The sequence below is a fragment of the Leptonychotes weddellii genome, chromosome 1 (assembly GCF_054177405.1).
Source record: "Leptonychotes weddellii isolate Sample4059 chromosome 1, ASM5417740v2, whole genome shotgun sequence".
Classification (NCBI taxonomy): Eukaryota; Metazoa; Chordata; class Mammalia; order Carnivora; family Phocidae; genus Leptonychotes; species Leptonychotes weddellii.
The window spans coordinates 43,750,821-43,802,444 of NC_138369.1; the positions used below are offsets into that span (position 1 = coordinate 43,750,821).

The 51,624-nt window shown below is 47.0% G+C and overlaps 1 protein-coding gene across 1 annotated transcript; it reads right to left on the bottom strand.

Annotated features, from left to right (window-relative positions):
• Window positions 1-7,969: 7,969 nt before the first annotated feature.
• LHFPL4 (LHFPL tetraspan subfamily member 4) lies at window positions 7,970-38,755 on the bottom strand. Its single transcript, XM_006739007.3, has 3 exons — window positions 38,293-38,755; window positions 12,716-12,952; window positions 7,970-9,991 (listed from the first exon to the last, which is right to left on the bottom strand). The coding sequence occupies exons 1-3, from the start codon at window positions 38,696-38,698 to the stop codon at window positions 9,891-9,893; spliced, it is 744 nt and encodes a 247-aa protein (XP_006739070.1). The 5' UTR covers window positions 38,699-38,755; the 3' UTR covers window positions 7,970-9,890.
• Between the last annotated feature and the right edge of the window lie 12,869 nt (window positions 38,756-51,624).

Genomic DNA, 51,624 nt, shown 5'->3' on the forward strand with positions numbered 1-51,624 from the left:
CTGGGTGGCTCAGTTGGTTAAGCGACTGCCTTCGGCTCAGGTCATGATCCTGGAGTCCCGGGATCGAGTCCCGCATCAGGCTCCCTGCTCGGCAGGGAGTCTGCTTCTCCCTCTGACCCTCCTCCCTCTCATGCTCTCTGTCTCTCATTCTCTCTGTCTCAAATAAATAAATAAAATCTTAAAAAAAAAAAAAAAAGAACTTGGGCAGTTTTATTTTTGTTAGCTCTTAGGTATCTATTAGAAACTGAGCTTCAGACAACAAAACTGTCTTGAGAAATATCAACAGAAAGTCTGGTAGTGAGTTAATTATATATAGTTAGCGATATGTAGAACTAAGAGTAAATGAGGGATATAAAGAGTGTAATGTAAAATGATCTATGTGGGGCACCTGGCTGGCTCAGTCAGTGGAGCATGTTACTCTTGATCTCAGGGCTGTGAGTTCAAGCCCCACATTAGGTATAGAGAGTACTTAAAAATAAAATCTTTAGGGGCGCCTGGGTGGCTCAGTTGGTTAAGCAACTGCCTTCGGCTCAGGTCATGATCCTGGAGTCCCGGGATCGAGTCCCGCATTGGGCTCCCTGCTCAGCAGGGAGTCTGCTTCTCCCTCTGACCCTCCGCCCTCTCATGCTCTCTCTATCTCATTCTCTCTCTCAAATAAATAAATAAAACCTTTAAAAAATAAATAAATAAAATAAAATAAAATCTTTAAAAAATAATAAAATGATTTATGTGACCTAGGCAAGATAGATATAGTACAACTAAGAAAGACAAGTTGGAAAGAATACATTTTTTTGTGATCATTTTGGTGACAGTGTAACTGAGGACTTTAATGTGGAACAAAGCAAATTATGTCTTTGACAGGATTCTTAGTATGGGAAAGGGGTTATAGATGTTAAGCCAAATCCTTCCATGTATCAGTGTCAACTCATGAGGTATTTTATCATGGATTGATGGATGGATGGACAGACACAGACAAGCAGATCCAATAGATAGATCATAGATACATATAAGTTTCATGTGTCCCTGTCTTAGCTCTGTCAACAGGAAAAGCTTGAAGATAGGGCTTCTTAGAGAAATGGCTGATTTTGGTCTGAGGAAGGAAATGTACAGGATCAGCCTAGAACATCCTGTCATACCAGAGAGCAGGGATACCATCAAAGATAACTAGGGTTAGGTTTAAAAGATTCACACCAACTTAAAGAGGCTTCTGCTGACCAACAATGGGACACTTTAACCATTAATTAGGACAATAAATGTAACAGAACAAAATACATAAAATATGTTTAAATCCATGAATTCATAATAAGTACCAAAACATAACTGTTCATCTCTGGAAGGTGTTAGGGAACAAATTCTATTTTTGAAAACTGTTAAATAAAGGGGAAAACGATCATTTTTCCTGCCTTTCCTATACAAGTCTTACGACTGGCTAACTAGACTGTAAATGTGGGTGTTTCTAGAAGTGTTCCCACAAAAACTGAAGACAGAATGATAGAACTGGAACATCACTGTTTTGCAACTCCTAATGACAAAAACAGACATCATGTATCTCATGATGAAAAAACCAAAAACTGTGAAGCATTCATTAAAATGTGCAACACACACACCTGAAAATACCTATTTGCTGGAAATACAGAGAACAGAGAAATGTGTTCAACTATACCACAGCATGAAGCCAACAAAATTCTGGCTGTAGAACACTACATAACAAATGGTCCAATTTCGTCAACAAATTACAAGAAGAGATAAAAAGAATGAAGTGGGAAAAGACACATCAAAAAAAAAAAAAGTCAAAGCTAAACCATTTTGTTTAAAGATGTTCACTTAGGGGTGCCTGGGTGGCTCAGTCGGTTGGGCAACTGCCTTCTGCTTGGGTCATGATCCTGGGGTCCTGGGATCAAGACCCACATCAGGCTCTCTGCTCAGCGGGGAGTGTGCTTCTCCCTCTCTCTCTGCCCCTCCCCCTGCTTGTGCTCTCTCTCGCTCTCTCTCTCTCTGTCAAATAAATAAAATCTTAAAAAAAAATAAAGATGATCACTTAGAAAAAAGTATATAAATAAAAGTTGGGAACTGATTACCATAAAAGTCAAGGTAGTGGTTACTTTTAGGAGAGAAGGAAGGGAATAGTGTTTGTAAGTGAAAGGCTTCTGGGGTGACTGGCAGGGGTCTGTCCCTATGGTAATGGCTAGTAGGGTATTTTATAATATTTCACCTACCTGTACATTTGTTTTATGCTGCAACATGTTTAACAAAACAAAACCCAGGATCTTACCTAGCCACTCTAAACAAAAGGCAAACAACCCTGCCGCTAACTAGCCTGGGGGCCTATGTCTGATTTATTTCTGTATTTCTAGAACCTAGCAGTACCAGACCAGAACAGGCATTCAATAAAATGTTTTGTTGAATGAGCAAATGAATTCGAAGAAGCCTCCAGCCCACTCAGGTTGGATTCCTGAACCTGCTTTGGCACCTAAATGAGCCTTCCAGGACCTCCAGATTTGTTCCGGAGCTGGTATCACTGGTCCTTTTGCTGTGCCTAAGTGGACTTGAAAGGGATTTCAAACTAGAACTCCATTTGAAGCTTTGAGTCATGAATTCTACCAATTTCATGCTCTTGTTACCCTTAGTCATTTCCCCAAATGAGAGTTCTCTGTGTCACCTGGCTCTTGGTGCCCTTAACCCTTATAGTGTAGTTCTTTCTCTGTTCTGTCCTTCTCTCCCAACCTCTCTGCTGTGCTCTCTGGACACCTCTTTGCTTTGATAGACAAGCCCTTACTGAAATATGGAAGTATGGTTCTCTCCTTAGGACACCACCTCCTTTGCAGCCCTTTTAAGTGGAGACTACTCTTTCTCACATCCTTTTGCTCTCCCCTCAATGCTCCCAGACAACTACATCTTGCCCCTCAGATAAAAACTCCTGTTCCACTGATGCACACAACATCTGGTTATTGTGTTTGTAGCTTCTTCCCACCACTCTCTTTGGTTCTTGGATGACTCTGGCTCATCTACACCCCAATTTCTGCCATTATTCTCACCATATGGGTAGACATCCTACTCAGTGCCTCATATCTCAAAGCCATCTTTAAGAATGAGTCAGAATATTCAGGTCAAACACCCAGCTTCCTGACCACAACCTCCTCTCCTTCCAGCTCTTTCCCATAAACTTTAGTCCTTTATGTTCTCTGTCTGTCGCACTGCAGGCTGTCCTTCTGTAAGCAACCTGGATGTCATGGTGGGAGTGAAACACTCTTGCAGGACACTCTGCTTACCTGGCACCTACCTTTCAATCCACAGTCTGGCTTCTCTGGGCCTTGCCTCCCGTCTATTGGTGCCTCCACAAATTCATGGTCATGCATCAGTCTTTTGATCCTTTGACAGCTCCTGTAGCAACTGTTCCAAACTTTTGCCACTTATCTCTCTTTTTTTTTTTTAAGATTTTATGTATTTTTTTGAGAGAGAGAGAGAGCACAAGTGGGGTGAGGGGCAGAGGCAGAAGCAAACTCCCCGCTGAGCAGGGATTCCCAACACAGGGCTCAACCCTGGGACTCCAGGATCATGACCTGAGCTGAAGGCAAACGCCCAAGTGGCTGAGCCACCCAGGCACTCCTTTTGCTACTTCTCAAACCCCCTGCTCATTCCCTTCTCTCAATCTTGCCCTCTTGCTTCACTGAGAAAATGGATACCATCAGGCAAGAGCTCCCTAAACCTCGCACCTTCCCTCTACCCCAGAAAGACCTTCTCACCTCCTCTTAGTAATTCTCTTTACCTTTATTTCTATTTTTTTTAAGATTTTATTTATTTATTTTAGAGAGAGTGGGAGGGGAGGGAGGGAGGAGCAGAGGGAGAGGGAGAATCCCAAACCAACCTCGCGCTGAGCACAGAGCACAATGTGGGTCTTGATCCCACAACCCCGAGATCATGACCTGAGCCAAAATAAGAGTCTGACACCTAACTTATTGAGCCACCAAGGTGCACCGTTCTCTCTCTTTACCTTTAAACTCTTACCAGCCATGACCTATGAACATTCAGAACTCTTTCATATAAAGAGATTCCACATCCTCAAATTCAACAATGGCCCATTTCTTCCAAATCCAGTGGGCACGTTTTTCAGTCCCTAATTCTGAACTAATTTCCTCCAGCTGACCTTTCCCTTGAACTCTAGATCCTTGGTTTCCCTAACACATGTTCATGGTTTTTCTCATAGCTCTGACTCTTCCATTGTCCTCTCCTTTTGGACATCCATTCCTCTGACCTTTATATGTTGGTGTTTTCCAGCATTTACTCCGTAGCTCTGTGTTCTTCACACAATACAGTCACCCTGAGCAGACTCCTCTGTGCTTCACATTTCAACCATTACTTATATCCTCATGTTTCTGGCCCCAGATCTTTCTCTTGAGCTCCCAAATCCATCTAAGTCAACTGACTACTGGACAACTTCACCATGATGTCCCACGTGCTTTTTTTTTTCTTTTTCTATTTATTTTTTTAAGTAATCTCTACTAGACCCAACATGGGGCTCGAACTCACAACTCCAAGATCAAAAGTCCCATGCTCAACCAACAGCCAGCCAGGCGCCCCCCACATGCTTCTTAAACTTAAGCAAGTCTCCAACTGAACGGATTATCTTGTTCCCCTGCTATCCTGACAAATCTTTTTTGTCCCCCAAGCAAAAAACGTATCCATTCTCCTTGGTGCCACTCTTACCGCACCACCAATCAGCTACCAAGTGTCAGTTCTACTGCCTAAATAGCGAATTTCTCACCTCTCTCAGACCCATTGCCACCACCTTGTTTCAGGCCAGACTAATGATTGATTTCTCTTTCATTAAAATCATCTTCCTCGGGCGCCTGGGTGGCTCAGTTGGTTAAGCGACTGCCTTCGGCTCAGGTCATGATTCTGGAGTCCCAGGATCGGGTCCCACATCGGGCTCCTTGCTCAGCGAGGAGTCTGCTTCTCCCTCTGACCCTCCCCCCCCCATGCTCTCTCTCTCTCTCATTCTCTCTCTCAAATAAATAAAAAATTTAAAAAAAAATCTTTAAAAAAAAAAATCATCTTCCTCTAACTCAGCTCCCTAACAGGGCAACCAGAGTGATCATCCTGAAATGCAAATCTAATCGTGCTGCTCTCCTGCTAAAATCACCCCACGGTTCCCCATTGCTGTGAACATCAAAATTCCTGTTCACGGCCCCTGAGCTCTTTCATCCGCTGGCTTTGCCTGTCTCCAGAGGAATCTCTGACCCTCCCTGCCTCACACCTTAGCTTTTAGTTCTCTGCACTCACCATTGTTTCTTCCCTACTCTTTCCTCAAGATACCCTCTCAACATGAATGGCTTTCCTGACCCTTGCCTGCCTAACTCCTACTCACCCTACAGTAAAACAGTCTCCTGCTCTACTCAACCCCACTAAAACCATGGAAGGTGTCCCTACCCAGGGCACCCACAATACCCCGCACCTGGCACATTTTACATTATTTTTACATGTTCATCTCCCCAGCCAAATTGACCCTTACTTAACGCAGGGTCTCTGTTTTTGTTCTCTAACTGCTTAGCCTATACCAAGTGCTCAAAATGTGTTGAATGAAGACTCAATTTCCAAGTGCAGACATTATAATCAATCTAACTGTCATATGGGACATGTTACAATGTGCCAGATGCTGTCAAGCAAGCCACCTTCCCTCCTTTGTTTCTTAACAATTCCCTGAGATCACTATCGTCAATTCCCTTTAATGGGGATTTAGAGAGAGGTGAAGGGACTTGTCCAGGCCACACAGCCAGAAAAGGGTAGAGCCTTGTTTGCTCTAGTCAGAGTCCTAAGTCCAAAGTCAAGCCTGTCAATCAGCAGCGTGTAGATTGCTAGCTGCCTGCTCCATCTGTTCTCTCCCTACCCCTTGGTAATAGCACCACAATTTTTTCTGGGGTGACAATGTGCCCCATTAAAAGATTACAGTTTAGCTAGATGTGCAATGTGACTCAGTCTTATACGATTTCCAGAGGTCTCCGTCAAATGAAATGTGGGCCAAGTGACTAGAGCTGTAGCAGCCATGTTGGGCCATGCGGTGTCCTTGAGACTGGAAGCCAGAACTGAAAATGGCAGCGCAGAAAGATAGGAGCCTGGGTTCCTGATAATGCTGTTGGCCCTATCAGTCATGGTCTGGCTACCTCCAGGCTTAATATGAAAGGAAAATAAACTCTTGTTAAGCCACAGTGGTAGCTCTGTTACTATGTAGCCAAACCTGATACATCTCAACCCTCTCCATCCCCAGGGGGCCAACTCAGAGAAGCAGCAGCCAGCATGGGTGATATAAAGTGTTTCTTTATTTGAACGTCATTCCACCTGCACTGAAGCTCAAATCCAGCAGCAGCAGAAGGGGTCAGGACCAAAATAAATGTTACCAAACTGGACGATGAACAGCGAGGACACATTCAGACAGAACTTACTAATGGGGTGTAGACAACACCAAGCTATCCTAACGACACACAGCACAGGCCCCTGAGGTCTGCTGGTCAGAGCTCTGGGAAGGACTGTCCCCCTCGTTCCCTTCTCGGGCAACTCCAGGCCCACCCAAAGGCTAGCCCTGAGCCAGGCAGGGACCTGCGTTAGGTTTCTTGTGCTGGGAAGGTCCCAGCTTCTCCAAAGAGAGGGTTCCCCTGTCTCAATTACACTGCAAGTTGGAGAAGGCTGATTCCCCTGTGCCCCAGCAGGAATCTCAAGGAGGCCAAAGAATTTCCCTACGGCCCCATCTAAAAGCTCTCAGCTAGTCCAGGCCTGGAAAGGACGAATCCTACCCATGGTCCTCACCCCTCAGAAAAACAATGTTTTCCTTAATGGGTACTGGTTCCCAAACAGGAAAGTTTTCACATCTTAGAGACCCAGAAGGACTTGACCAACCAGCGCTCTCAACCACCTCTACGTTGTAGCTGCTTCGGCCTCTCCTGCAAGTGCCCAGACCAGAGCAGAAACAACCTGCTAGCGCCAGACCCCTCTGATCCAGTCACCACTCGGGGAGGAGTGCCTCCGTGGGGCACTCAAAGATCAGCTTCTTTCAAGAACCAAGAGTCCCAGAGACCATGCTGAGGTGGCGACAGGTGACCGCTGCATCCGTCTCCTCCCAAGGGCAAAAGCCAAATCACCTGCTTTGGCTAGGGCAAACCGCAAACCTCCCCTTGTCCACGATGGCTTCCTTGCCCCCAGAAAGCCATCTGAGCCACAGGGTGGTGGCTCTCCAGCCTCACGTGGGGCCCCTACCTGAACTGAAGCATTGGTTTCTCGCTCTGCTCCTGCCTCTGCCGAAGCCTCGGGGACAGGGCTCTGGTTTGGTGCCCACTCCAGCCTCTTTTCCTTCTCTGTGTTGCCCTGGCACTCCTGCAGCCCGCCCAACCCTGCTTCTCCAGCCCCACGCTCCTGTGTGCTTCTCTGGGCTGCCCCTTCCTTGGCAAAGGCACCAACTGGCTGGGAGGCGCTCAGGACCCCCTCAAGGGGATTCACCTCTCTTTCCCTTCCCACTAACCCCCACTCCAGTGGCGCTGCGGCCCCAGAGGGGTGGGCAGTGGCCTGGGCATCTGAGGGGAGGCTCCCACCTCCCCCCAGCACAGGGATCTGGCACCCCCCCCCCCACAGCAGGGCACACACAGCAGCCGCTCCAGTCCCTTGGCGTCCTGCCTCCTTTATCCTCCTCTGCCCCAAGCTGCACCCCTGCACCCCAGTCTTCCGTCCACAGCTCACCCCTCCATTTGCCTCCTTCCCTGTCCCTATTCCTTCTTCGTCTTCCCAGCCACCTTCCCCTCTCCACCCCAGGATCTCTGCACCAGGGTTCCCTTCTCCACTACTCTCTGCATCTCGCTTTTCTCCATTTCTCTGCCTCTCTCCACACCTTCCCTCCCCTCTCTCATTCTCACTCTCTCCCACCTTGGTCTTCTCCCCCTTCCCAACCACTGGCTCCCTCCCACCCCCCCCCCCACCCCCCCCACAGCCTCCCAACACTGGGCTTTGGTTTGGATCTTTGAGAACTCACTTCCACCCCCCCACTGCCTCCCATGAGGCTCCCCTGACCCTCTCCTTCAGCACGGGCCCTTGGCGTACAGCCCCTTCCTGCAGGTAGAACCCTGGGGGAGGAGAGAGGGGCACTGGGCCGGGGCCAGAGCACCAGGGGAAAGGTGTTTGCTCAAGACAAGGGAGTCAAGAGGGTGGAGGGTCAGGGCTTGGTGAGTTCCAGGTTTCAGGAGTCCTACCAGGACCCAGCATCTGATTCCAGTTAGGGTCCAGATGGGGGTCTCGTGCAGAGGATTTCTAGGGTCTGTCTTGGAAACCCTCTCAGGTCCAAGTCCTATGGAAATGAACACAAGACTGGCAAATACATGGCACTCGCTGCTTTTCTCCCCTCCTTTGGCTGAGGCCCACATAGGAAATGATGACAACAAGCTTCCCCAGTGAACCCGCAGAGGCCTCCCACTCCGGCTACACAGTGGACCAGTACTCCCTCCAGTACTCGAGGACAGAAGTAGGCACACTAGAGGAAGCCAACCTACCGCCTGCACTGGGGGCTGAAAGGGGCTTTCCACGCCCAGGCCGTACGGCTCGGCCGCCAGGTCCACCGGGCAATGAGGGGAGTTCGGAAACACCTGGAGTCTCCCTCATTTGCCCCCAGACAAGGGGGAAGGAGATGCCCCCACAGTGGGAGGGGAGAGAGAGAGAAGACTCCTCTTCTGCTCCCCGCCCCACACATACACACACATACACGCTCACACGCGCACACACACATACACACACACACACACTCATGCCTCAGCTCCAAGCACTGCCCATTGGGCTGCAGACCCTGGGCATATCGCAAGGCGAGAGGTGGGCAAGGAGGAGGAAGTGGAGGTGGGGATAGGGTTACAAGGCCTGGGGATGGGGACAGGGGGTACCCTGTTCAGAGGTGACCTGCAAGTTCAAGTTATGCAGAAAAAGTATCAAAGAGGCAAGACAGTCTCTGCCCTTGGAAGATGCCTGGGTTGGGGGCATGAGAAGGGGCAGAGGGGGGACGCATCCCCTAATTCCCCACTCTCGGGCCCCCCTCCCGAACCCCCAGCCCTGACAACAGGGCCAAGAAGTCTGTGCTGTACAAAACAGGCCAGGGTCAAGGGTCCAGTCACTGGTGAGACATCCCAGCAGGGAGAAGGCCAGGCAAGCTCCAAGTTGAGCCCCTTCCAGCCCCAGCTGCCATGGTCAGACGCCACCAAGACAGGAGTCAGAGCGCCTCCTCCTACTGCCTCCTGAGCCCATCTGTCCTCAGGCTCTGGGCTGCCCAGGGCCTCTGTCAGCGACTGACAGGGAGGCCCTGTGCTTTCTCCCTCGGTGCAGCTCGGACTCCTTTGGGAGAGGTGAAAACAGGCTGGCGTGGGCGGCAGAGAGGCCCCAAGGAGGCTGGTGGCACCTGGAGCTCTGTGATGATGTGATGGAACCATCATCAGAGGGGGGGAAACAGGAAAGAGTCCGGTCCACCCTGGGCCAGTGTCTTGAATAAGTTTCTGCAGGAGGCAGGGACCAGAGGAGGCAAGACTGCAGCCAGGCAGGAGCCCTCCAGACTGACAGGGCCTGGAGAACCGGAGCCGCAGTGCCTCTTCCCCTGGAGACTCAGAAGGGGCCCCGGGCCAGGCTAGAGAGGAAGGGAGAAGCCCAAGGGCCCAGCGCTCCAGCTCCCTCAGGTCAGTTGAGGGAGGAGCAGAATCAGGCCCTCCCCCACGCTGCATCCCAGCCCCAACCTCTTCAAAGCCGGGAGCTACAGGCAGGTAGCAGGTGAGAAGTCAGTCCTGGATGGGGTCTTCCCTCGGAGCTTGAATGAAGGGATGAGAGGGCAGGCAACGGGACAAGCTGAGGACAGGTCAATTCCTGGGCTGTGATCCTGGCCCTCAGGGTCCCTGTGAGTGAGCGACAGGACAGGGGAGGACACCCCATCCGGAGACATCACCCCCTGGCCGCAACACGGAGCTTACCGTAGAGCCCACAAAATCTATGAGAGAGAGAGAGAATTGGAGAAAGTCAGTGACTACCAGGGCACTGGGGCTCCCCCCGGCCACTCCTCAGGGCAGAGCTGGGCAGGGAAGTGAGCTTCACAGAGTCTGAAATCCAGCCAGGCCTCTAAGTAGGCCATTCAACCCTTCTGAGCCTCAATTTCCTCATCTGTACAATGGGCATAAGAGCCTACTTCACAGGGTGATTCCAAGGAGTGAAAAAAACATAAAAATTCCAGCTAAGGACTTTTCACAATGTTTAGTGCATAGTAAATGCTGGAAATGATAGCAATTTATTTTTGTTTTTACTTTTGTCCCGGAGGTCTGGCTCAGAACTGAACTGTGAGGCTCACTCATCTTGAGCTCCCAATGAGGGATGGAGCACCACACCCCTCTCCCCACCCCCCGCCCGACGCTGAGGGAAGAAAAACTGGGGCTCCTTCACATCACTTTAAACACCGAGCTTAGGCACTTTGGGGAGGAAGGAGAGGACGCTGGGTGGGCCCACCTCACAACAGTCACATCCCCAAACCCCTTCTTCAGAAAGGCCACATGGCTCTTAGTCATGCACTTCTAGAAGCTGCCACCAGAGGGCAGGCCCTGACCTCACACCAAGACCACAGAAACCACCAGATGTCAGGGTTTCCAGGGACAGGAGCTTCAGAGAAAGGTTGGCAGCCCAACAGCCTAGGAGGGCCCTGAGAAAGGAAGCAGGCAGCAGGGAAGAGCCTGGCCTTTCAACTTGGACCAGGGTTCAAATCCTGGCTGCACCGCTTCAGTGACCTTGGACAAGTTACTGGACCTCCGCGGACCTCACCTTTCTCATTCGTAAAATGGTGGTGGTGATGCCTGCCTGGTGGGGAGACTTGAGGAGTGACAGCTTCTACTGAGTATTCACCAAATGCCCCTTAACAGACATAATCTTTCTTCCTCATCGGACAGCCCGGTGAGCTGGTACTATTTCCACCACCCTCATTTGAGGAAGTACAGGAAACTAAGGCTCAAGGAGGTGCGGTCCCCAGCCTGCTTCCGACACAGTCAGCCTCCAGTCCAAGGGTTCCACCACAAGACTAAACCACCTCCTGCCAGATGAGATAATAATCCTCACTGCCATTATCCCCATTTTATAGATGAGACTCAAGAGAGGAATATAATTAATGGAAAGTGCTAAATATAGACCCAGCAACATGATAATAGCTCAAGCCAGGGTGTGACTATGAAAACCACTACTCCTATTTCTCATGGCAGGGAACACACACCCAGACAGACAGCTGTCTGTCCACTGCTGCCATGCCGTGCCTCCCGGTGCTCCGGGGACAGGGTGGGTCCCCGGCTCAGAACACCAAGCCTCCTTTGGAGAGCGATCTGGAACTATCATTACAATTTTAAGTGCGCAATTCCATTTCTGGAAAAACACCAAGAAAACACTGTGTATAAGGAGGCACAGACAAAGATGTCCAGCGTAGCATTGTCAGCGATAGTAAAATCCTGGAAACCTCCCTAACAGTCCCTAAAAGGAAAATAGTTAAATAGTTACAGTTCCTCCATCTGACGTAATGCCAGGCACTGGATAAAAAGGGTTCTCCATAAAAGGATAAAGAAAGATTTTTAAGACATGCTCTAGGTTTGGGGACAAAAAGTGATCTTACAAGGGATGCGTTTAGGACAACACCTATCCTGTGTTATATGAGCATATAACACTACTGTATATTTTTTTAAAAGGTCCTATATTGGGCACCTGGGTGGCTCAGATGGTTAAGCATCTGCCTTCGGCTCAGGTCATGATCCCAGGGTCCTGGGATCGAGTCCTGTATCAGACTCCCTGCTCCCTGGGAGCCTGCTTCTCCCTCTGCCTCTCTCTCTCTGTCTCTCATGAATAAATAAATAAAATCTTTAAAAAAAAAAAAGGTCATATATTGTATGTAGATGCATAGATCAACATCTGATAACTGGTTAGCCTGGAGTCTCCGGCCTCGTGTGTAAATTTTTTCTTCATTGGATTTCAACTTTACCTGATATATACAAAAGTTGATATGTAATATACTAGGTATAAAGCATACTGTAACAAACACCTGTGTGGGCTCACCATGCAAGAACACCACCAATATTTTGTACATGCTTACACATCCCCCATCTCAAGCTCTTGGCCTCCCCTCTTCTATCCCAACCACAGATAAGCATCATCCTATCTTCTGTATTTATTGTTTCTTTACTTAAAAAAAAAATGCAGTTCCACTATAAATATATTTATGATTAAACCATACATTAGTTAGTGTCTCTTCGTTTTTTGGTTGAGCTCCATAAAAATATCACTCTGTTATCTTCTGGAACTTGATTTTTTCTCCCTCTGTCTCAATATTATGTTTCTAGAATGTACCCATTCTGTCACTTATAACTGCATGCATGCAGTTTCAGTTATGCACTAGTCCATGATGTGAATGTCCATTTATTTACCCATCCTCCTGTTAATGGCCATTTAGGTTGTTTTTAGTGGTTTGCTATTTGAAACTACTGCCACATTTCTCATGGGTTTCTACTCAGAGTTGGGTTTGCTGGGGCCCAGGCATGCAAATGTTCGGATTTGAGGAATAACGTCAAATTGCTTTCAAGGTGGTGGGACTGTCTGCACCTTTTCCAGTTTTTGCTTCATCTCTAGGACTCGGTGACACCTGGAGGCCCCGCCCCAGCCCCACCCGCGGCGGGCCGCCCGGAAGCCCACTCGCCTTTGTTCTCCTGCTTGAGCTCCTCCTGCAGCAGGTCTGTTTGCCGGTTGCCCAGCACGAAGGCGAGGAAGGAGAGGATGAGGGCGTTGAGGATGCCGATGATGGCCAGGATGTACGCCCAGCGCACCGAACAGTCCCCCAGGGAGTACTTCCCGGTCTTGGCCCCGCACATGTCCCGGATCGTCTCGGCGTCCCAGCCGTCGGGAAAGATCATGCAGCCCAGCACGAGGCACAGAGCTGAGGGGGCGCAAGGCCGGGCGCACCGCCATGGTCAGGGAGGAAGAGAGAAGGGGTTGAGTACTCCCCAGAACCCAGAGGACCACCGCAGCCCCCCCTCGGCTGGGCCCCGCGGGCCGCGCCCTCCCGCTCGGCCAATCAAGCCAAGAGCCTGTTAACCACTTCCGTGGGTTCCAGAAACTCTAGGGTCTGGGACGGCCTCGTGCCTCGGGGAGCAGAACCTTTCCAGGACCCCATAATACCCCCATCAAATCAACTCCTCCAGGAAGGGTTCCTGGAAATACAAGGAAATAGCCACCCACGGTCACCTCCCTCGGCTCCCGTTAGCATCCTGACCATGCTTACTCCCTCCCATCCTCATGGTTCTTTATTTCTTTTTGTCCTCCATTCAACAAATATTTATTCAGCGCCATTTCCTTTTCTCCAAGACGCCGGGCATAGTCCTCATTCACGCAGTCGAGCCAGCCTCCCCGCCTCCCCTCCCCTGCTCAAAGGACAGACTGGGGAAGTTCTTTCCCCTACTCAGTGGGAGATGCCCCTTTTTATGTTGGAAATCACAGTACTACCTCACGGGGTGGTAGTGAGGATTGAGGGAAGTAATGCGCGTAAACACTCAGCCCAGTGCCTGGCATCTCCTCACTGAAGGCCCCTTGGGCGCCAGGCACTAGACTAAGCAGGAGGCAGGCACATTACTTGGACTTCAGCCTCACAGAGCTTGTAGTTAGTGGGGGAAAGGTCATTAGAGCAAAGAGGCTCAAATCCTGACCCGGCTTTTTCCTAGATGTAGGACCTCAAGCCACTTCTTTCCCCGTTGAGCCTCAGTTCTCTCATCTGTAAAATGGGAATAATGACGGTATTCAAGTGTAAAGATTACAGGAGACAGCAAATGTAAATGCTTGACATTGTAAATCCCAGGTAAATGTTAAATGTTATTATTATCAAAACTAGTCACAATGATACTAATAATAGTCACACAAATAAGGAAGTAATTGGGGAGGGGGGAGCTTCGTTTAAGATGGTGGGGAGGGGAGAAAGGGCGAGGCCAAGAATTCTATTGAAATAGGCCGCTGCTGGTTCCCTCCTAGGTGTTCACTCTATGTTTAGTGACCCACCTCTGCCAATCCCGACCCACGTTGTATGGGTAGGCTCTTCCCAATGCCCAGCCTCGTAGGTGGGACCGAAGTCTGAACCAATCAGCACATGCCCCACACAGCCAATCAGAGCTGACCGAGTTCAGTCAGCCACAGGGACAGTGACCTTCCACTTCTGCCTTGCGGTGAGCAGCCAGCCCGGTGACTTGCGACTTGCGAGTTGCCCTTGATGTTTTCCTCTTAGTGCCTGACAGTCCCACCAGCAACGAGGTCACTGTGTCTGAGACCCGAAGGTTCCACACCAGGGCCATGGGATGCTTAACCTGGGTTTCAGATGACAGTGATGACAAAGGGGGTGGTGGCCAGTTCTGCCCACTGTCCATGAGGCCCATCTAGTTCCCAGGGTGGGGAGGATGCCCTTGGCTTTGTCAGGTCTCTCCCTCACCTACCATTCAAAGTGCTCCCTAGTCCCCAGGCTCCCATCTGCCAGCAGTACACTGGGGCCCCTCGCTCTAAGATTTGGCCTCCTGTGGCCTCCCCTGCCCTCCTGTGACACGACAGTGTCCCCACACCCCTAGGTTGTGCCCCTCAACCTGATGCAGCGCTCCCCCACAGCGCTGTGTTCTCTCTCTCTGTCTCTCACACACACACACACACACACATACACACTTAGGGCTTCCTCGCTTCCCCAGTGCTTGCCTCCTCCAAGATGATGCCCAACTAGAGTACAGCGAGTCGCTTATGGGCTGGGAAAAGAGTTCCTGGCAAAGGCGCTGGCAAATTCAGGAAGCCCTGGGGTGAGAATGAGCTTGAGGAGCTCAAGAATCCGACAAGTTTGAAGATGCTCTTTAGACACCCATATGGAGAGGGAAACTCAGGGGGAAATCAGTGCTGGAGATGTAAATTTGAGAGCTGTGGGCAGGTAACTCCCTTGGGCTGGAGTTAGGGAAACCGAAGAGAACAGGACTGAGCCCTGCGGCGCTTCGTAGGAGGAGCCTCGGGAGAAGGTCGACCGGTCCATCTCCCCATAGATCCCGGACATTTTGCAATGTCCTCCAGGCCCCGGAGACGGGAGGAGGGTCAAACGCCCGGAAAGGGGAAAGAGGAGAGAAGGAGCGCCCTGGGTGTCCGAAGGCTCTGTTCCAGGTAGCGCGCTCCCGCCTCCCCAGCGAGAGGCTGGGGGGAGGAAAAGAGCCTGAGAAAGGGCCAAAGCCAGCCAGCCTCCCCGCCTCCCCGCCTCCCCTCCCCGCGTGCCGCGTTTCCTCTCGCTCGCGGAGCATCCCCGTTTCCATGGAGACTGCGCCCGCATCCAGAGCTCCCAGCAGCGCGGCCAGGCTCGGGAGGGCGGGCCTCTCCGCTCCTCAGCCCCCGCTCAGCCCTCACGGAGTTTCCTTCCCGTGGCCCTGCGCCCGCGCGTTCTCGCTCTCACCGCTCACGTGCCTCTCCCCAGTCGCGTGCCTCCCCATTCCTTTCTCCTGTCTTTTTATCTTTCGTGTTCTTCATCTGTCTCTTCACAGCCCTACTCTCTCTCGGGCTTGTCTCGATCGCGCTCAGGGGTCGGCCTCGCCCCTCCTCCCCTTGTCTAGTTAGATCTCTCCGCATTTAACATTCGTTCAACATCCCTCCTCTTCTCTCTTCCTCTTCTCGCTTCTCTTCCTTCTCTGGATCTAGCCTCTTGCCCTTTCCTCTCCCCGGCTCTCTCTTCCTACATTGCACATGTAAATCCTGAGTGCCAGTTATGTGCGGGGCACTGTGCAGGGTGCTGGGGACACTGGAGGCGTGGTCCCCAGGAGAAGAGGCGTGTGGGGAGGAATAAAATCAAGTCAGCACACAAGTAGAATCGTTATGCATGTCAAGGAGCGCTTGCAAGGAAGCGAAGACCCAGAAGCGCCGGGTGTTGGGAGAGGGTGGAGGTGGGGCCTTTCCCTCCTCTGCTCTGCAGCCATGTAGCTGGTGGCTTCCGGGCCCCAGAGGCTGCTAGGCGAATGGGAAACACCCAGAAGTCAAGCAAATGGGGAAAAAAAGCCTATCAGATGGTCTCCCTGGACCTGGGGGAAGAGAGGAAAAGATCACTACTAGAGACAGCCTAGGACAAGGAAGTGACCAAAAGGTTCAACCATCAGGAGATGGAATGACTGCAGGCAAGGCAGGTTTCAGCATCCCCATGTCCTGGATGAGGAAACTGAGGCTGAGGTCTTTGGAGTCTGAGTTCGAGTCTCTCTTGGAAGATACAGACACGGGTGCAGGGTGCCATGTGGAGTGGGGCTTCTCAACGGAAGCATTTTTGACACTTGGCCGTAGAATTCTTTATGATGGGGGGCTGTCCTGTGCCCTTGTGGGAGGTTGAGTCATCATCCTTCGCCTCTACCCGCCAGATGCCAGTGGCACCACCCGCCCAGTCATAATAAAGAATATCTCCAGACATTGCCCAGTGGCCTCTGGGGGGTAAATTTTCCCTGGTTGAGAACCACTGGTCTAGGGGAAGGGGCCCGTGGGTGGGGCATCTCTAGCCATCACCCTACAGTACACTGACTGAAAGGGTTGTGACAAAATTAATAATATGGATATTCATAATGTGATAATAATGTTCACAAACAGTATTGTGTGCTTAACTACATGCCAGGGCGCAGAGCTCCTGACATCATGATCTTGTTTAACGCTATAACGAATCTATACAGTGGGAGAAGTCATCATCCTCATTTTACAGATGAGAAAACAGGCTCAGAGGAACCAAGTATCATATCCCATGTCACAGAGCTAGTCAGTGGTGGGATCTGTATTTAAACGCAGACAGGTCTTTACTTAACATTTTTCTTTTAATAGACTCACTTTTTAACTTAGAGGCATTTACTTAAAAAGTAAGCTTTATATCACTATCATAGAAAAGGAAACCAGGATCATTTGCCACAAATAGAAGGAAACTATAAATATAATGAAACCAAAACAATGTTCTTAGATTCTAGCTGGATACTTTTGCCTGCCAAATGCTCTGAGCTCTCTCTCTGTTTAAGAGACTTAATAGTGTGAGAGGATGTACTAGCCCCAAAATGAGCCTTTCTCCCTGGAGCCATGAGACACTGGCCACTGTGCACGGTCTCAACAGGAAGCAGGACTCCCATTCTTCCCTGGACAGCTTTAGGCAAAGTCAGTTTACCTCTCTGCACCTCGGTTTCTTCATCTGTAAAATGGGGGTCATGACATCCTACTCATTTCATAATGCTTTTGTGAGAATCAATTGGGGTGAGAAGAGGTACACAAATTATTACTGGTGAAGCGGGGACGGGTCATGGCAACTCTTGGCAAAGTGGAAAAAAAATCTTGGACAAAAGAGATAAGCCTTTTCCCAGATAGTCAAGAACGGTTAACAGCAACTGCCTGGGGAAGGTAATAAGCTTAATTTTTACACATAATCATGATGGAGACCAGTAGTTTGCTACTATATCTGTTCATCCCTCTTTCTTACTATTAGAAGTGCCAGTTTTTAGCTGAGAACTTGACCATTGAAAATAAGGACTGCATTTTCCAGCTTCCTTTGCAGCTATATGACTAGGCCACATGAGTAGGTAAAAATGCATGCAGATGTGTTATGTGTCTTCAAGGAAAATAACTTTACATAAACAGATTTACAAGGATGCTAGAATGTGATCTCTGCCCCTTTTTCTTCATCCATTCCTCCGCAGCCTGGAATGCAGAGGTGATGGCTAAGCTCTAGCATCCACCTTCAACAATGAGAACAAGGGCCTTACTTGAGAGTGGTGAAGCAGAGCTCTAGAAGGAGCTTGTGGGTGCCTGTGTGGCTCTGTCGGTTAAGCCTCCAATTCTTGGTTTTGGCTCAGGTCACAATCTCGGGGTTGTGGGATACAGCCCCACATTGGCATCCATGCTCAAAGTGGAGTCTACTTAAGATTCTCTCCCTCTCTCTCTGTCCCTCCCCCCCCACCATGTGCTCTCCCTCTCTCTCAAAAAAAAGGGGGGGCGGCGCATGGGTGGCTGAGTCAGTTAAGCATTCGACTCTTAATTTTAGCTCAGGTCATGATCTGAGGATCATGAGATCAAACCCCAAGTAAGGCTCCGTGCTCCGTGGAGAGTCTGCTGGAGATTCTCTCCCTCTGCCACTCCCTTCCCCCCCCCAGTCATGCTCTCTCTCTCTCTCTCAAATAAATAAATAAATAAAATCTTAAAAAAAGAGAGAGAAAAAAGGAGCTCTTCACTTCAGGGGCCACCATACCAGCGCTGAAGTGCCTAACTCTTGGGCATTTGTTTCACATAAGAGTCTAGAACCTGGGGTCATTAGACAGTTATTTTGGGTTTTCCTATCACAGGCAGCCAAACCTAGTCCTAACTGTTACAAAGTGTTACTCCTTTTGAAGTCTGTATCATATGTATGTATTGGGAAAACAGCTTTTAACTCTGTGTCCTTGGGCAAGTCACTTCACCCTTCTGAACCCCAGTTCTGTCATCATAGAAATGGTGATATTTACTTCTCGAGGCCACAACAGAGATTGGGTGGTCCATGTCATCACTGTAGTGGGGGTACACCTCACTGTTTGTGGCATGCGAGGGTAGCACACACCCGCTGCTTGGGGAGCAACATGGCGGTGTTCGTAAAAATCCTAAAGGCACTCATCCCTTGACTCAGAAATGTATCCTGGGCTGCACCGTGCACGTGCACGAAGGGTGTACACGGGGTATTCACTGCGCCACCATCTTTATAACAGAGGACTGCAATGTCTATTGAGAGGGAACTGATTAAATAAAGTATGGTATATCCATGCCATGGTATACTACAAAGCCATTAAAACAAGTGAACAATTGTATATGTTGTCGTGGAAAACCTTCTAAGATATATTTAGAAATTTAGAAAGCCGAGGCACACAATACAATGTAGAGTATGATCCCATCTATGGCTTTTAAGAAGGATGTACCTGCTCTGGAACAACCAGAAGGAATGAGCAGCTCTGTGAGGACTGACACAGCAAGTTTTCTGACACATGACTTCTGCTACAAAAAGCAATTATACTGTTGGGGCGCCTGGGTGGCTCAGTCGGTTAAGCGTTCGACTCCTGATTTCAGCTCAGGTCAGGATCTCAGGGTCATTAGATCGAGCCCTGCATCCGACTCCACACTGGGCATGGAGCCTGCTTATAATTCTCTCTCTCTTCCTCTTTCTTTGCTCCACCCCCCCACCACCACTCACTCTCTCTCTCTCTCTCAAATAAATAAATAAAGCAAGCAAGCAAGCAATTGTAATTTTTTTTTTCTTTTAAATTTTAAGTAGGCTCCATGCCCAGGAACCTGGGTGGCTCCAGTCGGTTAAGTGTCTGCCTTCGGCTCGGGTCACGATCCCAGAGTCCTGGGATCAAGTCCCTCATTGGGCTCCCTGCTCGGCGGGGAGCCTGCTTCTCCTTCTGCCCCTCCCCGCTGTTTGTGCTCTCTCTCTCAAATAAATAAATAAATAAAATCTTTAAAAAAATAAATAAATAAAATCTTTTTTAAAAAAAGGTGGGGGGAATCCCTGGGTGGCTCAGTGGGTTAAGTGTCTGCCTTGGGCTCAGGTCATGATCCCAGGGTCCTGGGATCGAGCCCCGCATCGGGCTCCCTGCTCAGCGGGAAGCCTGTTTCTCCCTCTCCCACCCCCCCTGCTTATGTTCCCTCTCTTGCTGTCTCTCTGTCAAATAAATAAAATCTTAAAAAAAAAAAAAAAGTAGGCTCCATGCCCAACATGGGGCTTGAACTCATGACCCTGAGATCAAGAGTCACATCCTCTACCCCCTGAGCCAGCCAGGTATCCCAACAATTGTAATTTTTAAAAGTCAAATCAAACACATAGTCAGTGTTTTGCATGCTTCAGGCATTGTTCTAACTGCTCCATGTTTATTAATGAATTATTATCCCCATTTTACAGATGAAGAAACAGGCCCAGAAAGGTTAAGTGATGTGTCCAAGGTCACACAGCCAGAGATAACAGAGCTGGGATCAGACCCAGCCGGCCTAGGGCCAGGGCCCATGCTCTGAACCACCTCTCCTCTCCGATATATGAGCAGGTAGTCAGATCATACATTGGCATACTCCCTCATGTTTCAAAAAAGCAGGGGGTGATCTGTACATACAATGGGATGTTATTCAGCCTTAAAAAGGAAAGGAATTCTGACATGCTACAACATGGAAGAACCTTGAGGACATTATGTTCAATGAAATGTACTAGTCAAAGAAAGACAAATACTGTAGGATCCCACTTACGTGAGGTCCCTAGAGCAATCGAATTCACTGAGACAGAAAGTAGGATGGTGGCTGCGAGAGGCTGGGGGAGGAGTATGGGGGGTTAATGTTTAAAGGGGACAGAGATTCAGTTTTGCAAGATGAAAAAGAGTTCTGGAAGATAGAGAGATGGATGTGGTGCACAACAATGTGCACTTAAGAAATGGTTAAAATGGGGGGCGCCTGGGTGGCTCAGTTGGTTAAGCAACTGCCTTCGGCTCAGGTCATGATCCTGGAGTCCCGGGATCGAGTCCCGCATCGGGCTCCCTGCTCGGCAGGGAGTCTGCTTCTCCCTCTGATCCTCCCCCTCTCGTGCTCTCTGTCTCCCATTCTCTCTCTCAGATAAATAAATTAAAAAAAAAAAAAAGAAAGAAATGGTTAAAATGGTAAATTTTATGTTATGTGTACTTTACCATGAGAGAGGGAGAGAGAGAGGAAGAAAGTCAGCAGGGGGAACACAGAAAATGACATGATATATTTGCCTTGTGGACGTGTATGTAAACGCACAGAAAAAGATTAGGAGGAAAATGGAAATTAAATTTATTAAGAGTGGTGGCCTCTGGACAGGGAGGGAGTAGGGACTTTAGCCTTTAAATGTTTCAGCTTTTCTCAGAGTGAACGTCTTCATATACCACTCATGAAATTTAAAAACATTATTTAAGATACTGATTTTTCAAAGAACACACACGTAAGCTTGCATATCTGTAAACATTTCTAGAAGTATAGGGAGACAATTTAATGACGGATGTCTCTGAGATGTGGACGAGGAGGTGGGCGGGAAGGGAGGGAGGGAGGGGACACTTCACCTGTGCTGTCCTTTACTGTTGAATGTGTCTAACATCTGCATGTATTACTTTTTTTTTTTTTTTTAAGATTTTATTTATCTATTTGAGAGAGAGAATGAGAGACAGAGAGCATGAGAGGGAGGAGGGTCAGAGGGAGAAGCAGACTCCCTGCCGAGCAGGGAGCCCGATGCGGGACCCGATCCCGGGACTCCAGGATCATGACCTGAGCTGAAGGCAGTCGCTCAACCAACTGAGCCACCCAGGCGCCCCTGCATGTATTACTTTTATAACAAAAAATCTATTATTATGTCCAATCCTTTTCCATCTATGCCAGGCCATGAAATCCCCTTAAGCTTTTAAAAAATAATTAAGAAACTAAAAGACAGTTAAAAGGAAGAGCGATACTTGAATCTGGGAATGAAACTTGAGTGAGACCAGAAGTAGTGAAGAATTAATAAGAGCAAATGTATAATACACTCAGGTGTTTATTTTCTTTAAAGCTTGTGCTGTAAATGTGCCCTTATATAAAGCTTTTTTTTTTTTTTTTTTTAAGTAGGCTCCATGCTGGGCATGGAGCCCAACTTGGGGCTTGAACTTGTGACCCCGAGATCAAGACCTGCGCTGAAATCAAGAGTTGGATGATTAACCCAGAGTTGGATGATTAACCCACTGAGCCACCCAGCGGCCCCTATATAAAGCTTTTTAATGATGCATTTTATGCTCAGCTCTTTTAATAGCATTTCATTGTAACACTGTTACACCATCCTCGAGGGACGTCTGCTAAGCTGGGTACTCCAAGAGGGAGGCCTCTGTTTTTGCTCAGTTGCCCCTTCCATGCATGACACACTACAGCGGCTACCCTTTCCTGGGGGTCAGACTGGTTGTCCCCAGGGCTTTCTGTCCCTAGGCAGACGCCACAGAAGCTTGCCATAGACTGAATTGTGTCCCCACAAAATTCACATGTGGAAGCCCTAACCCCCTGTGTGATAGTATTTGGGGGGTGGGGCCTTTGGGAGGTAATTAGGGTTTGGTGAGGTCTTGAGGGTGGGGCCTCATGATGGGATTAGTGCCCTTATAAGAGGAGACACCGGAGAGCCTGCTCCCCACACCCCCACTATGTCAGGACACAGACAGAGGGCACCTCCTTGAGGCTGGATGAGTACGCTCCCGGTGCAGGACCTTGCCCTGAGGAGGAACAAACTTGCTGCATCTTAGAGCCATGCAGTTGAGAAAAAGTGTGATCCCATTTATGTACAGTTCAAAGACAGGCAAAACTAACCTACAAGATGAAAAGTCAAGCGAGTGATTACCTCTGGGGGTACTGATTGCAAGGGGACATGAGGTTCTTGATCTGAATGCTATCTCCACAGGCAGATTCACTTTGTGCAAATTCTCTGAGCCACAGAGGGACATTTTCTGTACTTTTCTCTAAGTGTGTTATACTTCAATAAAAGCTGACTTTAAAAAAGGCGGCATACCATAGTGGGTAAGAAGTGAACCTCAGAAATAACCAAGTGATCACTGGTTAGAGCACATCCATGCGATGGCACACCAAGCAGTCATGAAAGGGACGAAGGCAGCCCTTTATGTGCTGCTGTGGGACGGCGTGCGGATGTGCTAAGTGAAAGGCAAGGTCCCGAGCAACAGATGTGGTCCATGCTAGCACTCTGTAAGGAGTGGGGTGGGGAGAAAGAGGGAGGGAGGGACAATGTGAGTGTGTGTGTGAATGTGTGTGTGTGTGTGTTTTCTTGCATGGACACAAAATATTTCTGGAAGGGTCTACAAGACCCTGATAACCCTGGTTACTTCTCAGGAGGGGAACAGAGTGGTGGGAGGACAGGAGGGGAGGAAGACACTGCACTGATAACCTGCTGCACATTTTGGATTCAGAACCATGTGAAACAGTTGAGGTGGGTGGGAGTTGTCTGCCAGTAGGTGACTATTGCTAGAGATTCTCACTCACTTGGAATGAAAATAATTAAAGCAACAAAGAATGGCAACGCACAGGCCAAATGTAACTCTCGGAAACAATGGATTAATCACAAAAACATAAAAATGAAAATCTCTAAACCCCTTTTGACTGAGTTTGCCAATTTCCGAGAATTTATCCTAAGAAAATGCTCATGGATATGCTCTCAGATTGAGCTACAAAGATGTCTGTCACATTGTTATTTATAAGAGAAAGAAGAGGGGTGCCTGGGTGGCGCAGTCGGTTAAGCATCTGACTCTTGGTTTCGGCTCAGGTCCTGATCTCAGGGTTGTAGGGTTGTGAGATCACCCTGCAGCCACCCCCCACCCCAGCGCTCAGCATGGAGTCTACTTGGGACTCTCTCTCTCCCTCTCCTTCTGTCCCTCCATGCTGCGCGGCCTCTCTCTAAAATAAATAAAAATAAATCTTTAAAAAAAAAGAGAGAGAGGGGCACCTGGGTGGTTCAGTTGGTTAAGTGTCTGCCTTCGGCTCAGGTCATGATCCTAGAGTTCTGGGATCGAGTCCCACATCGGGCTCCCTGCTCAGCGGGGAGCCTGCTTTTCCCTCTCCCTCTACTCCTCCCCCACTCGTGCTCTCTCTCTCTCGCTCACTCTCTCAAATAAATAAACAAAATCTTTTTAAAAAATAAAAATTTTAAAAAGAGAGAGAAAAAAGAGGAGGAGAGGGGGAAATAATAAAGGAAGAATGGAAAGAAAGAAGCAACTTAATATCCAGCAATATGGGAATACAGTTCTTTCCTATCACGGAATACCACTCCGTTATGAAATTTTAATATAAATTTCCTCAGGTAGCCATTGAGGAAGCTTTAATGATACAGAAAATACTTATGATACGTTAGGTTTCCAGAGGCTGTAAAAATTAAGATACAATATAATTTCACGTTGGGAAGAAACACTTACATAGTTATAGCAAATAGTTATACAGCATTTACCATGCCGGGCCCTATAGTACTTTACATACCTTAGTTCATGTAATCCACACAATAATCTGCATTATTATTTTCTTTTTACAGATGAGGACACGGAGGCACAGAGAGGTTATCCAAGTTATCCAAAGTCACACAGCTGGTAAGCGGCAAAACCAGCTGGGAAGTTTGAAGCCAGAGAGGCTGGCTCCAGACCCTGCTCATAACCAGTACTCTCTACTATTAGGAGTGTAGGCCAGGCAGATAAGAATGATTCTGGGAGCGTGAGATTATGGATGTAATTTTGCTCATCTATAGTCCCCAGCTTTTCTACAAAGAACAATGATAACTTTACAAAGGTCTCAGAAAGGGGAGGTACGAGAGCATTGACGCAGCACAGAACGCATGGCCGGCCACTTGAGACCCCTGTGAGGCCCTCCCCGGGGTTAAGGAAAGGACCAGGCTGCATGTGGGGCTGAGGGGAGCCCAGGGAAGAGTCTGCGTCCACACTGGGACCACAGCTTTCCAAGGGGCTGCTTCCCCAGCACCCCCGGCACTAGGGGGCTATAGGGGAAACCTCCGACAGGCTGAGCCCCCCTAAGGGAAGGACAGTGTCTACAGGCCCCTCGCTACCAAGTCTGAGCACTGGCTCTGCTCCCCCAGGGCAGGTGCTGCTCTTACAAGGGAGACTGGGCCTCTCCTAACAGTCACCCCCAACTCACTGTAGATCCAGGCCCAACCTTAGTGCCTCTACCAGCCCGGGATGCTGGGGGTCAGGACTCCTGTGCCTAGGCTCACCATCCCCCCATCCAGCACCCAGATGCTAGGAGGCACCCTGACTCCCCCTTCCCCTCACCCCCACATCCAATCCATTCCCAAAGTCGACTGACTTGACCTCCAAAACTATCCAGGATCTGACCTCTCCTCTCCAGTTCCACTGCACCCATCTGTCCAAGGCGCCATGATCTCCCTCCTGGAGGACCACAGTGGCCTCCTAACGACTTCTCAGCTTCCACACTTACCCCATCATCAGCTGTTCTCTGCTCAGCATCCACAGTGAACTTTCAGAAACGGACGGAGCCATTCCCCTGCTTAGCGCCCTCCAAAAGCTCCCCCATGCACTCAGAATAAAGTGCTGATACAGGCTGCCCACCTTTCCCTCCAGTCATTAGGCTTCTACTTCCTACACTCTGGCCACACTGGCTTCTTTTCTGTCCCTTAGAACATGTCAAGCTCAGCCCCACCTGGAGGCCTTTGTATGGACTGTTCCCTCTTCCTGGGATACTCTTCCTCTGTAATTCAGTCCCCAGTTCCTGGTTCCTGATCGTGAGGACACTATAGTTTAGGAGGGGGACTATTAAGAAGACAAATAATTGTGGGTGGGGGGATGGGTGAAATCGGTAAAGGGGATTAAGGGGACACTTATTGTGATGAGCACTGAGTCGTGTACGGAACTGTCACATCGCTATATCGTACACCTGAAACCAATAGAACACTGTACATTAACTACACTGGAATTAAAATAAAATTTACCAAAAAGAAGACAAATAATTCTATCTGGTGTCACAGATACTGTTACAGACGATGGGACACCCATCACTTTGTGTGGTAATCATTTGGGAACCATATTTAGTATTTACTTCGCCACCCCCAGGCCCAGGCTGCACGGAGCCCATGCCTCTTAATTACCTTTACGCACCCATCCATGAATCCCGCGTTGTCCTGGCTTGGCCCAGCCACATCTCCTATCCGGTTTGGTCAGAAGTCTCCTGCGGCTCTCCCCACAGCCTGTCCAGTCCCTCCAGCTCAGACCAGGCCCTCCCACAGGGCTCCATCGTTCTGGGTCCCGCTCTGACTCCTCCAGGCCGGTGTCCTTTCTCAAGGCCATCCTTCTCAGTTTCTCAGTTGCTAATCTGAGCAGCTGCTCTGGCTCCTTTTCTGGCTCCTCCCCCACCTGCCTCTTAAAGGTCAGTGTTTCTAGACTCTCCCCTTCTCCCAGCACCTACTCTCCATGGGGCAATTTCACCTACCCTTAGACTCATTTCGATGATGCCTCACATCTCTATCTCCAGCTAAGACCTCTCCCCTACACTCCCAGCCCAAATATCCAATTGTTTGTCAGATCTTTCCTCTTGCACATCCCAGAGGGTCTGCCAACTCATTTCCCAAACTGACCTGATCTTCCTCCTGCATGCTTGGGAATGTCAGTCCAGAGACCCAATCATCCAAGGAGGAAACCTGGAGTCATGTATAACACCTACCTTGTCCTCACCCCCAGACAGCTGCTGCTCCTACACAGGTCTCCCGTCTTCCTCCTCCTCTCTCTCTGCCGCCTCAGCACCTCTCACAAGGACTACAGGCTCCTTGCCTCCCATCAAGCCTCCATCTGGTTCACCCCTGCAGGAGCCACCCCAGTCATCTTTCTAAACCCAGCATCTGGGCCTGGTGACTCCCATGCCTAAAAGCGAATGCCCATGGAGCACCTGGGTGGCTCAGTCGGTTAAGCGTCCGACTCTTGGTTTCGGCTCAGGTCGTGATCTCAGGGTCATGAGATCGAGCTCCACGTTGGGCTCCGTTCTGGGCGTGGAGTCTGCTTGAGATTCTCTCTCCTTCTCCCTTTGCCCCTCCCTCTTGTGTGCTCTCTTTCTAAAAATAAATAAATAAATCCTTTAAAAAAAAATAATAAAAGCAAATGCCCATCACTTAAGGATAAGACCCAAACTCCAACGCCCAACTTTGAAAGCTCTCCACAGCCAGCCCTACCTGCTTCTTCAGATTTATCTTCTCATTCTTCCCACTTTTCAATCTTTCCTCCCTTATTGTAGCATAGACAATGGAATGTTGGAGCCAAAGTGTTTTGACCCAAGTCACACACCAGCTAATAATAATCGCTAACAGTTCTTAAGGGTCTCCTTTGTGCTCAGGTCTGTACAGTATTCACAATCAACCTTTCAACAGCCCCTGGGGGTAGTCACTATTATTATCCCTATTTTATAGATGAGAAAACGGAGACTCAGAAATTGTGTAACCTTCTTAAAGACACTTAGCTGGTAATGCCATACTTAGCATTCAAATTCAGGTTGTCTGACCACTGAATATGCTGCCTCCAAAGAAGTGGATGGTAGAGCTAGGACTTAAATCAGATACCATCATTCGCTCATTCGACACTTTTTAAGCACCTACTATGTGCCAGGCACAGACTCCTGGTCCAGGGCTCTTTTTATACCATTAAACTTCTCTGGGATTAAAGTAAGGTTGGTAATGATGAATAACATAACATGGGGATGAAAAGAAAAAGATATAAATGAGAGGCTTTCAGAATAAGAATAGTTCAGCCTGGGTGCCTGGGTGGCTCAGTTGGTTAAGCGACTGCCTTCGGCTCAGGTCATGATCCTGGAGTCCCGGGCTCGAGTTCCACATCGGGCTCCCTGCTCGGCGGGGAGTCTGCTTCTCCCTCTGACCCTCCTCCCTCTCATGCTCTCTGTCTCTCATTCTCTCTCTCGCAAATAAATAAAAAAAATCTTAAAAAAAAAGAATAGTTCAGCCCTTGTCCTCTTGACCCTTCCAACTCCTCCAAATCGTCCTCTCCACTGACAACCAGATGGGATATGTTTCCCCACTGCTCAAAATACTTCAAGGCTGTTTGAGGTATCACACTAAACCCAGGACAGAACTGACAATAAGATTATGTTGAGAAAAAACAAATTTCACCATGGGGAAAACATCCATAGACAAAGTCAAAAGATCAACTGGGAACAATATTTGTAACTCATATCACAGACAAAGAGCTAACTTTCTTAATATACAAAAAGTTCTTTTTTTTAAGATTTCATTTTTAAATAATCTCTATACCCAATGTGGGGCTCGAACTTACAACCCCGAGATCAAGAATCGCACACTCTACCGATTGAGCCAGCCAGGTGCCCCACAAAAATTTCTTACATATTAAAGAGGGAAAATACCATTAACTTGGTAAAAGGCGAAAGATTTATGCGATCTGAAGAGAAACCAGAGTATAACTTGGTAGAAATATATATATATATATGAGCTGACAGTTTATAGAAAAGATATATATAGGGACGCTTGGGTGGCTCAGTTGGTTAAGCGTCTGCCTTTGGTTCAGGTCATGACCCCAAGGTCCTCAGATCGAATCCCGTATCTGGGCTCCTTGCTCAGCTGGGAGCCTGCTTCTCCTTCTAACCCTCCCCCCCGCCACCCGCTTGTGCTCTCTCTCTTTCTCTCTCTCTCTGACAAATAAATAAATAAAATCTAAAAAAAAAAGATATATATAAAAGGTGCTCGACTTTACTCATAATTAGAGAAAGGCAAATTATTACTATGAGAGTACCTTTTTACCCATCAGGTTGGCAAAAATAAAATATTTGATAACACACTCAGTTGACCAGGAAGTGGGTTAACAGGTACTTTTTATACATTGCTGCTGGGAGTGTAACTCTGTACAATTTTTAGAGAGGGGACTATGGCTGGATCTGTCAAAATAGTAAATATACAGACCGTTCAATCCAGCAATTCTGCTCTAGGTCTTTATTTTATCCTCATACTCACATATGTGTCAAATTATTTATATACAACATTATCCACTGAAATTCTGTTATAGCAAAATATTGTAAACAACTTGAGTATTTTTTTAAAGATTTTATTTATTTATTTGAGAGAGAGAATGAGAGAGAGAGAGCATGAGGGGGGAGGGTCAGTGGGAGAAGCAGACTCCCCGCGGGACTTGATCCTCGGACTCCAGGATCATGACCTGAGCCGAAGGCAGTTGCTTAACTAACTGAGCCACCCAGGCGCCCAACAACTTAAGTATTGATAAAATAAATGATGACACATCTATAGAAAAGTATATTATGCAGCTCTGGAGAAAAAGTAGCTCTTTATACACTAAAGTGGAACAATCCTAACAACAGAGTGTGGTAGAAGTGATGGTATGTGGTATCTAGATTAGGACATAAAAGGCAGGGGGATGGCCAAAACAATCTTCAAAAAAGAACACAGTGGGAGGACTCATACTTCCTGATTTGAAAACTCACTACACTACAGCAGTCATCAGGACCTTCTGTACTTGCTTAAGGACAGACATATAGATCAGTGAAATAGAATAGAGAGTCCAGAAGCAAACCCATGTATCTATGGTTAACTGATTTTTGACAAGGGTGCCGAGACTATTCAATTGAAAAAGAATCATCTTTTCAATAAATGGTGCTGGGACAATTGGGTAGCTATATGCAAAAGAATGAAGCTGGACCTTTACCTTACCCCCGTACAAAAATTAACTCAAATGGATCAGACACCTAAATGTAAGAGCTAAAACTATAAACTCCTCGGTAAAAACAAAGAGGTAAATTTTTTGTGCCCTTGGGGGCGCCTGGGTGTCTCAGTGAGTTAAGCATCACCCCCACCTCAACCTCAGCTCCCTGCTCAGCCCTGTTCAGCGGGGAGTCTGCTTCTCCCTCTCCCTTTGCCCCTCCCCCTGCTTGAGCTCTTGCGCTTTCTCTCTCTCTCAAATAAATAAATAAATAAAATCTTTAAAAAAAATTTCTTTGTGCCCTTGGATTAGCAAAGGATTCTTAGATATGACAACAAAAGCACAAGCAACACAAGAAAAAAGAGATAAACTGGATTTTGTACAAATTAAAAACTTTTGTGTTTCAAACAAAACTATCAAGAGAGACAAAAGACAGCCACAGAATGGAAGAAAATATTTGCAAATCATATATCTGATAAGGGACTTGTATCTAAAGTATACAAAGAACTCTTACAACTCAATAATAAAAAGAAAAATAACCCAATTAAAAAAATGAGCAAAGGATCTAAATAGATATCTCTCCATGGGAGATATACAAACGGCCAATAAGCACAGGAAAAGACTCTCAACACCATGAATCATTAGGGAAACACAAATCAAAACCACAATGAGAGGGGCGCCTGGGTGGCTCAGTTGGTTAAGCGACTGCCTTCGGCTCAGGTCATGATCCTGGAGTCCCTGGATCGAGTCCCGCATTGGGCTCCCTGCTCAGCAGGGAGCCTGCTTCTGCCTCTGACCCTCCCCCCTCTCATGTGCTCTCTCTCTCTCATTCTCTCTGTCTCAAATAAATAAATAAATAAAATCTTTAAAAAAAAAAACAACAACACAATGAGACACCAGCTCACAGCCAGTAGGATGGCTATAATTTAAAAAGTCAGATAACAACAAGTGTTGATGAGATAAGAAGAAATAAGAACCCTCATACACTGCTCTTGGGAATGTACAATAGTGCTGGCAGTTTCTCAAAACGTTAAATACAGAGTTGCCATTTGAGCCACCAATTCCACTCCTAAGTATCTACCCAAGAGAAATGACCATGTACATCCACAAAAAAAATTGCACACAAATGTGCATAGCAGCATTATTTGTAATGGCCAAAAAGTTGAAACAACCCAAATGTCCATCAACCGATGAATGAATCGACAAAATGTGGTCTATCTACATATTGCAACATTATGGCCATAAACGGCCACAAAAAGGAATGAAGCACTGACAGGTGCTGTGACACGAATGAACCTGGGAAACATTATGTCAAGTGAAAGAAGCTGCAAAGATTGCATATTGGATGATTTCACTTGTTTATTTTTTTTTAAGATTTTATTTTTAGGGCGCCTGGGTGGCTCAGTCGTTAAGCGTCTGCCTTTGGCTCAGGTCATGATCCCAGGGTCCTGGGATCAAGTCCCACATTGGGCTCCCTGCTGGGCAGGAAGCCTGCTTCTTCCTCTCCCACTCTCCCTGCTTGTGTTCCTGCTCTCGTTATCTCTCTCTCTGTCAAATAAATAAAATAAAATCTTAAAAAAAAAAAAAAAAGATTTTATTTTTAAGGGGCGCCTGGGTGGCTCAGTTGGTTAAGCGTCTGCCTTCGGCTCAGGTCACAATCCCAGGGTCCTGGGATCGAGCCCTGCATCGGGCTCCCTGCTCAGCTGGAATCTGCTTCTCCCTCTCCCTCTGTGATCTCTCTCGCTCTCTCTCTCAAATAAATAAATAAAAATCTTTAAAAAAATAAAAATTAAAAAAAATTATTTTTAAGTAATCTCTACACCCAATGTGGAGCTCGAACTCACAACCCTGAGATCAAGAGTTGCATGCTCCACAGACTGAGGCAGCCAGGTGCCCCTGTATGATTTCATTTCTATGAAATGGCCAGAACGGGCTAAGATAGAGAAACAGAAAGTAAATTAGTGGTTCTTAGAAGCTGGGGAGGTTGGGTGGGGGAGCTTTGGGGGGTGAGACCTAAAGGGTATAAGGCTTCTTGAGGTAATGAAAATTTCCTACAATGGTTGTGGTCATGGTTGTACAATTCTATGAATATGCTAAAACCCACTGAATTATATACTTCATTGGATGAACTATATGGCATATGAGTTATATCACAATAAAACCATTACCAAAAAAAAGAAAGAAAGAAAGAAAGAAAAAGGAGAGTGGGTAGTGTAGCTTCTTCCTTTCTCTCTCCTTCTCAGATAACTCATTCTGAGGTCTCCTGCCAACGCGTGAGAGCACTTAGAAGTGGGTCCTTCAGTCCCAGTCACCCTCAGATGACCACAGCCCCCGCTGCGGTCTTGGTTGTAACTTCAGGAACAATCTTGAACCAGAAATGTCATCTGCGCTGCTCCCAAATTTCTGTGACTCACAGAAACTGAAAAAATAATGGCCTGTTGCTTTAAGCCACTAAGTTTTGGAGTAATTTGTTATATGCCTATAGATAACTAATATTCCATTTAAGCAAAAAAAAAAAATTGTTTGCATTTGCTTGTATACTTTTGAGACTTCTTGGAACAGGTATTCAAGACACTGGTGACAGTGGTCGTCCTGGAGAACTCTGGGAGGACCACTGGGGAATGGGGACAGGAAGGAAGACTGATGTCGACTGTATACCTTTTTTCCCTTTTGAATTTTGTATCATGTGCTTGTATTAATTATTCCCCCCCAAAACCTTCAACAAATATATGCTGACAGATGAAGTCTGTAAACTCCCAACCGTGGCTCAGAAGCCTCCACGGTCTAGCTTCCCATCCTGAACACTCACCACTGCCTGCCCTAATTGCTGGTAGTCCCCAAAACATAAAACACACCAAGCTATTTCCTATCTTCATGCCTGGGATCATACTGTCTCTTCTGCCTGGGTGCCCTTCTCTTTCCGGCCCGTCCTCCAAGACTCAGCTCAAACGTTGGAACTTTTTGGAAGACTTCCCTGGCCGTCCTTAACCTCGTCCCCTTTGTGCCCCCAGAATACCCTGTGTTTGATTCAGTCATTTCACATGTCGTGCACAGAGGAGTGATGATCTGTCTTCTTTCCCGCTTCTCCCGTGACCCTATGAGCTGCGTGGCAGTGAGGACTCTTACTCCGGATTCCCAGAGCCCAGCACAGGGCCTGACACAGAGGAGGCCGTCAGTAAAGGGCTGATGTGAGAAAGGAAGGATGTAGGGAGGAGGGTGGAAAAAAAGGAAAGAAGGGACAGTTGGGGGAGGAAGAAAGACAACGGAGCGGGGGAAGAAAGAAATCCCCCCAATGTGCTCAGCGGGTCACGCACATACAATAAAGATGTACTGAATGAATAAACTCCCAAACCAAATCTGAAACAAACCCCCGGAGAAATGGGAAGGAATGTGGATAGATATTCTAAGCTGCAGTGATCTTGCTGCTCCCAGCCCAGAGACCCCTGCTGATGAAGGCACACATCTGGAAGGCTGGAAGGTACTCACCTCCAGATCACCAGCCCACCCCCCCCCCACCGCTGCTGCCATCCCTACCTTCGGTCTCCCCCAGCACCTACACCACCTCCCACGTCCTGTTCCCTGCTGGGTCTCCAGCACCTGAGCAGGGCCGGACACATAGTAGGCGCTCAGTAGTGAATGAACTATGGTCAGAATCATCTCCCTTCTGTGGGTAGAAGAGCCTCACTTTGTGATATGAACTTGCCTCTTCTCTCTGGGACTAGGTTTTTTTTCCTCTGTAAAATGAGGCAGTTAGGCCAGCTAATTGGCAAGACCCTTTTCAGCTGACAGTTTATGACTTCTCAAGGACTTTGATCAGCCCAGCAAGTCCAAACTCTACCACCTGAGCAGCAAGAGCTCCCCACAAGCCTCTCTTCACTTAGACTGTGTCACAGGAATGACGTGACCACTGAATGCCCCCTGTCCACTAGGAACCACATTCAGTGCTTTCCATCCATCATTTTCTTTCTTTCCACCACCTGAGGTAAGTACAGTAATAATCTCCCTGGGGTGCCTGGCTGGCTCAGTCAGTGGAGCATGGGATTCTTGATCTCAGGGTTGTGAGTTCGAGCCCCACGTTGGGTGTAAAGACTCCTTAAAAATAAAATCTTTAGGGGCGCCTGGGTGGCTCAGTCATTAAGCGTCTGCCTTCAGCTCAGGTCATGATCCCAGGGTTCTGGGATAGAGCCCCACATCGGGCTCCCTGCATTGGGCTCCCTGCTCCGCGGGAAGCCTGCTTCTCCCTCTCCCACTCCCCCTGCTTGTGTTCCCTCTCCTGCTGTGTCTCTCTCTGTCAAATAAATAAAATCTTAAAAAAATTAAAAAATAAAATCTTTAAAAATAATAACAACGATCTCCCTTTCAGGATAAGGAAACTGAGACGTAGAGAGGAAAACCCACTTATCCAAGGCCACACAGCTGGGAAGGAGCAGAGAGAGAATTCTAAGTCCTCTGCTCTTAAACCACCACCCCACACTATGCCCCCGGACTCTCCACCAGGCTTCCACCCTGAATCTCTACTCCAGCCAGCAACCTCCCCTTGGCTAACTTCATCCAGCCCACAGGTAAACACTGAGTACAGAGAGCTGACGGCCGTATCTTGTGATTTGTGTATTCCTCTCCCAGGTTCCAATTTGGTTGTAAGAGCAGGTACTAGATCCATTCAGACTTGCGTTAAGTTTCAGCTTCACCTTTCGCTAGATGTGTGACATTTGGGCAAGTCACTTTAACAGATGAACATGAACTGCTCTAACAAATATAAAAATGTCTAGCCTCGAAGCTGGTACCTTGTGTATTCTCACTAAGTGGGAAAGACCAGGTCCGGAGTAGCAGAGATACCTAGAGAAGCTGGCCCCTAACTCCAAGAGCCCCCTGGGTTCTCAGCCTCTCCTCTTAACATTTGAGTCTTATGCCAAAAACCTCCTGCCACGGCCCCCCATCACTAATGCTCCTCCATAAATCCTTCATAAATCCTTGGGCTTTCGAGTCAGACAGACCATGTTACAATACTAGTTCCCCCACTTACCGTCTGTATGACCTTGGACAAATGACTCATCTCTGAGGCTCAGTGTTCTCTTCTACAAAAGAGTAATAATGGTACCTACTCCATAGGATCGTTGTGAGGATTAAATAATAGTACTTGTGTCAATGTTTAGCACATGGTCGGGCATACAGCGAAGGCTCAGAAAATGTTAACTCTTTTTCCTGAATAATAACAACAGTTGTAGTAGCTTTGAACTGCCTGCTGATGAAAGTCCAAATTCCTGACCCGGTATTCAGAGACTTGTACACGTAGCCCCATCAATCCTTCCTCCCCTCTCCTCCAACTGCTCCCCTGTGTGGAGGTCACACTCAAGCCACATGTGGCTTTCTCACCTCCATGTCTCTGCCCATGATCTTCCTCTCCATTCAGAATGCTCTCCCATACCTCACACCTGTCTACTTCCTCACCTCCCACTCAAGCCTCACCTCCCAATGAAAGGGCCACCTCCTCAATTGCCCTGGGTTTCCCCAGCACTTACAGCCAGCATATATTAGTGCTCAGACCCTCCAGAGCGAGGCTTCTGTCTGCGCCTGTCTTAACAGCGGTCACATTTGATTTCCCTTTTCAGGAACTGACCTTTCTCGACTGTCGGTCCATGTGTTCCAGGGTTGGGAATGTGGCTGAGGTCTTAGACAAAGTCACATTGATTAACTAAGAGGTGAATCTTTGGCCAAAGCCTGGGCCAATGAGAATCAGCCCTAGAACTTTTGCTGGAACCACTGACTAATAGATGTTCTTTTCCCACAGGCATTGCTAAGCTAAAATGATGTAAATTCAGAGCCGCTAGTGGCCTTATTTATCACCTTTATGAAAGAAGTGGACTTTAAAATGAGCTGACACAGAGGAACCAAGAAACGGAGATAGACATATTCTTAATAGCATTATTTGAGTATCTGGATCCATTCATGCCTAAAGCAAGATACTCTTTTTTTTTTTTAAGATTTTATTTTTAAGTAATCTCTATATCCAACGTGGGGTTCAAATGCACAACCCTGAGATCAGAAGTCCCATGCTCCACTGACTGAGCCAGCCAGGCACTCCTGAAGCAAGATACTCTTCCACTTTTAAGTTATGTGAGCCAAAAACCCCACCATCCCTATTTTATTTGATTTTTATTTAAGCCATTTAAGTTGGGTTTCTGTCACTTGCCACTGAAAGAATGCTGACCACTATAGTGATCCAACTAGATGGTAAGCTTCCTCAGAGTGGGGATCACGCTGTATAGACCTAAATCCTCGGGGGCCAGGATGATCTCGGTATATTATAGCACCTAGCAGGGATGACCATAGAGCAGGTAAAGAATAAATAGAGCAATAAGCACCTCTGAATTTTCCCAACAGTCCAGGGCTCTACACTTAGAAGAGTCTAAAATACTTGAGGGGTGCCTGGGTGGCTCAGTTGGTTAAGCGTCTGCCTTCGGATCAGGTCATGATCCCAGGGTCCTGGGATCGAGCCCCCACATCGGGCTCCCTGCTCAGCGGTAAGTCTGCTTCTCCCTCTCCCACTCCCCCTGCTTGTGTTCCCTCTCTCGCTGTCTCTCTCTCTCTCTCTGTCAATTAAATAAATAAAATCTTTAAAAAAAAAAAGAAGAGTCTAAAATACTTGAATAAAAGTTTACATGAACGAGGATTCTAATTCTTACCTGAGATAAACAAGGCCCTTTGCTGCCCTGCAGTTCCTCTGAGAATGATTTCTTACTTTCTGAACAGAACTGTCTTGGTAAAAGAGCTGCTTTAGGAGACACACCTGGCTAAAAGAGATACTTTGAATCCACTAATGTAACTGATTAGTCTCCCACTATAAGGATGACAAAACTGAGATTTAAGCTAAAAACAATTGCTTAATACTGCAGGGTGAATCACCCAGGCAGAGTCAGCCAAGCAAGACCCTACCCCATGACTCGCAGTCCAGTGCTCTAGCTCCTGTCCTGATGTCACTTCATTAAACAAAGTGAATTGGTCACTTACCCAGAGAACTCAGAAATCTCTAAGCAAAACAGAATAAACTGCTCAACTCTGCTAACTGGCCTCCTCAGCCCTCAGGTGTGGGACAGCAACACAAGGGAAAGAGCAGGGGGCGAGGAGTAGAGACCTAGTTTACTCCCCTCCTGGTGATGAGACTTTGGGTAAGACCTTTTCTCTAGTCTCAGTCTTCTCTCTCTAAAATGAGGGGAGGGGAAAGGTGGGATTTGAAGGAGCTGATCTCTATGATCCCTGAAATTCTGTAATTACATGGGGTTATTGGACACTCCATCAAATCCCTAAGATTAAACCCACATAAATCACAGGGAATTGGAAGGCCAAGAGGTCAGCAACCCTTCTGCAGACTCCAAATTAAGGGTAAGGAATTGAGGATTCCAGATGAGTATATATTCCTTCCAGCTTGCCTTTGGAGGAAGAATAGAATGGAAATACATAAAATTACCTTCTGTGTACCACGGAGAAATATGGAGACATACCCTGCACACTCTACAATTCTCCTTTCTCACCTTCAAAGATCCTAGAAGACCTACATCTAAGTAGATGGAGCGAGATCTATTTGAAACAAGCTCATTAGAATGTCCCCATCTGAATTAACACTGCTTTCTTCAAAGTAGTCCTTCTGAGAGTTTGGGAAATTCTTCCAAGGGGACAGTAATTCCTCCCTGTATTTGTAAAAGTCCTCTTGGGGAAGCAAACCAGCCTCATGATTTTGCTCTCATACCTTGGCTTTCATCCCAAGTGACAATTCTCAATTTGATCACTACTGTATTTTCTACAGTTGGCCCTAAGCAACTTCCAGCCATTTCCAAAAATCATATTCTTCCTTTAAAAGATGGAGGTTTCCCTCAATGATGATGTTCAAGAAAACACACCCCACACTCCAAAGACAATTTCCTACAATGTTTTGAGCAGTGGAATCATCAGCAAGTGATATAACACCTCCTGCAGATAGTCTCTTTTGAAGAGGCCCATACTTGTTGAATGCCCTGAGGTGCTTATTTTGAAAGACCATCTCTACTGTATGATCATCACATTTTCCCTACTCTTTCTCATTCCTGGAGGGCTCCAAACTTTTCCTAACCTCACCAGCCCTCCTCCCCCATTCTTGCTGTATCTTGACCTCACTTTCCCCAGCCCAACTCTTTCCTGCCTGCAATTAGGCAAATGCCCAAGTTGCTGAATCTTCAAAATCTGCCTTCGATCAAAAGGTGGGTGGGGGTGGGGACTCTAATGGATCCTGGAATATAGTCTCAGCAGTTCTCATTCCCAAAAGTCCTTTCTCTGGTTCTTAGGGCAAGACGTCTGTCCTAGCTAAACATTTCAAAGAGTCCCAGGGATTTATTCCCATTGAGCATAGCACCAGAACCCGTCCTGCATTGGGTGGGGGAGGCGGGTGGAGACTTGCCCTCCCAAGACCCTCATGCTGTCAACCACCCACATTTCAAACACTGGATAGACACTATACACATGCATATCTTCCTACGCTCCTTTATCTTAATACAGAACTTCAAAGTTTACAAGATACTCTTTCATTTGTTCTTAGGATCCTCTCCATTGTTTTACAGATGTGGAAGCCTAGCCTCAGAGAAGCAAAGTGAAACACCCAAGTTGATAATGTCAGCAAGATAAAGGTCAAAGTCAGATCTTCTGACTCCCCCAACTCATGCTCTTTTTTGATACAACAGAAATTGCTCACTCCTAGAGTAACTCCTCATTCAGATAATTATTTCCCCTAAGACAGCCAAAAGAGACTCTCAGAGACCCTCAGACACTCTAACATAACGCTAACCCATCAATAAATGCAGTCTGCCCATATCCAAGCACACAAACTCAAAGACCCAGTCCTAAGGCTCTGCCTCCTGCCCCAAGGTGTCTCTCTCTCATAAATCCCTTCCCCAGTGGCTGCTGAGGGACACCAAGGAGGTGTGTCTTTAGACAGAGGAGCAGAATCTCTCTGACCCCTCAAGAAGGGGCCCCGTCTTCGGCGCTTGTTCTGGGGGTCCCGTCCCCACCCCTCCCCTACCTGCCAAAAGCTGCATCCAGGCGCAGATCTTGTAGACGGTGGCCGTGTTGCAGAAGAAGAAAAGCGCAAAGCAGGTGATACAGCCGAGGATCAGCACCATGGAGAGCAGCACGAAGAAGGCGGCTGCCTTGAAGGCGCCGGACGGGATGGTGCTGAAGTCGGTGAACGAGCCTCGGCAGGTGAGCTCGCGGCCCGCCAGCCCGCTGCCCACACAGTAGTGGAAGAGGCCGAAGTAGCCAGGCTTGGGGGTGCTCACGCTGTCGCCCACCCAGTAGGGCTGGATGAAGACCACCACGTTGATGATGGCGAAGCAGATGGTGAAGATGGCCCATAGCACACCGATGGCCCGCGAGTTCCGCATGTAGTGCTCGTGGTAGAGCTTGGAGGCCTCCTGCGAGGGCAGCATGGTGCCCGGGGGCGGGGCCGGCGGCGGCGACGGCGGCTGACGGGGGCCGCCGGCCCGGGACCGACCGCCGGGCTGCGGGGCTGACAGGCGGGAGCTGGGGACGCACGCGAGAAGCGGCCCTGAGCCAAGGAACTCTCGAGGGCGGGGCCTGGGGCGGAGCTGGGGGGACCTAGAGGGTAGTATGAAGGAGGCAGGAGGGGGTCCTGAGTGTTGGGGCGGTGTCTGGGGGGAGTAAAGATCTCCAACTGGGGGCCTAAGAAAAGGACATGTAAAAGTTGGGGGGGCTGGGATGAGGGGGATGGGATGTGGATATGGGAGGTGGAAGTGGGGGCTGGCTAGAAAGTGGTCATGGGGGTGTTGGGGAGGAGGTTTGGGGGCTAGAATTGGGGGAGTAGGAAGGAACCATGGGGAGATGGAATGGAGGCTGAGGACCGGTGTTGGGGGATTAGCAGAGGGGCTGTATATAGGGAGCTTGGGAAGGAAATTGGGGACTGGTATTAGGGGTAAAAGGAGATTTGGTATTGGGCGTCTAGAAAGGCGCTGTGGAGAGGGGGGCTGGTGCTTCTATATGAGGGGATAAGAAGGGGATATGAGGGGCTGGTACTGGGGGACTGGGAAGGTGATATGGGGGCTGGGACAGGGAGGGCGAAGTGGAGGAAATCAGGATGAGGCTAGTGGGGAGTCGAGAGCTGGGACTGCAGGGTCTGAACACAGGGCGGGGGTCGGGGGGCGTCCCACAGAAGACAGGACTGGATGTAGGCTGAGGGATGCCTAGGATTGGCGGGCCAGGGCTGAGGAGAGAGGTTTTCCAGGCCAAGGGTACGAGGGACTGGGGCCGGCAGGCAGCCAGGGCCTCGAGGGCCGGACTGTAGGCAGGGTTTATCCCCCGAGCGCTGGGGAGCGGCCCGGCGGGGGTAAGGCCGGGGGTAGGGCCGGGGGTGGGGGTGGGGGGCGGCTGCCCCGCGCCCAGGCCGGACGCGCGCGCAGACTGCGGCCGCGGGGACGGGGTGCGGGGAGACCAACCTGGGCCCGGTCCAGAGCAGTGGGTCCGGGGCTGGCACGGCCTAGGCGCCCCGGCTCGGCGCTCCCAGCAGCTGCTGCCTCGGCCCAGGAGGCGGCCTCGGCGCGGCCTCCATCTTGCTCGGGTTCTCCCCGGGGCGCGCTCCCGCGCCGAGGCGCGCGCTCTCGTGCACCGGCGCGGATCGTCGGAGGCGCGCTCCCGCCGCGGGCGTGCGGGGCGGGGCGGGGCGGAACGGGGGAGGGGCGCTCCAGGTTCTGGCAGTCAGGGGAAGGGGTGGGCACGGTCCCAGGGGTCCCCCAGCCGGAGCAATAAGCCCCTTACACAGTAGGGCCCTCTGACTTGGGGGACCCCCTTCTTCCAGCCTGAGCTGCGGGGTTTGTGGGTCCCCGCAGAGCCCATGGGAATGGGGGAGGGACCAAACGGAGTATTATTTGATAGGGTTTGAACTGATCTCTTGCTCCCAAATTATCTTCCCTACAGCCTAACACAATGCCTCAGGTTGCACCATTACGCTTCCAGCCCTTTGGGTCTTTGGGTCCAGAGTCTCCTTGGAAACTGCCAACACCCCTGGGAGAGGGAACCCTCTAAACTGTTAGCATCCCACGCCCGCGATAGGGATTCGTTGGCCACCAGCGGAAGGAGCTGGGCCTGGAGAACAAGACCCAGGGTGAGTATGCGGGACAAGAGGGAAGGAGGCTGGGAACATGCTGGTTTCCCTCCCTACACTCTCCGGAGTGCCTGGCACGAAGTGAGCACATGATTAAGATGTGTTAAAGAACAAAGCGTCCAAGTCCAGGCTCAAGGTCAGGCCCAAGAACACCCTGGGGGCACTCCAAGGGAGCCAATGTGGGTCATTTCTTTCCCTGAAGGGGAGTAACTTTTGACTTAGGATCAGCCAACATGGTCAGGGTTGGCATCCAGACAAACTCTGACTACTATTTACTACCTCTGTGACCTTGCACTGGGGCTCTCTGAACCTTTGTTTCCCCATCTGCAAAGTGAGCAGATTAAGCCCCATTTCACAGGCACGTGGAGGCAACGAGTGGGGTTGAAAAATAATCTGTTAGTAGGTTCCAAATACTGAACCCTACACAGGGGCCAGTCTGATGAAATTTGCATCTACCTTCAGAAAAAAATAATCATATAAAGTTGCCAAATGTCTTTTCCGGGGGGAGAGGCACTGTTCTTTTTTTTCCTGAGATTGTATACTTCCTGCTTTCTTAGTGTAAAAATTCATTTTTAAAGAAGTGTTGATGATAGTTAATTTTTTTTTTTAGTAAAGTTTGTTTGATGATAGGGTTTTTTTGTTTTGTTTTGTTTTTAATGTCCTCGTTTGGGCACAATAAAACATAGGCAGTGTTATTTCCATCCCAAATTTTATTTTATTTTATTTTATTTTATTTTTTAGTAAAAAGACTATTAAGAAGGCTTTGAGGTCAAAAAATAAAACTCTTGATACAATTTTATGAACCCTTAAGTCACCTCATTAAGTGTATAATCAGTAATTTCGTTGTGTAAGATTAAATGTCCATTTTTATTTAAAATAAAATGTATTTTAGTTCTTTGGATTTATTCCATAAAGCACATATTTCCCTATAAATTCCCTTCCTTAATGTGGCCTCTTCTTTTCCTCTAGCTGTGGAGTTTGTTCTGTCAGTCCTCAGGTTGATTTCTTGGGTACTCAGAATGATTTGATAGTTACCTAGTTTTGTTTGAAGGACAAGCCAAGGTTCTTCCTACTATGCAGCCATCTCTCCATCTCAAATTTTAAAACAAAATTATAAGGCTCATGAAATGAGCTCCACAATTTGGGCAACTCAGACCCATGTGAAGTCGTCTCATCCGAGTACAGAGCGCTCAATAAGTTTGGTTTCCCCTTCCATTGGCTCCTTGCAGGGGGCAACCTGGCTGTTTCCTGAGAATGCTAAGATCCTGGAATCAAGGGGCTACACCTCCCCCCCCCCTTAGCAGTTGGAGAACAGAGGCCAAAGAGGGGACTGACTTGAACAAAGAGATGGATTAATCCTGCCAATTAGACTTGATACACCTAATTTATTTGTGCATCCGTGCACTAAATAAAGTCTCCTGTAATGTGCCAGCACAACACTGTGCTAGAGCTGGGATGAGATGGTGGGTAAAACAGATGTGGTCCCTCTCCTCCTGAGCTCACAACTTCATGTGGTCCTGGGAGGAGGGATCAGGGAAGGGGTCATCCTCAAAGTCTCCTGTGGATGCTCCTGGTTTGGGTACTATTCTGAACATAAGTTACTGGAGCCAGAAGCTCCATCTTTTCTCCTTACTCTGCCATGAATTATCACCTTTTTTTTTTCTATCCTGCTCTGCCAAACCAGGCAGTCCAGGGGGGGGGGAAACAACACAGAAGTCCACTTACCACTCTCTTAAGGGAAGAACTGGGATTCTTGCAAAGTTAGGCCCTTAGTTCCTCATTTGGTTGCTCTATTCTAGCTCTGCAGGTGTGCTCGCTTCGGCAGCACATATATTCTAGCTCTGCAGAGCAAGGCCACCCTGTAGAGATCTGCCAACCACCCATACCACCTCTGACATTGGTACTTCTTTCCCCCTCACTCAGTCCCTGTGTTTGGTGAGATTCACCCCACCATCACCATTATACTCTTCCCCAGAGTGGGGCAAATGATCAGGCCTGGACAATGAGAATACTCCATTGTTCTAAACACAATGATTGGTTCAGGGGTGGGCCCATAAACCAACCCAAATAGGTGAGATTGATATCTAGGTCATTTGTTAAGTTTTCAAGAAAGAGGTGTTGTCTCTCTGTTGAGTTTGTTGAGCTGAAGGAAGGGTAAGCTTCAGCTACTGGGGGCCATCTTTGACACCCTAAGCAGAGAATTTGTCTAATAATAATGTGAACACATAGGAAAGTACGAAAAGGAGAGATAGTTCTGATGACATAGTTTGAACACCTGGATCCATCCATGCCTGAAGATCTGCTTCTGGATTGTTCTGTTTGGTGAGCCAATACCTTCAGGTTTTGCTTAAGCCAGTTTGAGTTGGGGTTTTGTTGCTTCCAATCAAAACAGTCCTAAATAACTTTACATCTCCCAAAAGAGAGCAGGGCTAGTTTAATGGATTGTTTATATTGTAGAAGAATGCCTGAATAGGTGAGCTACACCTGCCATAATGGATTAAAAAGCCAGAATTTGAGGCCCATCTCTGCCACTGGATGATAATGCTACTCCTCAGAGCCTTATTTTCTTCCTTTGTAAAACGGAGAAAAACATACTTCCTACCTACAGATGTTGTGAGAATTAAAAGAGATAATGGATGGAAAGGAGCTTTGTAAATTGAACATGGCTTTATAAATGTAAGTGATTGTCATTAAATTTTAATAAGTGGCTTGCCCAAGGATTAGAAATAGCAGCAGTATTGGAAAAGCACTTGCTGAGCTGTGAGTAGGTGGCACAGAATGTCTCCTTGTTTTAAAAACTAACCTTGGAGCAGTTAGAGAAAGAAAGATTGAAAACGCTCTACAGAAAGAACTTCTCTTTGACCCCAGGGAGGGGCCAGACTAGAATGGAACAGTTGTGGGAACAAAATGGGGACTAGACCATAAGGCAAGGATGATGCTGGACTGAGCACCTGGATGAGAAGAGAAGCCCCCAGGGCACTTCCAGCCAATATCCCACTGAAAAAAGATAATTTGCTGGTTACCCTTATGCCCAAATTTAGTGTTCAATTACGTCAAATGTTTGATAAGTTCTTACAACATTCTAGGTCTCCTGATCTTTGCTTTGCATGTATTATCTCATTCAGTCTTCATAATAGCCCTGTGAGATAGTGTTATGAGCTGAACTGTATACCCCTCTCCCCCAAAAATTCATATGTTGAAGTCCTAACCTCCAGTACCTCAGATTGTGACTGTATTTGGAGACAGAGACTTTATTTTTTTTTTAGATATTTCGATGGCTATCATTATTATTATTGTATTTATTTCTTTTTTAGACAGAGAGAGAGCAAACATGCATGTGAGGGGGGAGGGGGGGAGAAAGGGAGACAGAGAGAGAATCTTTTTTTTCTGAGACAGAGACTTTATTTTTTTAAGATTTTATTTTTTTATTTGATAGAGCAAGCACCAGCGGGAGTGGGGGAAGTAGAGGCAGACTGTCCACTGAGCAGGGAGCCTGACATGGGACTCGATCCCAGGACCCCGGGATCATGACCTGAGCCAAAGGCAGATGCCCTGAGACAGAGACTTTAAAGAGGTGATGAAGCAGGGGCGTCTGGTTGGCTCAGTCGGTTGGAGGAGCATGCAACTCTTGATCTCAGGGTTATAAGTTCGAGCCCCACGTTGGGTATAGAGATTACTTAAGAATAAAAAAAAAAATCTTTGAAGAGGTGATGAAGGTATAATGAGGTCATATGGGTGGACCATAATCTAGTATCACTGGTGTCCTTATAAGAAGAGGAAATTAGGACACAGACAACACAGAGATCATAGGATAACCATGGAGGACACAGCAAGAAAGCAGCCATATACAAGCCAAAGAGAGGGGCCTCAGAAGAAACAAGACTTTCTGACATCTTGATCTTGGACATCTAGCCACCAGGACTGCATGAAAATTAATTTGTTTGTTTAAGCCACTCAGTCTGTAATGGCAGCCCTAGCAAACTAATACAGGTAAGTACTATTATATGCCCATTTTACAGAGGGGGACACTGAAGATGAGTAATTTGCCCAAAGTCACACCTCTAGCAATTAGGAGAGCTGGGATTTAGCCTCAGGAGGCCTGCTCCAGAGCCCATATTCTTAATTAGTTTCCTCATCTCTAAAATGGGGATGATGATAGGGTGCCTGGGTGGCTCAGTTGGTTAAGCAACTGCCTTCGGCTCAGGTCATGATCCTGGAGTCCCGGGATTGAGTCCCGCATCGGGCTCCCTGCTCGGCGGGGAGTCTGCTTCTCCCTCTGACCCTCCTCCCTCTCATGCTCTCTGTATCTCATTCTCTCTGTCTCAAATAAATAAATAAAATCTTAAAAAAAAAATAAAATAAAATAAAATGGGGATGATGATAATAGTAGTATCTCCCTCTGAGAGTTTTCAGGAATGTTGAATGAGATATTGTGCACAAAAAGTGCTGAGCACTTGCAAAACATTTCAAAAGCTATTTGCCATTATTATTGCATAGCTAAAAAGTGGGAGTTCCAGGATTCAAACCTGGGACTAGCTTGGTCAATACTAGCGCATTTGACCCTTGCATTGATCTATCCACATTGAGCTCAAGCCCCATGTTGCATGTAGAGTTTACTTAAAAAATAAAATCTTTAGAAACAAATGCAGTTGGGGAGAAATGTGGTGTAAATTACCCTTTAAAAATTCCTTAATTGGGGCGCCTGGGTGGCTCAGTTGGTTAAGCGACTGCCTTCGGCTCAGGTCATGATCCCGGAGTCCCTGGATCGAGTCCGCATCGGGCTCCCTGCTCGGCGGGGAGTCTGCTTCTCCCTCTGACCCTCCCCCTTCTCATGTGCTCTCTCTCATTCTCTCTCTCTCAAATAAATAAATAAAGTCTTTAAAAAAATAATAATAATTCCTTAATTGTCCATGAAGTACTATAGGCAAGTTTTCATGTATACCACCCCAACCTGTAGTTCTTAGGTACTAAAAGTTTCAAAAAACCGAGATAGACTGAAGAAAAGGGGAAAAAAAAAGAGTCCATTATCAGATGTGGAGACATTCAAACCATTCTGCCTTTAATATATTATTAATCCTTTAAAAACGAGCGATATGTGGAAAATTGTAAAGAATTCATATTTACTTATAGGATTTACTCTTATCTATAAAGTCTCTAGAACATTACCACACAAAATAGGTTAATTTATGCCTGTGAGGATTAAAATAAATAATGTAGTCACCCCTTCAGGAATCGATCCTTAAATGTGTGTATAAAGCTTAAGGGAACCAGGAGTGCCTGGTTGGCTCAGTCAGGATGGCATGTGACTCTTGATTTCAGTGGCACGTTGGGTATAGAGCTCACTTAAAAAAGAAAAGAAAAGCTAAAATGGAAAACTATGGGGTTTGTCTGTCTGTCCAGCATTCCCTTTTTCTTTCTTCTGATAATAGTATTCAACTTCTTTTAAGAAACTTCCTCTCCTCCCCACTCTAGGCAGAAGTAGATATGAGTCCCAGGCCAGCCAATTATACTGCCTGTCTTAGCTCAGACTGGTATTACAAGATACCACAGACTGTGTGGCTTAAACATGAAACATTTCTTTCTCAGTTTTGGAAAATGGAGATCAGGGTGCTTGCATAGTCGGGTTCTGGTGAGGACTCTTCGTGATTTACAGATAGCCACTTTCTTTCTGTTTTCACATATGGCAGAAAGAGAAAGAGCTGTAGTCTCTTTTTAGAAGGACACTAATCCTATCACAAGGGCTCCACCCTCATGACCTCATCTAAACGTAATTACCTCCCAAAGACCCCACCTCCTAATACCATCACATTGGAAGTTAGGGTCTCAACATATGAATTTGGATGGGGCCACAAACATGTAGTCCATAATACTGCCCCACCCACCAAGCTTTAATGATTTTGCCTCAGGATGGGCAACTGAACCCATTCTGGTCAAAGATATTCCCTGGGGAAATAGAGGTGAGGGTGGGGCAGAGAGACAGAAAAAGGGACTATTCAATTCTCCATTCCTCGGATCATATGCTGTAAAGATGCTACCTCTAGGTTGTAGATGGTCATATTCACCATCCCACTGGGGAGCCTGAGGAAAGTAAGGCCAATATGTACTCATACAGGTTGAAAGATGGAGAGATTCTTTTTTTTTTCTTTCTTTCTTTTTTTTTTTAAGGATTTTATTTTTAAGCAATCTCCATACCCAAGGTGAGGTTTGAACTCACAACCCCAAGATCAAAAGATGCATGCTCCACCAAACTGAGCCAGCCAGGTACCCCTGAAGGGTGGAGAGATTCTTTTTTTTTTTTAAAGATTTTATTTATTTATTTGACAGAGAGAGAGATAGCGAGAGCAAGAACACAGCAGGGGGAGTGGGAGAAGGAGAAGCAGGCTTCCCGATGCGGGGCTCGATCCCAGGATCCTGGGATCATGACCTGAGCCGAAGGCAGACGCTTAACAACTGAGCCACCCAGGCGCCCCAAGGTGGAGAGATTCTTAATACTGTTTGAAACCCTACAGTTGAAGTCATACCTGTCTTTACATGGTTCTTTTAAATGTCCCCCCCTTTTTTTTAGTTTTTTTTTTTTTAAGATTTTATTTATTCATTTGAGAGAGAGAGACAGAAAGAGCACAAGTACGGGGAGAGACAGAGGGAGAGGGAGAAGCAGGTTCCCCGCTGAGCTGGGAGCCCGACATGGGGCTCAATCCCAGGACCTGGAGATCATGACCTGAGCTGAAGGCAGAGGCTTAACCATCTGAGCCACCCAGGTGCCCCAAATCCTCCCTTTTTTTGTTTACAATGGTTTGAATTAGCTTTCTCTCCAACGTTCCTTCCTGCAAGAATCCTAATAAAAACCATATCTTGGGGCACCTGGGTGGCCTTAGCTGGTTAAGCTTTTGACTCTTGATTTTGGCTCAGATCATAATCTCAGGGTGGTGAGATCAAGCCCTGCATCGGGCTCTGCACTTAGTGCTGGGTCTGCTTGAGATTCTCTTCCTCTCCCTCTGCCCCTACCCCTGCTTGCACTCTCTCTACTTCTCTAAAATAAATAAATAAAATCTTTTTTAAAAAACATATCTTTCTCTTCCTCCCTCAATCTCACACATTATCTCTTGCTTTTTGGCATGAGAATTAGTCATTCATTCCTTCAGCCATTCAGCCAATAAATTCAGTGGCATCTCATTTAATAGGCCCTGTGCCAGGCAATGGGGACACAAAGATGAAGACCCATCACTTCCCTTGAGGAGCTCACTGCCTAGAGGAGGAACAAGGGAACAGATGGGGTATAATTAGTATGACAGAGGGTGTCTCAGAGATTTTGAGGACCATGTGAAGGGGCTCACTGGATGTGATCTTGAGTGAGTCTCCTAAACTTTCTGAATCTCAGTTGCTTCATCTATAAAGAGGCCATCATAAAAAATACTATTTCACAGATGATTAAAAAATAATGTGCTACATACTTGAAGCAAACTAAAAATGTGAAGAATTGTTCATATAATAACAAGAAGCCTGAATAACTGTACCATAGCTTTCCTTGTAAGCATCTGTACTATTCAGAACTCTTGGGTTGCAAATGACAGAGACCCAACAAAAACTCACATAAGCGGGAATAGGTTTCAGCAGAATCCAGCTGCTCACCTGGTAGGGTTAGGAATCAGTCTCTCCCCTGCTCTTCTGTCCACGCTTGGCTCCATGCCCTGGCAAGATATTCCCAAGTGATGGCAAGATGGCTTTGCTAGTTTTGATATATATATATATATATTTGGTCTTGTGATACTCATATTTTGAAATTTGTGGAAAATCCCTTTGAGGCCTAGTACATGGTCAATTTTTATAAATGTTCTCTGTGTGCTTGCAAAAAATGTGCATTCTTGATTAATGGGAGAAAATTCTCTGTATGTTTATTAGCTACAGCCCATTAATTGTCTGGTTCACATTTTATAGATCATTACTAATTTTTCTTGTCAGAAAAGTATACTAAAATCTCCCATTATGATTGACTGTGAAAGGACATGAGAGAACTTTATGGAATTATGGTAACATTATATATCTTACTGGGAATTTAGGTTACACAGGTGTATGCATTTGTCAAAACTCAGCAAATGTACACTAAAGATTTGTGCATTTTATGGCATGCAAAATTTATTCCAAAAGAAAAACTTGCAACTAGTCAACTTTAGTTAATGAAGTCTTTAAGGGAAAGAAAACTGCAACTTACTTTGGAATGCATAAAAAATAAAATGGGTTAATTCATGGATAGAAAGACAGAGAGATGGATAGTTATGTGTAAAAGTCCATAGAGAGTAAAATGTTACTAGTGGGATTTAGGTATTAAGTACAGGCATGCCTTGTTTTATTGTACTTCGCTTTATGGCACTTTGCAGATACTGTATTTTTTTACAAACTGAAAATTGGTGGCAACCCTGCTTTGAACAACTCTATTGGCACCATTTTTCTAGCAGCATTTGCTTGCTTCATGTGTCTCTGTCACATTTTGGTAATTCTCACAATATTTCAAACTTTTTCATTATTATATTTGTTATGGTGATCTGTGATCAGTGATCTTTGATGTTACAACTGTAATTGTTTTAGGGCTCCATGAACCAAGAACATATAAAACAATAAACGTTGTATGTGTTTTGATTGCTTCACCAACTGGCCATTCCCCATCTCTTTCCCTCTACTCAGGCCTCCCTATTCCCTGAGACACAACAATATTGAAATTAGGCCAATTAATAATCCTACAATGGCTTCCAAGTGTTCAAGTGAAAGGAAGAGTCACACATCTCACTTTAAATCAAAAGCTAGAAATGATTCAGCTTAGTGAGAAAGGCATGTTGAAAGCCAAGGCAGGCCAAAAGCTAGGCCTTTTGTGCAAACAGTTAGCCAAGTTGTGGATGCAAAGGAAAAGTACTTGAAGGAAAGTCCTACTCCAGTGAACACATGAATGGTAAGAAAGTGAAACAGTCTTATTATGAAGACATCTTTAGTGGTCTGCATAGAAGATCAAAGCAGCCACAACATTCTTTAAACCAAAGCCTAATCCAGAACAAGGCCCTAACTCTCTTCAATTCTGTGAAGCCTGAGAGGTGAGCGAGCTGCAGAAGAGAAGTGTGAAGCTAGCAGAGATGGTTCATGAGGGTGAAGGAAAGAAGCCCCCTCCATAAAAGAGCAAGCTGAAGCAGCAATTGCTGATACAGAAGCTGCAGCAAGTCATTCAGGAGATCTAGCTGAGATCATTAATGAAGGTGGCTACACTAAACAACAGATTCTCAATGTAGATGTAACAGCCTTATATTAAAAGAAGATGCCATCTAAGACTTCATAGCTAAAGAGAAGTCAATGCCTGGCTTCAAGACTTCAAAGGATAGGCTGGCTCTCTTGTTAGGAGCTAATGCACATTGTGACTTGAAGTTGAAGCCAGTGCTCATTTACCATTATGAAAATCCTAGGTGCCTTAAGGATTATGCTAAATCTACTGTGCCTGTGCTCTATAAATGGAACAACAAAGCCCGGATGACAACACATCTGTTTATAACATGGTCTACTGAATGTTTTAAGCCTACTGTTGACACCTTATGCTCAGAAAAGAAAGATTTCTTTCAAAATATTCCTGCTCATTGACAATGCACCTGGTCACCCAAGAGCTCTGATGAAAATACATGATAAGATTAATGTTGTTGGCGCCTGGGTGGCTCAGATGGTTAAGCGTCTGCCTTCGGCTCAGGTCATGATCCCAGGGTCCTGGGATCGAGTCCCGCATCGGGCTCCCTGCTCCTTGGGAGCCTGCTTCTCCCTCTGCCTCTCTCTCTGTCTCTCATGAATAAATAAATAAAATCTTTAAAAAAAAAAAAGATTAATGTTGTTTTTCATGCCTATGAACACAGCATCCATTCTGCATTCCATGGATCAAAGGGTAATTAAATTTTTCAAGTCACCTTACTTAAGAAATACATTTCACAAGGCTACAGCTGCCATAGTGTTTCCTCTGATGGATCTGGGCAAAATAAATTGAAAATCTTCTGGAAAGGATTCACCATTCTAGCTGTCATTAAGAACATTTGTGATTGCAGGAAAAGGTCAAAACATCAACATGAACAGGAGTTTGGAAGAAGTTGATTCCAATCCTCATGGATGACTTTGAGGGGTTCAAGACTTCAGTGGAGGAAGTAACTACGGATGTGGTGGAAATAGCAGGAGAGCTAGAATTAGAGGTGGAGCCTGGGGGTGCCTGGGTGGCTCAGTCAGCTAGGTGTCTGACTCTTGATTTCTGCCCAGGTCATGATCTCTGGGTCCTGAGATTGGGCCCCGCCTTGGGCTCTATGCTCAGCATGGAGTCTGCTTGAGATTCTCTCTCTCTCCCTCTCCCTCTGCCCCTCCACTCTCTCTCTCTCTCAAATAAATAAATAAAATCTTAAAAAAGAAGTGGAGCCTGAAGATGTGACTGAATTGCTGCAATCTCATGGTAAAACTTTAACGCACAAGGATTGCTTCTTGTAGATGAGCAAAGAACATGATTTCTTGAGATGGAATCTAGTCCTGGTGAAGTTGATATGAAGATTGTTCAAGTGACAATGAAAGATTTAGAATATGACATAGGGGCGCCCGGGTGGCTCAGTCATTAAGTGTCTGCCTTTGGCTCAGGTCATGATCCCGGGGTCCAGGGATAAGCCCCGCATTGGGCTCCCTGCTCTGCGGGAAGCCTGCTTCTCCCTCCCCCACTCCCCCTGCTTGTGTTCCCTCTCTCACTGTGTCTCTCTCTGTCAAATAAATAAATAAAAATCTTTTTAAAAATAAAATAAAAAATAAGGAATATTACATAAACTTAGTTGATAATGCCGCAACAGGGCTTGAGAGGATTGACTCCAATTTTGTTAGAAGTTCTACTGTGGGTAAAATGCTATCAAACAGCATCACACGCTACACAAAAATCATTTGTAAAGGGAAGTGCCATTAGCTGTGGCAAACTTCATTGTCTTATTTTAAGAAATTGCCACAGCCACCTCAACCTTCAACACCACTACCCTGATTGGTCAGTAGCCATCAACATGAAGGCAAGACTCTCTACCAGCTAAAAACTTGCTGAAATCTCAGATGAGAGTTAGCATTTTTCAGCAATAAAGTAATTTTTAATTAAGGTATGTGCATTGATTTTTAGACCTAATGCTATTTCACACTTAATAAACTATAGTATAGTGTAAACATAACTTTTACATGCACTGAGAAACCAAAGAAATTATTTGACTC

Coding starts and splice junctions, on each gene's coding strand:
- LHFPL4 (XM_006739007.3), bottom strand. CDS start 38,698: ATGCTGCCCTCGCAGGAGGCCTCCAAGCTCTACCACGAGCACTACATG. Junction 12,953..38,292: donor CTGGATGCAGCTTTTGGCAG/GTAGGGGAGGGG, acceptor GCGCCCCCTCAG/CTCTGTGCCTCGTGCTGGGC. Junction 9,992..12,715: donor GCTCAAGCAGGAGAACAAAG/GCGAGTGGGCTT, acceptor TCTCTCTCATAG/ATTTTGTGGGCTCTACGGTA.